General features: G+C 42.6%; 1 protein-coding gene across 5 annotated transcripts; it reads right to left on the bottom strand.

The window, feature by feature from the left end:
* Window positions 1-26,728: 26,728 nt before the first annotated feature.
* On the bottom strand, window positions 26,729-57,968 carry SMAD4 (SMAD family member 4). Of its 5 annotated transcripts, XM_043546702.1 has the most exons (13): window positions 53,124-53,256; window positions 52,382-52,665; window positions 41,274-41,642; window positions 40,429-40,603; window positions 39,939-39,968; window positions 37,989-38,201; window positions 36,562-36,681; window positions 36,310-36,423; window positions 33,856-33,906; window positions 32,634-32,817; window positions 31,207-31,375; window positions 29,799-29,937; window positions 26,729-28,123 (listed from the first exon to the last, which is right to left on the bottom strand). In XM_043546702.1, the coding sequence occupies exons 3-13, from the start codon at window positions 41,520-41,522 to the stop codon at window positions 27,912-27,914; spliced, it is 1,656 nt and encodes a 551-aa protein (XP_043402637.1). In that variant the 5' UTR covers window positions 41,523-41,642; window positions 52,382-52,665; window positions 53,124-53,256; the 3' UTR covers window positions 26,729-27,911. The 5 variants fall into 5 exon arrangements, with proteins under 5 accessions (XP_043402637.1, XP_043402639.1, XP_037758446.1 ...); XM_043546704.1 differs by lacking the exons at window positions 52,382-52,665; window positions 53,124-53,256 and adding an exon at window positions 57,834-57,968; XM_037902518.2 differs by lacking the exons at window positions 52,382-52,665; window positions 53,124-53,256 and adding an exon at window positions 57,619-57,925.
* Window positions 57,969-66,890: the final 8,922 nt, after the last annotated feature.

The raw sequence follows: 66,890 nt of genomic DNA, 5'->3' as shown, positions 1-66,890 counted from the left end.
GAGCCGGGGGCAGACTTTCAAGCAGGGCCACAGGCGGCCTCCCCAGATGGAGGAGTCATGCGCTGCCCATGCTGAGGGGGGAAGGGGATAAGAATCTTCAAATATGTAAAAGGCTATTACAAAGAGGATGGTGATCAGTTGTTCCCCATGTCCACTGCGGGCAGGACAAGACATAATTGACTTAGTTTGCAGCAAGGGAGATTTAGGTTGGAGTTTTAGGAAAAACTTTCTAACTATAAGGATATTTAAGAACTAAAACAGGACAGGGACGCTGTGAAATCCCTATCACTGGAGGTTTCTAAGATCAGGTTAGACAACCGCCTATCAGGGATGGTCTAGGTATCCTGCCTCAGTGCAGGGGGGATGGATTAGTTAACCTCCTTGAGGTCCCTTCCATCCCAGCATTCATGAGAAGCTATGGGTCTATAATAATCAAACACGTGTGCCTGTCCCATCCCCAGACCTAGACCCACACATCTGGCAGCAGAAGGATTAAGTAGGCTGCTTATAGAAATCTTAGCAATAGCCCGAGATGGGCTGACTTGTAGTAGACGTGCTATCATGAGAGACAGGCTCCAGGGGTGAAGGTTGGGTCTGGCATGGAACTGTTCCAAAGTTCAGCGTGTTCTGAGCTGGAGCTTTAGTTTTAGTCCATTGCTATATAGTATACGAAGCTCCTTCCCTCCTGCCAGCTCAGCCTGTTCCCTTCCAAACTATATCTCCAAGCGTGCTGCCTTCTTATTTCAACTTAAGCAGCTGTTCTTGTTATTCACATGAGTACTATGGGGGCCACTCACAGTTTACCCACTTATGTACTTACTGTATATGGCCCATGGCAGAAAAATGCATGAGATTGCGGACATCTTTTGCCCAGCTCCTCAGAGATGTTTAGGAGCCTGACGCCACTTGTTTTCATTGATTCCCAATGGCAGTTCGGTGTTTAAGCACCTTTGAGGATCCTGGCCGTTGTTCTTTGATTTCATTCAAAATCTTTACTTTTCTTATTAATGAACTGGTAACTTTCTCTAGGCCATGATCTATGTCTAATATCGGCCTAAACCTGTCACCATCGAGGGGAAAGCCACTTCATTTTTAATCCAGATGATTTGGTTGCCGAAAGTGTGCTGGCACTGAATGATGGCTTGCATTAATCAGTGACTGAATGCAGCACTCATGGATATGCTCTTGTACTTGTGCAGCATATTACATTACATTGAGGGACTGATAGGGCAATGGAAAAACATTCCTGAGAGTAACTACTGCAAATGTCTGTAGTGTTTTCCCAGAGTAAAGGGCTTAGCTGCAGCTTGACACATACCCAACCCATCGGAAAGCAGGCCCAAGGAGTTTGTCTTCTTTTCCCCCTGCTCACTGATATCAAACTGTTTGAAGTAAATATAAAAATAGTCCCTTGTAACTTCATGGACAGCTCAAGCTTTACAGCAGCAACAAGCACAGAAGGCACGGCCTCCTCCTGGAGCAGCTGAAACTCCAACTACTCATGCGACAGTCGATTAGCTGTTACCAATGACAGGCCCATTTTGCAAAGGTAAGTTGGTGCTTACGTCCCATCAGACCTCAACCTCGGGATGCTGAAATGAGGGTCAGTGAGAGACAACATGCCTTCGAAGGAGGGACCTCAACTTTTTTATTGAACAGACCACAAGTGCTGACTTGTATTTTTCCTGATGGGTGCTCTACCCTCATTCTTCCCCTTCCCCTGAGACCCTGCCCTCACCCCGCCTCTTCCCACCCCCAATCCAGCCCTCCCTCTCACTCTACCTCTTCCAGCCCCTAACCCCTGGCCCGCCACGCCCTCCTCTTTGCCCCTCACCCTCCCCTGAGCACCTCCCACCCGCCGAACAGCTGATCAGCAGCCAGCCTTGGGGCTGGAATCAGTGTGGATGGAGGGTGCTGAGCACCCCCTATTCTTTTTCCTTGGGTGCTTGAGCCCCAGAGCACCCACAGAGTCAGCGGCGATGGAACAGACTGTTTTATTAAATAAATGTACAAACATAGCGCCAGCCTGGCACCTATTCTAATATGTGGTTTTATGCACTGAAAGCATACTTTATATAGGAAGCAACTATTTACAATAAAATTAAAAAAAGAATGTGCTGTAAGGCTCATAGTGACTGTGTTTTGTGTCATAGATCTCCTGCCCAGATACCCACCCATCCTCCACGGAGACGTGGGGGTGACGGGCAGCGCCTGGCAGGTGGTGGTGCCTTAGCTGAGTATTGCTGCACACGCCAGCTGAGGGCTTTTTTTAAAAAAAATTTCCATTTCTTGGTGGTCAGATCTTGGGCTTTTTTTTTTGGCTCCCTCCTGCCAACTTTCCCCCGTTTTTTCTAACGAGCAAGGTGAGCGGGGAGGGGAGCCCCTCTAGACCCGCTGTGAACACAAAGGCTTCGGCAGAGCAGAGCTGGGACGTGAGGGATGGTTAGAGACTCAAGCCAGAACAACTGGATTCCACCCACCCTCACCCCATTTCTCCCAGGGAGGCGGCAGGCTCAGCAGTGGCATTATAATAAACACTGCCGGCGGGACGGCTGGCACGGCTGGGACGTGGCATTGCCTAATGCTAAAGTGTGACACAACAGCCACTGGAACAGCTGCCAGGCAAAGCTTCAGCAAGCCAGCACCAAGGTTACAAATAGGAATCCAATTAGGAGCCCTACTAGCCCACTGCTGAGGCCCTGCCACAGACTTCCTGTCTGAACTCAGACAAGTCACTGCCACCATCCAGTGCCTCAGTTTCCCAGCCCATCCTTTGTCTGGTTTGGCTCTTTCCATGCAAGTTCCTCAGGGCAAGGCCCATCTCTGAGCACACTTGTGTTCACACCCAGCACAACGCCACTTAGTACAACAGCCTGCAGCAGAGCCGGCACCGTTTTGCAGCCTGCCATTGGCCACTCTCAGCCCCTGCTGATGTCGCTGCATCCAGCTCAGCCTCATGACCCCAGCTGGCAGCTTGTTATGCTACTGCAAAGACACGGCCTTAGCCGTAATGGTTCTACGCTGCCTATTTGGTGAAGTTTGCACCACTTTTGTCCCAGCGCCGCCTCTCACTTGGTGGCAGACGCAGGCACCTGTCAGCTTGAACTGGAAGTGAAAAATGCCCCTTGTGCCTGAAGTAGCAAGGGCCGGCCGAAAGGTCACGCTAGATAATTACCAAATAGATGGGTTTTTCCCGGTTGCTAAACGTGAAGCAGCTGTTTTCATCACAGCAGAAAGTGGCGCAATGGGGCCATCTAGTGGCTGGTTGCCTTGGCCACAGGTGTATCAGCTGACCGCAAACAAGCAGCAGCTTGTTGAGTTGGAAAGTGCCATTTTTATATAGAAACTTTTCAGAGTAGACTCATAGTTTGGTTTAAAAGGTTTTTGCTTCAAAAGTAACATCCTATTTAACTAACTCAAGGCCGCTCCTCGTTCTCTGGGCTCTACTGTTAGTGACTTCATGGATATGGTAAGAAAACCTTGGATTGGGGTCCATTGTCGGAATGATCTGAGCATCAGGAGAGATTTCCTCCCAGTGAGACCTGCCTGACTATGGAATCGCTGCCCAAGGAAAATGGTGAAAGCCCCTTTGGTAGGCCCGCGTAATACTTGGAATGGGCAACTCAGCAGAATGTACACTGTAAGAAACAATCTGGGGTAGGACTAATTGGGTGCTAAGTCTGTTCCATCTCCGGTTTCCAGGCAGTTACAACAAGGTGAGACACTTTTTTAAAAAGTCTTATTAGACAGAGGGGATAGGATTGGTAGGGAAGGTGGCATTAGCTCCGGCTCAGAAACAGGAGAAATATCAACCTACCTGGTTTCGGAGCTCATAGCTATGTGGCTGACAGCCGGGATATCTGGCTTCCACTCCTTCAACTGGTGCTTGACAATGTCACTTAAACCTTCCTGGCTGTCTCTCTGCTAGGCTTTTTGCTAAGAACGTTCATATTATTGTAGCTCTAGGGGTAGCAAAGATGAGGTGAGGTTAGGTGAGACAGCAGTCCAGGCACTCACCAACACTTTAACCACTACATCAACTCCACCCACCTGCTCAGAGGAGCTCTACAGAACACAGTGGTAATAACACCAGCTGGCACACACAGTTCTGTTCAGATGAGTGAGAAAGTTGTCAGAACAAAACCTTACTGAAGACAAGGTTTGTCAGTTTCTGCTAGCTGTAAAATAGATTGAGATCATGCAGCTGGAAGGGACCACTGTGCTCATCTAGTCTAACCTCTTGCGTAACGCAGGCCACAAGCCCTCCTTGAATTAATTCCTGTTGGAACTGGACCATATCTTTTATAAATTGCCAGTGATGGAGATTTCACTACAACCCTTGGTAAATTGTTCCAATGCTTCATTACTCTCTGTTGAAAATTTGCACCTTATTTCTTGTCTGAACTTGTCTGGCTTCCAGCCATTGGATCACGTTCTACCTGTGTGTGCTAGACTGAAGAGCCCATTATCAAAGTTTTGTTCCCCATGTAGGTACTTATAGACTGTGATCAGTGAAGGATAATGCTCTTCATCTATGTCGCGCTCTTGGGGGAATTCAATTGTTAATGTCTGTGAAGCACTTGGAAGCTGTGAAATAAAACTCTCTTTTAATCTAAAACGTAACAGCCGTCCTGGATTGGAGATCATTGTTTAAGGCCGATATTTTTGTTTCATTACCATATTTGCAGAAGCTGAGCAGTAATATTGTCCCAGAGCTGCATCCATCCTGACTAGAACTCTGCAGTGAAATGAGCCATTTCATTTGAAGCAATGACTGCATTCTCCCGAGGGTTGTACTGCTTGATAGCACAGTATTCAACCAGCGGGTGATTAGAGTGCCTGCCTTTTTTATTATGGTGCCATCAAACTCAGAAGCTGCTGCAGACCAAGGGGAGCTACATAGGGAGGACTTGTGCTCAGTCTTAGTAGAGCTCCAGCAAAATGGATCAAATGGCACAAAAGGATCATTTTGAAAGAAATCTAAGGCTGCAGGTATTCGTTCCTGGCATCTCTGAGTGTCAAACCCACCCCCACAAAACCACAGTGAGCTGGTTTGACATTCAAACACTTTTATTGTCACGCGTATGCAACTTGTTTCTAAAAATCAGCAAGGAAGGAGGCTTCTCTGTCTCCACCCTCTTGTGTCTTCCGGGGGTCGGGGGGAGAGAGACACAAGAGACACCCTCTCCCCTCCACTCTGATAAGTTACAGACAAGCGTCATCCCACTGACTCATGGCACACCAGTATGCGGAAGGTGGCCATAATTTGGCCCTAAACCTTTCCAGTGGCACTCTAAGCAGCCAGCTCTAGTCTTGGTACAAGATGCTGAAGCCTCACTCAATGTAATGACACTACGTGTATGACATTGCAAAGACTCTTAATGCAAAACTAATTAAACAGTACAGGGCATGAGTCATTCGAAGTGAAAGCTCCCACGGCCACAGTCTGTAACTGTGGCATTCCAGAGCTCCACACTGGCGAAGCGCTCAGTGAAAGCAGCAGAAAGATTTGGGGGGAGGGCCTCGGGTCCCTTTCCCCCCCTCATTTAAAAACAATCAAGCAAACAAAAATAACCAGGCAGACCAAGTGAATGAATGTTAGTGTAACAAGACTGGAATATCCTTGGGGCAGAGACTGTCTCTTACTGTGTGGTTTGTACAGCAGTTAGCCCCATAGGTGGCACCCATGGAGCCGGGGCCTGCTTGGGACCTTTGGGTACTACAGCAATATAATTACATATAAAGCAACTGTGTGAAAAGAAGGTTACTAAAGTTGCAAAGGCAAGTCCTCAGAAGGTAGGAAATGCCAGCATTAAGATTCTCTGGGCAACCTCAGTTGGGCCTGCTTGTGCGTATGTTTTATGATACAATCTTATTACATCATCCCATACTATGTATATCCTCAGGACCCCTGCCTCGTTCAATGCCTAGGCTAGACCTGCTCTGGAAATGAATTAGGGTTGTGTGGTGAAGGAGGCTGTTGTCTATAGGACCCCTGGCTCATTTGCTGCAGAATCTGGAACCCGTTTAGTGAATGAGGAAGGGGATGGTAAGAAGCGAAAGGGTCGTCTCATGGTTAAAGCAGGTGACTGCTACCCAGGAGAACTCAGTTCTATCCCTTCTTCTGCCCAAGAGTTCCTATGGGCTGCTGGGCAAGTTACTTCAACCAGACTTTTCATAGCTGGTTACAGTGTGTTCCTCATTTTGAGAGCCTGGGGGCTGAGTTGCAGAAATGCAGAGAACTCCCCTCTAGAGCCAAAGTCAATGGCGATCAGGGAGGATGGTTAGGAAGAGTAAGAACTGAGTGAGGAATTGGAACATCCTGAATTCTAATCCCAGTTCTGTCAGGCTCCTTGGACAAGTCTCAGTTTCCCTATATGTAAAATGGAGAAACTACTACTGTGGCCTTGGGGTCTGGTGACTAGTATCTAGTGTAGCATTGTATGTGCCTTCATACTCTGAAAAATCGGGCCCTCAGTTTGGTCAATTCAGCACTGAAACTCCCAAAGTTAATGGACACTTTTAGTCACAAGCTGTTTCCCTATCTATAAAGTGGAGCTAGACATACTTTGTTACTCACAGGGAAGTCATGTTCAACAATATTCTGTGGGCATTCAATATTGGTGATAAGTACTATGGGAAAGCCCACCACACAAAATGAACAATTCCATATTCAGAATTTGAGTGGTGTGCAACAAAGAAAGGCCTGGGGCCACACATCGAAAGAGGAAGATAAAAAGAAATATTAAACAACTGCCTCATTCCCTGAGCACTTTCTGTCCTGCGCATTGAGGCAGACCAGGGCTCTGTGGGGGGGAAAAAAGGTGTGTGATCATGTAATTAAGGACTGTCTAATACTGCATATGAAGAGGGTCTTAATTCAAATGTTTCCGAACATTTGAGGGCTTGACTTTGCAAGCTAAACAACGTTCGTTAACATGATTTGGCTTGGTATGTAAATTATTAATTTGCCAACCTTATAAATCTCAAAAGCTTAATAAAATTTAAACAAATCCCTCTGTCGTTTGACATTTTGTGCCCGTTTGGTGATTTTAATGCACTGCTGGGAAAGCTAGAGTCAAAAAGACCATATTCATCCCCTGCAGCCAATGGAGTCTCACCAGGGAGGAATTTAACTCAGAGTGTTTAACTTGCTTTTTCGCAGCAGCTGCACTATCATTGTCTTGATGTACAAGCAGCTGCCAAATGCTAAGACTTACCAGCGTGCCAGCTAGAGCTTTAAAAATCTAATGGACATGAACATTTCAGGCTCAGCTCACTAAAGAATTGCAGAGAGTTTAAGTAAAAGGTTTCAGAGAAACAAGTTCCTAAACATTCAAAATGTACCAGCATCCACAGATCACATTCACTGACTAATGCTGTGCTCCTCCCTAGAGGTCTTGAACCCTTGGCCAGCAGGTGCTGGTGGAGAGCAAGCGGGGAGGGGGTGATATTCATGCCCTTTGAGAGTCTGAGAGAAGGAAGCCAGACTGCACTGGGACAGAACATCCCTGAAAGGATGGGCATGAGCAACTTAGACTTTGTTAGGCTCTTGACTGTAGCTGGGGTGAAAGGGCAAGTGCTGTTGACAGAGCTCGTGAAGGGCTGGTCTAAAGGAAGCAGAAGCAGGACTTGGACAAAGCAGAGGACGAAAACCCTCTCACCTCACTTGAACCACCTAGTAACCAGGCCTGTGGAAGCAGGAGGTGATGCGGCACTGCTGGGTGAGAGAATGCACACACCGCTACCTACAGCCTGGGTACCAGCAAGGCAAACAACCAGCAACCTGTTTTCTTAAAGGCACTTTTCTAGAAGGCCATTTTTAGAAGCTAGAGCAGGAGCCTAGAGTCCTGAGTTCTGTTCCCAGCTCGGCAACTGGCTCCCTCTGTGACCTCGCTCACACCATTTAACCTCTTTCTGCCTGGGATACTTAGCTGCTGTGAAGGGGTGTTGCGGGACCTAATTAACATTTGTGAAGAGCTTTGGGGTCCTCAGGTGAACGGCTCTGTACACTTGCAAAGAATTCAGACTACCCTTACTTAATAGAAGATGGGCTGGGCCAGCCTGCAGAAGATGGGTCATGTTTCTGTGGCGCCATTCTACAGCCATCTTACCTGATGCTGCGCTCCCCACAGATCTAGCACGCTAAGCGGAGTTAGTGCTGGAATGAGAGAGCTCCAGGAAACACCAAGTTGCCGCTGGTTCAGTAGGGGGCATAATCAATGCACGAGGTGTAATCCAAACTTGAGGAATGTTATTGCTTGTTCTTGATAAAATTAAAATAATCAAAGGCATTTGTTCCTTTCCTACATATGCTGTGGTACAGCTGGCTTTTTAATTTCTCCTTTATGTACAGAAATGTGAACAGGGAGAAAATGCAGGCGTCTCAGGAAAAGATCAAAATAAATGGCTGGTTTAATCAGCACAGGTTACGCAAACCAATCTCAGCACAACCTCAAATTAGTCAGTGTAGCACCCACATTGCTTCAAAACCAAGCTACTCTTCTGTTCTTCCTTCCTCCACTGAAGGCATTTCTGTGAGCATGAAGAGATTTTTCTCATTGAATTGCCGGTCACATCCTTCACTGCAGTCTGATCTGGTTTTTTCCCCCCAAACAGCTGATCAACCACAATTCTGTATAATCGTTTTATCGATAATGCAAGAGCTAGTGGTGCAGATGTATACCTGAATATGGATAGTTTTAATATTTAAAAACACAATGTAAAATAAAAACAGACAAAATATTCAAGCAAATCCATGTGGCAGAGATGGGCTAGAGTCAAAGGGCCAAAATCTGATGCATTTTACACCATTGTAAAGCAGGAGGAATGCTACTGGAGTTAGCGAATTTGAACCAATGTAAATGAGTCCAGAATCAGGCCCTATGACTAAGGCTGCGAGTTTGTCATGGAGGTCGCAGATTCTGTGACTTTCCGTTACCTCTGTGATTTCTGCAGCGGTCGGTGTGCCTGGCCTGGGGGCCACCTGAGCAGCTCAGGCAGCTGCTGGGCCAGGCGCACTGGTCACTGCTGGGGTAGACTCGGGCCACCGTGTCTCTTTCCCCTCCCCACCCAGCAGCCTTCCCCTAGGAGCTGAGTGAGGGGGATGTCACCGCTTTTGGGTAGGCGTGGGTCCAGGTAGAGAGCCTGCCAGCCCTGCCAATCGCCACCCCAGCATCCACAGCACCCCTGGGGCCACCGCTATCCCCGAGCACCCGTGGCACCTCCCACCCCAAAATTTAGTCAGGGATATATAAGTAGAAGTGCATTTTTGTTTACTGCCCGTGACCTGTCCATGACTTTTACTAAAAATACCCGTGACTAAAACATAGCCTTACCTATGACTGAGAACCCCTCTAACAAGGTAGAGTTTTCAGACTGCACACCTGACAGTGAACAACATGGGGTACAGCTACCTGAGCTGCAATCACACCTCAGATTGCAATGAAGAAATACCCCTGTTATTCAACCATGCCACCGGGGCCGAGGGGGCATTCACAGAGCAAGAGATACCTAGTTGGACTCTGTATCCCTTTAACACATGGATGATACACTCATGCTTAGAAATCATTCTTCCTCACAAAGAGTTTTCCTGTGTATTTTGAACAGCACAGGAAACAGGACAGAACATGGAGGGACACTGTATTTCAAATCCACCAGCAACAGCACAATTATTCATCCCCACTTCCTGACCCCTAATTTCTAGGTTTGGCTGAAATACATTGGTGGGTGATTCCAGATGCTTCAACAACAGGGCAATTCCTGGTGTAACTAACCCTGAAAGCTGCTGAGATACTACAGCACGTCCAGAATGGACAGCTGACCCTGAGTTATCTCCAGAAGGTCTTTCATTCGCTTCCCCAAGTCCAAAGGAAGGAAACCCTTGAAACATACTCAGGAGTGTCCAGATGTCCCTGGATCTGAATAGCCAGCACATTCTCTTCTGCCCTAAAGGAGGGGTGACTTGAGACCAGGCAGTAATTAGAAGCATGCCCATACCAAAGATGGTTTCTTGAGAAAGGGGATGAACCATTGTATATTAAAGGATAGCTGTACCTTCCTGCCAATAAGCAAGGTGTCGATAATACCTGCCAGCAACAGCACCATCGCTACCCAATTTGCTTAAATGCAAACAAGGTGTTAAGAGCCACTACTGATGGGCCTTGGGGAACCCAAAACCATACATGTCCTCAGGCACCAGACAGATTCAAACACTGGATCATAGACTGCTGGCAGCAGACAGCTCTTGTAACAAGAGCTGGGGATGCCAACCTGGAGCCTCCTCCTCACCGGTAAGTTCTCACAAATCCACCATGTCATATGAACTCATGACAGAGACCAAATGAAGGAACCACCAACAGGACAAGGAGTCCAGAGGCTCCATATTATACATTATCCTGAAGAGTTCAGCTGGACCATTGCTCGTGGTGTATGTAGCTGAAGATAGGTAACATTTCATATATTTTTTATACACCAGCAGAACCAAGGAACAAGTATGTGATGATTCTGAAAATAAACTCATCTTCATGTTATGAACAGAAAAGAATCAAAGCAACAAAAACTCACACATAGCCATTGCACTCCTATTAACCGGCATGAGTTTGGTGGATCACTCAGAATCAGTCATGCCAAAACTGGGGCTGCAGCATCATCCATGCAGGTCTCAGAGTTAGATCACAACAGAATCATCAGCTATATCGTATCAGCTTTATTCAGACAGGCCAGACATTGGCCAAAAATCACCAACCTGGATGTCTTTAATTGATTATCTCCCCAGCAGGGGTTTCTTTAATAGATCTTTTCAAAGGGGCTAGCCCTGCTCCTTCACCAATCCCACATCCACCTCACCTACACCAAACACAAAAGCGGTCATAGTGAACAAGCAACTCTACATGAGCTCTAGTGCAGGGGTTCTCAAACTGGGGATCTTGACCCCTCAGGGGGTTGCGAGGTTATTACGTGAGGATTGCGAGCTGTCAGCCTCCATCCCCAAACCCCACTTCGCCTCCAGCATTTATAATAGTGTTAAATATAAAACAGTGTTTTTAATTTATAAGGGTGGGGGGTTGCACTCACAGGCTTGCTATGTGAAAGGGGTCACCAATACAAAAGTTTGAGAACCACTGCTCTAGTATGATGCTGTGGTAAGAAGGGCTAATCTAACCCTTGGATGTATAAACAAGGGAAGAAGTGATTAGGAGCAGGGAAGTGATTTTACCTCTAGATGGCACTGGTGAGACCAATGCTGGAAAACTAACACAATGGGGTTCTGGTCCATAACTAGGGACTACAGTAAAACAAATGACAGATAATAATAAAATAATAATAATAATACCACTTCTAGTTCTGGGGTCCACATTTTTAAAAAGATGTTGAAAAATTGGAGCCGATGCAGAAAAAAGAGTCACAAAAATGATTTGAGGGCTGGAAAAAATTCCTTAATGGTGAGAGACTTAAAGAGCTCAATCTGTTTAGCACAGCAAAAAGAAGAGTTAGAGGTGACCTGATTACAGTGTACAGGAAGAAAATACTAGGCACTAAAGAGCCCTTTAATCTAGTGGAGAAAGGCACAATCCCCACCAATGACTGGAAGCTGAAGCCGGGCGAATTAATTTGGAAATCAGGCAAAAAAAATGTTAACCGTGAAGGTGATTAACCATTGGAACAAACTATCAAAGGCTCAAGACTGGATGCCTTTCTGGAAGATAGGCTTTAGCCAAAGACAAGCGTAGTCAGTGGGTGAAATTTAATGGCCAGTGATACAGAGGTCAGACGAGATGATCGAATGGTTCCTTCCAGCCTTGAACTCTATGAACGAGAAAACAAAGAATATTAAAGGGGAGGAGAAACTCATTAACTTTTCATGAAATCGATTAATTGGAAAATACTCTCACCACAGACTCAATCCTGGCAAATTATGTTATTTTAAAAAATAGTAATTAAAACACACACTGTTTGAACATACGCTTATTTTAAAAAAATATTTTCTACCTGTCTAAGATACTTAGGCCAGTGGTTCTCAAACTTTTTTTTTCGCGGACCACTAGAAAATTGCTGGGGGTCTCGGCGGACCACTTAAGGGTCTTTCCAAATGTTGTTTATGCCGTTAGCTAACTATTGTAAAGTGCTTTGGATAAAAGCCCTATATAAAAAAAACCTTAATAATAAACATTTTTTGTTCTACAAATAAAAGCACACAACTCATATTTTAATATCAGTAGTCTTACCTTTCGAATGCGATGGATGTGCCCTCTCGCCCCCGCCGTGGCAGCCCCGAGCTGGGGCTGGGAAAGAGGGGGGTGTCTCCCCAGCAACCTCCGAGCTGGGGCAAGTCGCCTCTTTCTCTGGCCGCCGCAGCCCTGCATGTCCCAAATTCCCCCCACCCCTCTCTTCTCACCCAGTGCCCCCTCTCACCTACCCCCTATTCCCCCCAAGGCCACCACCTCACCTTACATGTGTGTCTTCTCCAGGGTCCAGGCGCCTAATTAGTGGAGCCACGCCTGCGCCGCTCCACTAATTAGGTGGGTGGCCCTTCATTCTCGTGTGCGGCCACCCAGGCACGCACCTTAGCGGGAACTATCCGTGGACCACCTGAATGGAGCTCGCGGACCACTGGTGGTCCACGGACCGCAGTTTGCGCACCACTGACTTAGGCCATGTCTGCATTACAGCCGCTACAGCAGCAAAGCTAAGGCAGTGCTGCTGTAGCGTGTACATTTCCTACACGGACAGAGGGGGGTTTCCCATCGCTGTAGTTAATCCTCCTCTGCAAGAGGCAGTAGGCTAGGTCGATGGAAGAATTATTCTGTTGATCTAGCGGCATCTACACTGGGAGTTAGGTAGACCTAACCATGGTGCACTGCTCAGGGCACAACAGTTTTCACAGCCCTGAGTGATGTAGCTAGGTCAATCTAATTTTTAAATGTAGACCAGGCTTGATCATTACAGTATCTGAGCACCTATCTTTGATGTGCACCCCTGAAAGGTTAACCAGTGCTTTTATCCCCATTTTATTCGCAGGGAATGGAGGTAGAGAAAGCTTACCTGACTTGCCCAAGATCACAGAGGACATCCATGGTACAGCCGGAATTGAATTGGGTCTCCCATACCCCAGGTTAATGCTCTAATCAGTGGGCCATCTTTCAGCTCATTGATCTGAGATAGTGTGACTGGCAATGAATGTTCAACTCATTTAGTTGCATTATTTCCTAGTATTTTGTTTTTAAATCACTGCTCAGGCATTTCAGAATTCCTGTAATTTTAAAAATGGCAACAGACAAATCAAATGATTGCATCTCAAATCTGTTTGTAGCATCATACAAAAAAAAAACCCTTTAGATTGTGAAATATAGAAGACGTATTAGCTAAATTGGATCTCCAATAGTTTGCAGTAGAATATAGCAAGACTTGCTCCTAAACACTTCCTGTTCCATCTTGACTAGATGGTGCTGTGCCATCTTATTGAAGAAAAGTACAGCACATACCATTTACTTGAGACCCCTCAGTTTGCAATCAAATGGATCTGGAGATATTTAGAAACCAGTCCTGATCTGGAGAGAAGACAGTCAGTCACACAGAGATTCAGAAACAGATATTTGAGAGGTTTGACAATCACTCTTGGGACCTTCATCAATATTGGTTCTCAATGGAGCATGTTGCCCTTTACCCCTGAATGATGCCACATGCTTTGTTAGTCAAGACTATTCTGTGTTGATAAGGGTCAGACTGATGAGTGGAATTTTTTTTTCAATCTGTGAAAGCACTGTCAAGCATGAGGGGTTTGTTCTGATCGTTACTTCAATCAATATGTTTTCCTGCTCTCTATCAGTCCATTCTAGATACTTGTGAAACTTCAGATAATCACTCATAGTAGCCAATCATCACTTTTCAAGTGGACCATAGGCTTGTGAAGTTATTGGAAATGCAGATCAGGACAATACTTTTTAAAAAGTCATTACGTATAAGATTTCTGAATGGGAACGCTCAAATTCTTCGTAAATGACTAGTGCTTCCGAAGAGTGGATTCATGTAATAGCATATCATTCTACTGCAAAGGAAAGAGCACAGCTCCTAGTCTATAGTTAATAATACTCACTGTGAAGCAACGATCAGGTCACCCTTGAGTCAAGATAATTAAGTGGAAGTGTGACATTGGTAATAAACCTAATTCTGCATGCCTTGCCCATTCAATCAGATGTAATAATGCAGCCAACTGGCACAAGAAAGACACTAATAGCAGTAACAGTATAGTGATATTAGTAGGAGACTAATAACACTTCGCATTTGTTTCATGATTTACATATACAAAGCCACTACACAATTCAGTAATCCCTACAACACCCTTGTGAGATAGCTAGGTAGGTACGTTTCCCATTTTGGGGATGAAGAAACTGAGGCAGGGAGGGACTTGCACAAAGCCACAGAGTGATTTGGTGATAAAGCCAGAATTAGAACTCAGATCCTAGCCCAGATCCCATTCTTCCAGACCATAATGCTTTAGGGCTCTCTGCTTGATGTTTTGGTACACTAATTAGTAGGGAATTCTTTCCAAATACACATGTATTTATGAGGAAACAGAGGGATTGGGGGAAAATGTATAGAACATACTCAATTAAGATCCTCCAACTACTGTTGCATTCAGCAACACATGGTTAAAACAGTAACAAATGTGCAACAGAAGGACAAAGCACCAGTTTCAAATGTCAATCCAAACATCAGTTTTCCACTTCACCATTTTTAATCACTTTTTTCCTGCTGCTATTACGGAAATAGGATTTAATTTCTTACCGTGGCTAAAAAGACTGTGGGTTTCTATTAACATCAGTATGTATCATATAAACTGATTTTATTGAACATAAAAGGCAGCTGGCAATTTCGTTTCTCAGAAGGAGCCATGAGTATGCTAAGTTTAGATAACCAGAAATTAAAAAACCGAATACAATACCCACTGAAGTCCCTGGAAAGACTCCCATTCATTTCAATCAGCTTTGGATCTAGGGCTATGTGAACAGCTGGTTAAAGACAGTTCCAAAACTGATAGCTGGAATTATGCACCATCCCTTTAAAATTAAGTGATGCAGACTGCTTTAAGAGAATCCCATTTCCTACTACCCAGTCAGAATTAAAAATAACTGATACCGCTTGGGTATGTAAATCAGAGATTGAAGCAGTGACATAGGAAGCAAGAGCTCAGCGTCCCCCTTCAGTGGCAATAGAAGAATCCATTACCAGTTACGAGAAGTCTAATCAACCTGGGTGATGTCATTCAATTTGCCCTCTTCAGACTAGGAAATAAGGGGATGGGTGACTTCTTGCAAAGGAGTACGCCCTATAGTAAGGGCTAAGCACTGACCCATGAGGATAGAAAGAGAATAGCTATTGGTGCCCCTTTAGATAGTTCACAGCACAAGAGAAATGATAAAAGGGGCAACAGATGGGATGTATGGAAAAAGGATCTCTTTCCCTGTGTAATAAACAGGATGAATTAGAATTAAAAATGCTGGAGGAAAAATACCTTGTGGCAACTGCAGACGTTAGGGATGACTTGTTCTGGAATGATAACTAGATGCACTGCACAGAGGAAAAAAGGACAGATGGTTTTTATTAGGTTTTATATTATTTATACATTGTATATAAGCTTCTTTATTATGTGTGTATATGTATATATATTTATATATACACACACACTATGTAAAAATACACATACAAACCACAGTTTAGATGGTCAGATTATATATTAATGGTATGTACATAAAGCGGAAAGATAAAGGATATTTACAGCAGAGTCCTATAGATTTTTACTTAGGTGAAAGAAAAGGATGAATTGTTGCAAAGGACTTGGGGCAGATGAGTAAAGGGAAAGTTGACCATACTCATGGGACTCGGCTGCCGTTCATGAGCTGTTTAAATGTCAGTGGTGCCCCCAAATCAATTACAGCCTTGAATACACTCTGTCCATCTGTTATCCTCTTATTGTCAAAACAGTTGAGCACTAACGTCATTAGCATATTAGTTCATTTATTAAGAATCACAGTTCAAGTGTTACCAGCCCAATAAGAGCTGAGAATGGAATTATATGTTTCTGGATTTCATCTGCTAAACAAGAATGATAGCTTCACTCATTTAAGGAGCTGCCCGTCACTGTGGTCTGGGGAATACACAGATGACAATCAGTTAGGTCACTCAAGAAAACATCACTCATTACAATGGATTTCAGTCTAGATGTGTTTCAATACTGAATGAGCCATACAAAAAGTACTCAGATTGGAATGATAAACAGTTTACTGGCTGGAACTGGGGGAAGTAAGTTCCAAGCAAAACAGCCAAAGGATATCTTAATTGTTGTAAAATGGATTACAAACTTGCATTAGCGTTCTGGCCTATCATCCACTAACATACTGCATTACACATGAAGCGTCCTTCCATCTCTTTAGAGAACAATACATTTGCATTAATATGACCTTTACTTTTAAAAGTTTATTTGGCTTCCTCAGTTAATGCAGGTCTTTCTTCAAGAGTGACAAGTCTATGCCACTGTTCTTTATTCCATATAAATGCTGTTGACTTATTACTGGTAACTTAATAGGACAATATTTATTTTGAACACCAAACCGTACACTTATGTGGTATTAGATGTGTTTCTAAAAGTTCCAACAGCTTAAACATAACATTGCTGTCTGTCATTCTGTTGTATGGTAGTCCCACTGTTGTTATTCTGGAACTTGTACACATCTCTGGGTCTTGACAGAAAAACATTCCTTCCATTTATAATGTGTGTGTGGAAGCAAGTAGTTGTGTTTTCTTGAGTTATATACAGAACAACAGTGAGAGGACTAAAGCTACAAGCATTGACAATTATAATATAACTTTATAGGGAGAGTTCTTTGCCCTTCCCATTAAACTGTTCCGTAGCTTTAAGTCTTCAAAAATCTGTTCAGTTCAATTCCAAACATTTAAAATTCTAAGCTTTCCAAACTTTTAGTTGGGTTTTGAAAATGCATCTAATCTCTTCCCCATAACAATTACCCTTTTCCATGACTGTCTTTTGCAAGCAAAAGGAAGGACATCTGCCCCAGAATTAGGCATTTAAAAACTATGCCACAACTGAGGTGTCCCCTGCACAACTTTTCCATCCCAGTAAATACTCCTATTAAATGCTACACATACATTATGCCCCTTAATTTTCTAGGTGTGGAAGTCCTCATGGAGGACACCAAGCCAAAGATGAAGGAGGAATGGCAAGCCAGGAAAGAATTTATTCATTTTGCAAAGAATAAAAAGAGCACACGGTTTAAAGTTCTTCTCACACACAAGATAATTCAGAAACTATGGTTTTAGATTAAGATTATGGAATTATCCTTGACCTTGTGTGCAGACTCAAGGTGCAATGTTAACATAAAACCATATCAGCAGAATTATACTGATATAATTAAATATGTGATTTTATACCAATTTAAACTGGTGCAACTCGGGTGTACACTCTAATGCTGGTTTACACTCGATTTACATATATTCAGCTTGTGTCGGAAACTTTATAGGCATAAACTAAACCAATAAAACAAGTTCTAAACCAATATCAGTGTGTCCACACACACAAAAGACGCAGCAGTTTAAATTAATTGAAGTTAAACTGGTCCAAGTTCTGTGCTTACACAAGCCCTAGTTGTCCTCATGTACAGGCAGTGCCTACCACACTGTGAACTGTACTAGAATGCAAATAGTACACAGTCATAGTTGGCAGAAATATATTACTAAAGTACATGCACTCCAAGCAAGGATTCTTTAATGTGATGCAGCCTAAAATGGCTCCCTTAGCTAACACGGTGCTCCCTCACTGCTTCAATTTTCAGTATTGACAGCCAATTAAAAAAATGCATAGAAGCCATCCACTGAACAAAATAACGAAGCAGCCAAAGATTTGAATCTTTACCTTTTTTAATCAAAAACATACTCTGTTACAGAATTTTCAGGAAAATTAACTACAGTGTATTATCCACAAACTGTCTAGTGAAAAACATACAATAAGCTACAAAGGAACTACTGGGAATTCTATTGACCATTTATCAAAAAGGCAATGGCTACAAGTATTACTGTTCACTAGGCTTTTGTGCTCAAAAGAAAACTTCCTTGGTGCATTTTGGGCTCTGTATACTTTACAGTAATCAATCCAGTTGTGTCTTGGCTTAGTAGAGCTATCAAACACCAAGGATAAAGGTACTGGAGCCAGAAAGTACTTGATGAATTCATCGACCTTCAAAATGTTGAGTCCTGTAATTCCAGAGTGATGAAGCACTCTCACATGTGCATAAGGTAACTAGCAGCCAACAGTATCAAATCTCTCAGCACTTTCTGGACCATATTCCTACTGTTAGCGGGGATCCCCAAATTAAGTTTTCAGACAACTCAAAAGCAGAGTCAAAATCCCTGTGAAACTCAGCGGGAACATGCACAGTAAAAATAGTGACAGAATAAAATGGGATATTCCAGATCGGAGATTCAGAAATGTTGGGTAGGTAAACTCTTTGATAGTGTTTGCAAAGTGCTTTGAATAGGTAACACCCTATGAAAGGGCAAAGTATTCTTTCTACAACCTTACCGTCCCCCGATCTAGATCTTGGAATATCTGGGTAGAGGTGTCTCATGGAGAATGTCAAGGAAGGTACCATGTTCAGTAACAACATGCTGACTAGCTGCACCAGAGGTAGAGGAATCCAGCCAATGGTGCCTCAGAAGAACGCAAAAGTGATCAGATAGCCGCCTTGTAAGTCTCTGCCCCTAGAAGAGTGGAAATCTCCTAGAAGAGACCTTAACTGTCACCAGACACAGAAACCACCAGATACATACACCACAGAAACAAGCATGGTCAAACAAAACAACTCTTTTTAGCAACTGTTTTTCTTCAGTCTTGTTTATAAAATAAAACATACCCAAATGAATGGAATTCCTTTGGATGTTGACAGTACTTTACATCCAAGATGCTCCCTCTCACGATGTGAAGGAATAGAAATTAAGCAGCACAGGAGAAGAAGTGGAAATTTTTTGACTCAAGTAAAATCTGGATGCCACTTAAAGGAAGAATCATCTTGGGTATTTTTTTTAATTAATTGTATTACAGAAGCACCAAGAAGTCCCAGTCAGAAAGTGGACCTCACTGTATGTGATACTGTAGAAATGCCAAATAAGAGACAGTCCATGCCAAAGGGCATGCCCTCTAATTTGCCAGGAGAAACAAAGCATTTTCCAAAAAAAGAGACCACCAGGAAGTACATAAGAATTGAAGGGTTCAGAGAAGAGGCAAAGATCCCATTCATACTGGCACTGAAAGTTTTAAAAAAATTCCTGGAAATAAAATTTAAATAATATTTGCCTAGCCAGTGTGGATAGAGCATAGACATCTTATAAATTGCTAGGGAAGTACAGTCTCGCAGTTAAGCGCACAACTCAGACATAGGTTCAATATCTGCCTCTGCTACAGACTTCCTTGTGACCTCAGACATTTCATCTCTCAGTACCTCAAATCCCTATCTGTAAAAAGGGAAATAGTACTTCCCCAAATATGGCAGGTGACCAGCTTGGCTTAACAGTGAAATCCTTGCTGATCTTAAACACAAAAAAGAAGCTTACAAGAAGTGGAAGAGAGATTCGACAAATGACCAGGGAAAAGTATAAAAATATTGCTCAGGCATGCAGGAGTGATATTAGGAAGGCCAAATCACACTTGGAGTTGCAGCTAGCAAGAGATGTTAAGAGTAACAAGAAGGGTTTCTTCAGGTATGTTAGCAACAAGAAGAAAGTCAAGGAAAGTGTGGGCCCCTTACTGAATGAGGGAGGCAACCTAGTGACAGAGAATGTGGAAAAAGCTAATGTACTCAATGCTTTTTTTGCCTCTGTCTTCACGAACAAGGTCAGCTCCCAGACAACTGCACCAGGCAACACAGCATGGGGAGGAGGTGACCAGCCCTCTGTGGAGAAAGAAGTGGTTTGGGACTATTTAGAAAAGCTGGACGAGCACAAGTCCATGGGGCCGGATGTGCTGCATCCGAGAGTGGTAAAGGAGTTGGTGGATGTGATTGCAGAGCCATTTGCCATTATCTTTGAAAACTCATGGCGATCGGGGGAGGTCCTGGATGACTGGAAAAAGGCTAATGTAGTGCCCATCTTTAAAAAAGGGAAGGAGGAGGATCCGGGGCACTACAGGCCAGCCTCACCTCAGTCCCTGGAAAAATCATGGAGCAAGTCCTCAAGGAATCAATTCTGAAGCACTTAGAGGAGAGGAAAGTGATCAGGAACAGTCAGCATGGATTCACCAAGGACAAGTCATGCCTGACTAATCTAATTGCCTTATATGACGAGATAACTGGCTCTGTGGATGAGGGGAAAGCAGTGGACGTGTTATTCCTCGACTTTAGCAAAGCTTTTGACACGGTCTCCCACTGTGTTCTTGTTAGCAAGTTAAAGAAGTATGGGCTGGATGAATGGACTATCCGGGGATAGAAAGCTGGCTAGATCGTCAGGCTCAACAGATAGTGATCAATGGCTCCATGTCTAGTTGGCAGCCGGCATCAAGCGGAGTACCCCAAGGGACTGTCCTGGGGCCGGTTTTGTTCAATATCTTCATTAATGATCTGGAGGATGGCGTGGACTGCACCCTCAGCAAGTTTGCAGATGACACTAAACTGGGAAGAGAGGTAGATACGCTGGAGGGTAGGGATAGGATACAGAGGGCCCTAGACAAATTAGAGGATTGGGCCAAAAGAAATCTGATGAGGTTCAACAAGGACAAGTGCAGAGTCCTGCACTTAGGACGGAAGAATCCCATGCACCGCTACAGACTAGGGACCAAATGGCTAGGCAGCAGTTCTGCAGAAAAAGACCTAGGGGTTATGGTGGACGAGAAGCTGGATATGAGTCAACAGTGTGCTTTTGTTGCCAAGAAGGCTAACGGCATTTTGGGCTGTATAAGTAGGGGCATTGCCAGCAGATTGAGGGACGTGATTGTTACCCTCTATTCGACATTGGTGAGGCCTCATCTGGAGTACTGTGTCCAGTTTTGGGCCCCACACTACAAGAAGGATGTGGAAAAATTGGAAAGAGTCCAGCGGAGGGCAACAAAAATGATTAGGGGACTGGAACACATGACTGATGAGAAGAAGCTGAGGGAACTGGGATTGTTTAGTCTGCAGAAGAGAAGAATGAGGGGGGATTTGATAGCTGCTTTCAGCTACCTGAAAGGGGGGTCCAAAGAGGATGGATCTAGACTGTTCTCAGTGGTAGCTGATGACAGAACAAGGAGTAATGGTCTCAAGTTGCAGTGGGGGAGGTTTAGGTTGGATATTAGGAAAAACTTTTTCACTAGGAGGGTGGTGAAACACTGGAATGCGTTACCTAGGGAGGTGGTAGAATCTCCTTCCTTAGAAGTTTTTAAGGTCAGGCTTGACAAAGCCCTGGCTGGGATGATTTAGTTGGGGATTGGTCCTGCGTTGAGCAGGGGGTTGGACTAGATGACCTCCTGAGGTCCCTTCCAACCCTGATATTCTATGATTCTATGAACCTTAGAAGGGTGTTCAGAGGATAAAGCCACTAGGTAGTGCAGCAACGGGGGCCATGCAAGGATCTAAATGGCTAGATCATTCTAGCCATTAGAAATCGATTAGAAACTATTCTCTAATCAAGTCTAGAAGAATCATTTGAAGACTAAGCCTAGTAAATGGTTTCTAAGGGTATGTCTACACTATGAGCGAGAGGTGTGACTCCCCTGCTCACGCACACATGCTTGTGCTAGCTCCCATCAAGCTAGCGCGACTAGAAATAGCAGTGTAGCCGTGGCAGCAGAAGCATGGCTCGGTTGTGCTGAATAAACATGCCTGAAACTGGCGGGTATGGACTCGACATGGCTCAGCCGTGCCTGCACTGCCACTACCCATGCCATCGAATGGCGACGCTGCTATTTGTACGCACGCTCCCTCAACAGGAGCTAACGTGAGTACGTGTACACAAGCCAGGGAATCACACCCCTTGTTCACAGCATAGACAGAGCCTAAACAGGAGTTCAAAGGGGATTGTGTTCCCAGTTTACCCTGGCAAAGAAAATTGTTCAACAGTCTTTTGAACCATTTAAAAATCATTGAATTGGCACTGTTTATCTCCAAATCCTTTAACTTTGGCATCTAAATGCCATCATTTTAATGCCATTGAGGACGAGGCCTAAGTAACCTAAACTTCAATTTTAAGCTTTGTGGAGAAGCAGGCCAAATACGGTGGAAATAATCCCAACCATTCTACTTTAAAGGCAACTGAGTGCCAAGCCTTCTAGTGTCAGTGCTTTTCTGAAAAGTAAAGAATCCAGGCTGGGCACTTGGCCAACTGCCGCTCTCCAGCTACCCAGCTCTGAAGGCAGCGCAGAAGTAAGGGTGGCAATACTGCAATCCCCCTCCCCCCCTGCAACTCCCTTTATGGTAAGGACCCCCAAATTGAGAAATGCTGGTCTCCCCCCATGAAATCTGTATAGTATAGGGTCAAAGCACACAAAAGACCAGATTTTACAGTCTGTGATGCTTTTTTCATGGCTGTGAATTTGGCAGGACCCTAGTTATCAGGAGATGCAAGGACCCGACAGTCCTTTCACTATCTGTAGCTCCTGCTCCTAGGCCGGAAGAACGAGGAGGGAGGGATGAGAAATAAGGGGGCATGGCCTCTCCCTGCACAGGAGGTGTAGGCCTATTTCAGTCTGCTAACCTCTCCAGAGGCCGATGCCCATGCACCCCCTTGGGAGGTAGTTCCTCCTGCCCACTCAGGCTCTTCCACATGAACATAAGAACGGCCGTACTGGGTCAGACCAAAGGTCCATCCAGCCCAGAATCCTGTCTACCGACAGTGGCCAATGCCAGGTGCCCCAGAGGGAATGAACCTAACAGGTAATGATCAAGTATCTTTCTCCTGCCATCCATCTCCACCCTCTGACAAACAGAGGCTAGGGACACCATTCCTTACCCATCCTGGCTAATAGCCATTATGGACTTAACCTCCATGAATGTATCCAGTTCTCTTTTAAACCCTGTTATAGTCCTAGCCTTCACAACCTCCTCAGGCAAGGAGTTCCACAGGTTGACTGTGCGCTGAGTGAAGAAGAACTTCCTTTTATTTGTTTTAAACCTGCTACCCATTAATTTCATTTGGTGGCCCCTAGTTCTTATATTATGGGAACAAGTAAATAACTTTTCCTTATTCATTTTCTCCACACCACTCATGATTTTATAGACCTCTATCATATCCCCCCTTAGTCTCCTCTTTTCCAAGCTGAAAAGTCCTAGCCTCTTATCTCTCTTCATATGGGACCCGTTCCAAACCCCTAATCATTTTAGTTGCTCTTTTCTGAACCTTTTCTAATGCCAGTATATCTTTTTTGAGATGCGGAGACCACATCTGTACGCAGTATTCAAGATGTGGGCGTACCATGGATTTATATAAGGGCAATAAGATATTCTCCATCTTATTCTCTATCCCTTTTTAATGATTCCTAACATCCCGTTTGCTTTTTTGACTGCCGCTGCACACTGCGTGGATGTCTTCAGAGAACTATCCACGATGACTCCAAGATCTTTCTCCTGATTAGTTGTAGCTAAACTAGCCCTCATCATATTGTATGTATAGTTGGGGTTATTTTTTCCAGTGTGCATTACTTTACATTTATCCACATTAAATTTCATTTGCCATTTTGTTGCCCAATCACTTAGTTTTGTGAGATCTTTTTGAAGTTCTTCACAGTCTACTTTGGTCTTAACTATCTTGAGCAGTTTAGTATCATCTGCAAACTTTGCCACCTCTCTGTTTACCCCTTTCTCCAGATCATTTATGAATAGGTTGAATAGGATTGGTCCTAGGACTGACCCTTGGGGAACACCACTAGTTACGCCTCTCCATTCTGAAAATTTACCATTATTCCTACCCTTTGTTCCCTGTCTTTTAACCAGTTCTGTCCATGAAAGGATCTTCCCTCTTATCCCATGACTGCCTACTTTGCTTAATAGCCTTTTGGTGAGGGACCCTGTCAAAGGCTTTCTGGAAATCTAAGTACACTATGTCCACTGGATCCCCCTTGTCCACATGTTTGTTGACCCCCTCAAAGAACTCTAATAGATTAATAAGACATGATCTCCCGTTACAGAAACCATGTTGACTTTTGCACAACAATTTATGTTCTTCTGTGTCTGAATTTTATTCTTTACTATTGTTTCAACTAATTTGCCCGGTACTGAAGTTAGACTTACCAGTCTGTAATTGCCAGGATCACCTCTAGAGCCCTTCTTAAATATTGGCGTTACATTAGCTATCTTCCAGTCATTGGGTACAGCAGCTGATTTAAAGGACAGGTTACAAACCATAGTCAATAGTTCTGCAATTTCACATTTGAGTTCTTTCAGAACTCTTGGGTGAATGCCATCTGGTCCCGGTGACTTGTTACTGTTAAGTTTCTCAATTAATTCCAAAACCTCCTCTAGTGACACTTCAATCTGTGACAATTCCTCAGATCTGTCACCTACAAAAGATGGCTCAGGTTTGGGAATCTCCCAAACATCCTCAGCCGTGAACACTGAAGCAAAGAATTCATTAATTTCTCCGCCATGACTTTATCTTTAAGTGCTCCTTTTGTATCTTGATCATCCAGGGGCCCCACTAGTTGTTTAGCAAGCTTCCTGATTCTGATGTACTTAAACATTTTGTTATTACCTTTTGAGTTTTTGGCTAGCTGGTCTTCAAACTCCTTTTTGGCTTTTCTTAGTACGTTTTTACATTTAATTTGGCAGTGTTTATGCTCCTTTCTATTTACCTCACTAAGATTTGACTTCCACTTTTTAAAAGATGCCTTTTTATCTCTCACTGCTTCTTTTACATGGTTAAGCCACAGTGGCTCTTTTTTAGTTCTTTTACTGTGTTTTTTACTTTGGGGTATACATTTAAATTGAGCCTCTATTATGGTGTCTTTGAAAAGTGTCCAGCAGCTTGCAGGGATTTCACTCTAGTCTCTGTACCTTTTAACTTCTGTTGAACTAATCTCCTCATTTTTGCATAGTTCCCCTTTCTGAAATTAAATGCCACAGTGTTCTTCCCACCACAGGAATGTTAAATGTTATTATATTATGGTCACTATTTCCACATGCATGCTGGGAATCGTACCATGACCAGAGGAGCCTGCAGCTTGAGTGTGATTCTAGGGGATCGCAGAGATGGGGGTATGAGGAGAGGGGTGCAGCCCAGCTGTGTGTCCTGCTGAGACTGTCTGGCACATATCCTGGACAGAAGATGCTCATGGGCCTAGAACCAGCAGGGTGCCCTAGCTGGAATGGGCTTCCAGACTCCAGGTATCAATGGAAATACCGTTTCTTAGAAAGAAAGAGTACACACGGGACATGAATCTCTGAAAGGGAGTTGCAGCCAAAAGAGTTTGGGAACTGCTGCTCTCGTCCATCCCCCTGCAAGCTCAAGATTGTTCTTATTTGTTTTAAGTGTCTCCAGGAGGAGGCATCCACACACAGTTTCACCATCTCACAGACCTGGCAGGAAAGTCTTCCTGATTATAAACCTGCAATTTGTATTTTTGGTTAATCCCTTAGTCATCTGAATGTATTGCTCTAATCTGAATACTCTCGTTTGCCTAATCTGAGCACAGTATTCCAGATGCTGTTTACAAGAAATGAAGGGAGAGATCGTTGCTCCTGTTTGTGATGCCTCTGTATATACAGCCTAATCTGTTGATTCTTTGCAGGCCACAATAAAGTATTTGATTTGGTTTATTTTAAATCAGGTAGCAGGAATCTTGCATTACACTATCAAGCTGGCAGAATATTTGGGGACTCAGGTATATGCAAAGTTCTGGAGGATTTCTTCCATGTAGCTGTGCAAAGATCAACAATTATAAACTGAAATGATGAGTGCCTTTAGGAGATGCATAATTCTTCATAGGGAAGTGGCACGGAATCCAGTTCATGCAAACTGCCCCACGACAATTAACTTGTCAAAAGTTTGTACATTTTCCAAGTGGTTAGGAACCAAGAATCCAGGATTAAGAGCAGCCAGATGGGTAAGAGTAGACTCAGGTTTCACTAGTTCCACCAACAGAAAAAACCTTCTCCCAGAGACCTTTTTTAGTTTGTTTTTTGGATGAGTCAGGATCTTTGACCAAATGGTTAGAAGCATCCTACCACCTAAGAAAAGCACCCTAAGGGCTCTATCTAAATGCTATCATTGTCCTCTGCAGATTCTTGATTTGATGCAAGGAACATGGCAAAAAACAAACAAAAAAACCCTTGAATAATCTGTTTCAAGACTGTTTCTTATTGTTTTACCTGCTGAAACTGTTCTATTAGATTGGCTCAACACAACAATGCAGGCAGATTGAATTAACGGTGTTTGAATGCAACACTGGATTTGCACTCAGTAGTTCTGGGCCATTTCTTCCAGTTCCAATTCCCCACACAAATGCTGTTAAAAAATCCTATAGCCACACCCAGTTGCTAAGAAACAACAATTCTTCTGTACTTGTTGAGATGTAGCAAAAGAAAAAAGCTAGAAGAGCCCTGATGAAAAATCAAAATTTAGGTTGGAAGTTACATAAATCTTAATGCTATTGGCTGCTGATGATCTTTCAAGGGAAAGTGACCAACCACTCTAGATTAGTGGACTCAAAGTGTAGAAGAAAATATTTAATCTAAGCAAACAAAATACAATTGTATAAACTGGGGTTTTCAGAATTTTATTGATACTATTAACTAGAGAGAAAGCATACATATTGTAGCTGTCATACAGTCAATACATTTGCAAGTTTTTCTACTTTAAATTCTCTATACAAAGTCATTGCCAATTGATGAGGTCATTGATGGCATCGGGCTTAAAATAACCAAGAGGTATAAAAACAAGTTTGTCATCTTGCCCTGAGTGGAAATGGTGAACAGATACAAAAACTGGATCCTAAATACTGATGTCATAATATACATGATTTAATGGTATATGCAAGTTATCAACTTTTCAAATTAAGTATAAACAATCAAACTACCCATTTTAGTCTGACTTTTTTTCCTTTGTATTTAGATCACAGAAGTCAGCAGTAGTTATGAAAATATGTTCCTACCATTAGATATTCATTATGTCATTTAATTGGCAATTTTACAGATCGGATATTTCATGTTATATTTAAACTGAGTGCCAGCACTGAAAGTATCCACTCCTGTTAGTGTTTTAAAAATTGTGTGCCTATATAAATAAAAATCTAAGACATCTTTTTAAAATACAGTAAAGGAAAAGAAACATTTCTTTTTCCAGGCTACTCTTAATTATTACCAACAACATACTCCTAATTTTTGGCAGTTTGTACTCTTCAATCTGGAAAACCACAGCAAGATACTCATCAAGATAAAGAAATCTCTGTTGCTAATGATTTGTTCCCTAAAAGAATTAAATGCAAGATTTCAGTAACTTTAAAGTTCTTTTAAGGTAAATGTTTATGGTGATTAGAAAGAATTTTCAGATATAAATATATATATATATATATATATATATATATATATATTCTGCATACAAAAGGGTCTCATGGGGCTTGTCAGCAAGTTGCCATAATAGAGCAGATCAAAGTTACCAGTACTGTGTTCAATCCCTTTGAAAATATCCATATAGGCTTTACTTTAAGCCCTGAGCCACCTGTTGTGACAGTAAAGTTCTGAAAAAGTAACTTGAAATCCAATTTCTGCATGTTCAGTTTCTTTCTTAAAAGAGCAAGAAGGCAAACACATTTTTAAAACTTGGTTTTAAAAGATTAAGCAGAACAGAAGTAAAATATATCTTCAGGTTATAAACAGAATTGTATTTTACAATCCACCATCCCGACAATATAACGGCCCACAGCAGTGCGCAGAGGGATCTCAGTCCAGAGGTTGTGGGTCTGCAATAGGCATGGTATGAAGTACTTCATCTAGAAGCTGGAGGGCCCGGTGTAAATGAATTTCAATCCAACAGGGTGTTTCTTTGATGCTCTGTCTTGGGTAATCAGGTCCCCAACCTTTCACAAAACTCATCCTGAGTATGCATAAGCGGCGAAGATCATCTACGCCGATTCCAGCAGCAGCCGACAAACCTAAATAAGAGGTTTTGAGTAAGTGTTCATGTGCATTTAGTTGCCTCAGACATGCTGTTTTACGCAACACCTAGCCAATTCTACATAGTAACCTGTTTGCTCAGCTGTTCCTTCATGTACAGTTCTCCCTCTCTACAAACCATACCAATCAACATTTCTAGATTTGTGCTACAGATACATGTACCTGTAGCCTGTGTAAGCTACCAGATACAACCAATTAGCCTGAAAACAGTTATGTGATGCAAACCAGTCTTAAAAGCCCATTTTAGAAAGTTAAGTACACTAGAGATACTTATGTCTGGAATTAAGTTAACAGTAGACTGTCAGCTTTATGAGAAAGTATTGACAATTCAATATATAGCTGTGCCATCTTGATTCAAAATGGCCCAAAAGACAAATCCAAATTAAACAAAAGCAAGCAAAAAGGACTTCCAAATTTGTGTATGTAATTTATCCAGATGCACCTTCTATGTACAAGCACATGTATGGAGCCAATCTCAGTTTTTTCACTTCAACATGATAACTTAACAGGACTGTACAAATCGTGTTGGGAAAGCTCCAACATCTACTGCAGTTTATTTGCTGCTAACGTGATTTCTTTAAAATATTTGCAGAGTGGGGTCTAAAGCCATAATTGTCATTTCAATGTGCTATTAATGAGAACTGTTTGTATTTCCATTTTAAACCTCTATTTCAGTGAATTTAGCTTTGCAATAAACATTTCCCAACAGTGTAAGGTTGGTACAGACAATAGATTGCCTTCTCAAGGAAGATTTTTTCTGTTTAAAATGTTTAATATTTAAAAGCAGACAAAAATGTACTCCATATTTAAATTAAAAAACCTTACCCAAATTATTCTGTTTCTTTTTTATATTGTTTTGTTCATGTTTAATGAAACACAAGAAAAGATTAATACGGCAAGTGATCATTAAATAGGACTGGTGCTTTCTGTTAATATAACAAGTTAAATGTTGTGGCCAAAATAATTTTCAATGTTCTGTGAAATGGCTTGAAATATCTACTTGCCAACAGCAATACAGAAGCTAGAGAAGACTGATTTGCTTAAGTAAGTGTCCAGCATTTTCCAAAGTCTGGCTACTTATTTAGGTGCCTAAATATGGACTTAGGAGCCTAAACTTAGGCACCAATTTAAAAAAACAAACAAACAAAAAACTTTCCTCTTAGCAAAATTCAGGGCAAGCTCAGTGACAGATCCCAGCACCTTCCTCCAGAACAGGCTTCTTACATGGCTGTTTCCCTTAGACCTCAGTGATGGGCCCCAGTCTCCCCCCCTCCCCTCCCCCCACATTTCTTTGGCGGCTGACTAGTACATTTAGTTCTCTCTGGGAAATTTTTCACACTCTGTTTTAGGAGGGGGAGATACAACTTCGTTTAGAGGAAAATAGTTATACTGTTTGACCTTTGTGCCTCGGAAGCAGCGTACTTTATCACACTGCTTTTATACACATTCTGTAGCCCCGTTCACACCCAGAATTTCCACAGACTTCACAATGGGAGCTTCATGTGCAGAGAAGCTACAGAAAAGGGTGCTTTATTTACTTGATAAAAATAAGAGTAAGTCTGAAGTGTGAATAAGCAGAGATATAATATGGTCCCCATTCTCTGTAGGGTGTTTTTCCTTAAAAAGAGCAAAGAAATTACTTAATGTACTTACTGATAGCTGGGGCTATTCCACCTACTGATCCTGGTCCAGGGATGTTTCCAGCTACTGCTGCAGCCTGGGCAGCAGCTGCAGCTTGGGCAGTAGCAGCCTGCTGCTGCATCTGACGATGACACTGGCGTAAATCAAACACCTTTAAAAAAATATAAGTCCTGCATTACATCGATTTATCTTAACCACTGAGGGAAAGAGTTCACAAGAGCCAGTGCTATCATTGCTGTTACGTATGAGATAAATTAAAAATCGTAACACCACAGAGTTACAGGCAAGCTTTTACCAACTGAATTTTTATTTCTAGAACATACAGGGGTCAAAAAAATTCTATCCATTGTTTTTACAGACTCTTCCAAGATTTGAGCACTAGTAGCTTTAAAAAAAGCCCAACACATTGAGGCCCTGACTGAATCTGAGTGGGCTAAAGAGGCTACTTGTGTAGATCAAATTGCAGGATCAGGGCCTAAGATTGTCACAAACCGACAAAATCCAGGAAAAGGTCATAGCTTAATACTTAATTTAAAAAAGCAAGGCATATAAATGAAAAATTAGAGATGTGTCCTCCTAAACTTTGAGAGTCCCCATCTGCTTTTGTCACAGCCTTGTTGAAATATGGAAATTTACTTACACAGAATACAGACACATGGTAGGCCTCAAATTAGAACAGCTAGGTTTCAGTTTGGGGGCACACTGCTTTTTTATGATCAGACAGGTTATTGAAATACACAAGAATTCTGCTCTCAGAGCCTGAGGGTTTCTGCAGTGAATGAAAGAAATCCAGAGCTCTGGTTATGTTGCCCAGCAAAGTAGTTTGGTTTTAAACCTCGTTTTACCCTGAGATGTATGTAAAGTGAATGTTCATTTTAATGTAGGTTACATTTGAAATCTTGTAGAAAAATATATGATTTTGTATAAAAAGTTTGACTTTTGGTGGATTCATTGGTTCAGTATTTCCATGTCAATGCTTTTAAAAAAATTAGCTATTTTTTCAAGATTTTAATATTACATTTCAAAATATCTTTTTTCCAAAATGAGAAAAATAATTGGACCATATTATAAGCTTAAGTAACCAACTTTTTGAATTAACTCATTTGAACAAAAACTGCTAAAATGCAATATCACTGCTAAGACTGCTTGTGACAGAATTATGAAATGGTTGGTTGCTTCCATAACATCTAAATAAACACTGCCAATTTAAAAAGCCATTCATCAACAATAAGACAAACAAAACTTCATTGGGCACTAGTTAGAGACTAAAACAGTTTTGTTTTTTTTAGTGGGAAAAAATAATTTAGGTTATTTGGTTTACATTTCTTTCAACACTTCATAAAACAATTTCTTTGCCATCTACAAAGAACAAATTCATTTGTTATTTCCTACAACTGTCATCCAGGATATTCAAACCAACCTTTATATATGCACTTGGGTAAATCTTGTGAACTGCATCTCCTGGTGCACGCCCTGCTTCTCTATCCAAGTAGTAACTCTGAACGAAGACTGCGTGGTCACTGAGGCACCTAACCCACACGTCGCCTTCACCTTTACATTCCAACTGCACCCCTTTACCTATGTGCAACCTTAAAAAGGGAAAAAGGTCCAATGTACTTATGTTCACAAACTACACATTAGAACCTCCTTAAAGATCTGTGAGCCATACACAAATCCTAAGAGTTCTCAGCAGTCCACTACACCATAATCTAAATTCTAGGCTGTAAAATAATTTACCTAGAAGGTGAATAATTAACTATTTTTCAAAGAATTGGGATTGTTGAAGTCTTAGCAGCAGTCCATTGCAAGCTATGCAACAAAGCATGAAGGTATATCACATCCACTGTATAATGAGCACACTGCACTGTACATGTAACATTAACTTTATGGAAGTAGCAGCATGGATAGGCAATGTAGGTCAAGGAACATTTAAAGTAATTATAGACATAGAATCTGCATTCCAAAACTGTATCTCAGCAAACACAACACTTGGGCCTCGTATTTCAGCAGAATAAGGATCCACACTGACAAGTGTCCTAAAGTGTTTGCAGCGTTGCTGTAGCCATACTGTATTAAAACATGAGAGAAACAAAATGAGTGAGGTAATATCTTTTCCTGGCCCACCTTCTGTTGGTGAAAGATACCACCTTTCAAGCTACACAGAGCTCTTCTAAAGTCATCCAAGTGTACAGTCCTGCACTAGAGAACAGCAGCGTATACATCTTTTGAAGCAATGCTCCAATACAGCAACATGACCTCTTGGTGATGCCACAATAATGCACCATATTTTAAGCTAACTAACTATAAACACTTGAAATTATTTTAGTCCTGTTGTACTCCTGTTCGTTTCGTGGGGAAAGGACTTTATCACGAGCAAAAGAGTTCCTGAACGCCTTTTTCTGCTCCTTCACCAAAACTTAAGTGTGAGGTGAGAATGAAAAACAAGTATCTTTTTTCCATTTGCCTATGATGCTCTAAAGAACCTGTGTGCTTCACTTAGTCTAATCCTTGCCCTTACCCTCAATAGATTAAATCTTCTCTCCCCAAGCACAAGGACACAAATTGTTCTTAAAATTATGACAACTTTCAAACACAATTATATAAACCAACAAATGAAATATGCCACATCAAGGGGCACTCTCCTGGGCCACTCATGCACTACTCAGATGGATGAACATACCCAAAGTGTGAACCCAAAGGCCCAGGAAAACACAAGCTGCAGTATCGTATCAATCAGAATGTACATAACGGAACTTATATCTTCAAAAGAAAGATATATACCAAAATCTTGAACAATAAATATAAAATACAACCAAAGTCTGGTATTCCAGAAGACATGCAAAATACCTTGCTCTTTCAATGGCTTCTGTTCTGTGTACATTAGAAAGCTGGCCCAGGCAAAAGCGGTCTCCTCCAGAAGGGTCCACATAGCCATCAACAGTAACAACTGGACAGCTTGAAGGGACTTTAAATGTCTCCCCAACTTGCACATCCATTTCAAAGTAAGCAATTGAACACCAGTACTCCGGAGCTGGAGAAGACAAAGAACAGGCTGAAATGTGCCAGTAAAAATCCTGCAAAACCCTGAGACACAAGTGTTTAGAACTTTTACCATTTGTACTTGCAATTTAATTTTCAACAGTGTGTGCATATATGTAAGAAGTCAGTAGTGAGCTTAAATGAACACAAAATTGCCTCCGCTTTCAAATTTTTATGTATCATTTACTAGTAAATGTTTTGCACATTAGAGATGAAACAGAAACACCTGGGCAGGAATGAGGTCATGGTAACTTAAGCTTGCAGTTGCATTTAAAAATTATTCTAACTGCACCTCAATGTCAATTAATTTGCATATTAATTATACTTTTTATATACAGATAGTACAGGTTGATTTTTAGGAAATTAAGACAGAATCACTGCAAATTACTAGGAGAAATACTGTTTTTATCATAATAGGACAGACACAAAAGCTTCCAGTTTTTACAAAAACCCTTAAGGAACAAGTATTTCAGACTTATGTTTACGAAACAATACTTAATTACAAAGAGTGTGGATCATTATAAAAATATGAATTTTTATATAAACATTGAGGTCTTATCACCAGTTAAATTCAGCTTTCAATCACTGCCAGTTTTCCTTTCGGTGGCAGAGGCCAATGAACAAACGAAAAAATAAGTTACTGTTTAAATCATACAAAATGATATAACCTGTGTGATGGACAAACTGTATTATTGTAACGTTAGCATACTACCTTGCATCTGCAAGTTGGCTAGTTTTCTAGGTTTTACACCAAAACTGTACTTGCTTAGATTCTATTAATTGCTTAAACTAATAAAAATCTGTTTTTTCTATTTAAAACCCATTCTTTGAAAGTGTGGGCCTTTAGTTTCTGGAAATACCAACAGTTATCATTCATCCATTTTGTTCCATCTCAGAATGTATTATTTCTTGTAACATATGCTTGGCATAGCTTTTGAAGTAGGTGATACATGGCTTTGGATCAGGCCCATATGGAATACATTTAATTTTCCATTATACTTTGAACAATTCTTCAGAAGCATGCACTTACCAGGATGATTTGATATAGGAGGCTGGAATGCAAGTTCATTGTGAACTGGCCCTTTAAAAAAAAGCATGAAGTTTATTTTACATGAAGATACAGATTTATGAGTAATTTTGTTTTGGTAGAGTCCACAGTGTGCTAGGCACTTTCCAAACAGAGAAGAGGGTATGGTCCTAGCCCTGACAAGTTCATTCTAAAAACAGAGATCAGCAGAGAGGTTAGTCTTGGCAAAGCATAGTTAACTTAACAGTTTGTTTTAATTTTTATTATAAATTAGCTATGCTCCTCATAGGCAGCACAGGAGAAGTACATCTTTAGAAGGGATTAAATGTGCCGTTTTACAGATGAGTTCAGGATATGCATCATGGACAAAGGCACAATGGCTTCTGGGAGAAGATGACAAAGTTGGTAGATGTCAATGGATGAGACTGTCCAAAGTGAGAGGAGTAGGAGGCCAAGGAGATAGCCCAGGAGTACCAAAATCCATTTTTAGAAAAGTCAAAGTATTAAACTGGAAAGCCAAGTCAATATTGAAAACGTTTATGAATAACTTAAACACCAGAAATATTTTTGAACTCCAGTACTTCAGATAAACAAGATGGAGTATGGAGTGGGAACCAGGTAGAAGGGAGTAATATAAAACTTAATATCAGAGTCTAAAATATGTTTTGTTGATACAGGAAAACTGCCAAAGTAATTTATTGCAATAAGTGATTTTAACTCCCGCTCAGGAATAGAGTACAGAGCATAACCACTGCAAATAGAATAATTTATAAGTACAATAATAGGAAATCCAGAATTATCCCAGTGTTTAGAGATTACTGAATTCCATAATAAAGGAGGACAGGCAAAACTAATTTTAATTTTTGTTCTTTTCTCACCACACTCCTTGCTCTTAGATAACCTATCTAATCTGCTATACCTTTAGGCTCTACTGATTTCATTCAAACCTACTAGATTACAACATGGTAAAACAAAAATCAATCTATTTTGCCTTGAGGCCAAGAGCTAACTAGTAATATTTAAAGAAAATCCATTTACAGGTCTGTTTTGTAGTAAGTGCAAACGTATGTGCCAAATGTCCCCATGAATTGGGTTGTAGTGGGGCCAGCCAGCAATGATTTTTAACTTTTATTGCACATAAATTACACTTTAAAAGAAATGCCTAAGTACTGTAAGTTATTAAGAAAATGAGACTTTACTCCAAATATGTTTCTAAAGGATCTGAAATAGGAACTTGAACCAAAAAAGGCCAAATATTATTTCAAAATCTACTTCTGGACCAACACTCAAGGTCACAGGAATCATTTACAGCCAAGTTATAAAGTTCTATAAACAGAAGCTAAAAAGGGAAATACGAACAGGTTTTTAACTGCAAAACTGGATGGTGCCATTATAATAACTAAAATTTTAATCTGCTCTCACCTGTTTTCAGAGAATCATAGAATATCAGGGTTGGAAGGGACCCCAGAAGGTCATCTAGTCCAACCCCCTGCTCGAAGCAGGACCAAGTCCCAGTTAAATCATCCCAGCCAGGGCTGTGTCAAGCCTGACCTTAAAAACCTCTAAGGAAGGAGATTCTACCACCTCCCTAGGTAACGCATTCCAGTGTTTCACCACCCTCTTAGTGAAAAAGTTTTTCCTAATATCCAATCTAAACCTCCCCCATTGCAACTTGAGACCATTACTCCTCGTTCTGTCATCTGCTACCATTGAGAACAGTCTAGAGCCATCCTCTTTGGAACCCCCTTTCAGGTAGTTGAAAGCAGCTATCAAATCCCCCCTCATTCTTCTCTTCTGCAGACTAAACAATCCCAGCTCCCTCAGCCTCTCCTCATAAGTCATGTGCTCTAGACCCCTAATCATTTTTGTTGCCCTTCGCTGGACTCTTTCCAATTTATCCACATCCTTCTTGTAGTGTGGGGCCCAAAACTGGACACAGTACTCCAGATGAGGCCTCACCAGTGTCGAATAGAGGGGAACGATCACGTCCCTCGATCTGCTGGCAATGCCCCTACTTATACATCCCAAAATGCCATTGGCCTTCTTGGCAACAAGGGCACACTGCTGACTCATATCCAGCTTCTCGTCCACTGTCACCCCTAGGTCCTTTTCCGCAGAACTGCTGCCTAGCCATTCGGTCCCTAGTCTGTAGCGGTGCATTGGATTCTTCCATCCTAAGTGCAGGACCCTGCACTTATCCTTATTAAACCTCATCAGATTTCTTTTGGCCCAATCCTCCAATTTGTCTAGGTTTGATACAGCGCAAAGTACAGCTCACCAACTCTCATGGAGCTTTCGTATTTAATTGTCAGAATACGTTACACAGTAATTATAGTTTTATAATTAATAGAATTTATGCTTTTGGGGGGAAAAAGTCACAGGAGAGATTAGATTCTGCCATTATGCTACAATGACAGCATACAAAGTATAGCAATTTGAAAATCCACAAATGCTTACAGTAATGTCCAGGGTGGGGCATAGGTGGGTGATGCTGAAGATGCCCATTCTGATGGTGAGGTATAGTAGGTGTGTAGGCTGCCGTTCGACTTCCAGTCCAAGTCGTCGTACTATCTAAAAGAAGAAAAAAAGGACTGGACTACTTCGCATTTAAGGGAGCTTACCCATGTCATTTCTATTTCTTTATTTCTCCTGAATATTTATTAACCGGTTTTAGAAAACTAAAAAGAATGCATGTACGTGTATACTCACTGTGATGGTAAGTAGCTGGCTGAGCTGTAAACCCATTCTGCTGCGTTCCTGGCTGAGGCCCTGAAGCAATCTGTAACAGTCCATCACTATGGCTACCTGTCAATATACTGGTTGGCTGACCTGGTAAAAGAACATACTTCCCATTCATAAATATTCCACAGTTTTATTATAAGAGGGAAACTGCACAATCCTACTGAGGAAAACACATCCCAATTATTAAGGCTATTACAATAAAGCTGCTAGAATTTAAGGATATATTTCTTGCTGGAAAGAACCTTAGAAAGCTGCAGGTAAGATACTTTTTGCATCAGCTAATTTTTCTTCTATTCCGACAGCGCATTTTGTGTCATATCTTATGACTGGGATTGCTCTGCACATTTTTATTTGCTAACAGGAAAATGGATCTTTGTTTTACTCAGATTTTGTTTTGGATATTTTCGATATAGGGAAAAAAGAGAAGCTAAAGGCTTCACTTGAAAGATACAGAAAAAGCAACATGCTTCACGCAGCCCCAGAAACACTTATTTTCAATAAGATTTCCACGGACTTAGAAGAGGCATCAAAGACTGAAAGGAAATGGAGACTAAATTATCTTCACACTCTTAGAGCAATATGATACTATGGTGATGGGAGCGATACAAAACCCAAAATACAAATGGTTTTTCTAGGCAAGGACTGAGGGATGTTGCCGAGGTAGCGTGGGGATCTTTGCATACTGCTACTCCCTGTCTGAGTACAGAGGATTTCATTTTCTAGAGCTATGTGATAACTGATTCAATTGAGCACTTCCACACAGCTAAATTCACACAAAACGTTTAAGAAAAATTAGATATGGCATACCAACATGTTCATGAGGATTTTAAGAGAGTCTGCAATTTTTACAGGCTTATTTTTCAAGTGGTTCAATTATTTTTTTTCAAAAAAGTTAGAAGAGAAGGTGTCCTCAGCTTCAGAAAGTTTAAGAACTACTTCTTCATATATCCAGTTTTATTATCCCTCCTGCTGATTTAATGGAATACTGAAATTTTCCATTCCCACCCCAGTTGTTCAATACTAATGCTAGTACTCCTCAAGGGTCAATAACTTAAACACCACAACAATGAACAGTGTTTGTAAGGGTTTCTCAAGAAGTGTGTATCAGTTTTTTGTAGTTTAGAAAATTCAGTCAGTGTAATAGTTGCGGAGGGAGGGGGGGGGGGTGTTAACAGAAAAAACTGATTCAAATTCTAGGCTCCAAGTAAAATCTCATTTTAACATCTGAGATCAACAGGTCACCTGTGACTGGAATAACAAAGCGAGGTATTAGTGTATTTAATTCGATAAAACAAAAGCAAGTTTCCTATGCAAATGTCCACTTTAGAGAAGATCAAATGGTTGTGCCGTTCAAGGATTCTGATTTTATATTCCAGATAGTCTAAGTTTCTTACTTGTGGAAGCCACAGGAATGTTGGGAAAGTTGGTGGTGCTGGTAGTGCTAGACTCAGTAGGAGCTAACATAGCTGGGGTGCTGTAAGTCTCAGTAGAAGCCCTGTTACTTGGTGGATGCTGGATGGTCTGGACTGAATGGCCTTCAGCTGTAGATAAGGACTGTCCTTCGAAGTCATGAACATATTCATCTTTCACCAACATACTTGATGGAGCTATGAAAAAATAAAGGTTTAAATCCTTAAGCATGCATGTGCATTTTACTAATTTATAGGTAAGTACATGGAGCAGCTCCACTTCCAAACAATTACAACAGTATTAAAGCTGCATTCTTGGAAAAGCAGTGTAGGCAACCATCTCTGACCTACACAGACCTTGTACAACATTGTGGGGCACGTTCTCTAGTTTACAAATAAATAAGCAATTCATCCAGTAGCTGAGAACTGTAAAAAGTAACTTTATAGCACACCAAAGAACGGTGAGCTCCACTTGCTGCCTCTGAAATAGCAATTTCGTTCCCAAATTATGCATATTCTAACACCATGCTGGTTTGTGTTCATTAGAGTATGGCTGGAGGGGGTGAGAAAAGTGGAAATGCACTGTCAAGCACTTTAACTTACATTAATGCAATATTGAAGTTACAACTTTAAACAAGCAATTCAGAATATGCAAACTCCTCATAATAAACTTAATTCAACAACACTGCACATAAGAAAAAGCCTTTCTCTCCTCAAGCTACTTTTATGCAACACCCTTTGGAAGTGTGCATGCACATGGCAAGGCACTATAGAACTCACTTCGTATTTAACAACTACTAATCCAAAATAGTATCTGTGGCTAGTGTGGGTGAGTTACAATTATATGAACACTAACTTTTGCATTCTGTATTTAATGTTTTAAACTAATTTTTTACATTGCATTAATTCCATGTTTGTTTTTGGTTTAAGAAATGTCAAAGGATATTAAAATATTTTCCTTTTGTTCTCTATCAGTTCCATAGTTGTAGTGAGATAGCAGCACAAAAATATAATTATGTAACCAATACATACCATGTATTTAGTTACTGTACTATAAACTTTGGTACAAACTTGATACTGTGCACATAAATCATTTTCAATTGCTTCTACTCCTTCAGTAGAAAGCAAACTGGCCTGGAGTCTAGTCTATCAAAAGTTCAAATTTGTAAAGTTTAGCCAATCGATTTGATTTTTTTTTTTTTTTTTTTTTTTTTAAAGTTTATGTCCAAGACTTCCAGGCACTTGAACCAACAAAAAATCCCACCACATCTGTCCTTTAAGAGGAAAGGAAAACCCTAGCTTCGGTGCATCAGTTGCATACACAATACAGTTACAGAAATAACTAAAACCCTATCATGTTGCTTCTCTGAGTATACCTGGAAGTAAATGTTTAATTGTTTCCAAGTTTTAAATACATTCCCCCCAGTTTACCAATATGATTATTCTCCAGCACACCTGCCACAAGCCTGAAGTTAGAGTTCAGATGTCTGAATTAGTTGTGCAGTCTTAGTTTTTAATACTATTTTACACAGGAAAAGTCTGTTTTCCTCCTATCACCTAGCTCAGATGGTAAATATACTATACTGCCAGACTTATTCTGTTCAAACAAAAACAAAAAACTTTTTGGCTTGTAACTTTCCATGCTTGCTCTGATTCCAAATGAGAGTTTTGGGGAAGTTACAAATGAGTGAAACTAGAGCAACGACGAAAGGCAAGTTGAAAGCTTAGGCTATACCTTTTTTGATGCACACACCAGATTGATTCACGTACCACTATTCTGAAAGGTCTCCTAACTAGAGGAAATAAGTGCATTTCTATCCTTGCTTTCCCTCCCCCTCTCAGCATGTGAGAACATTTGTGAATATGCTATTTAAAGTGCAATCTAGTTCTTTTTACATAGAAATCTTTATCAATTATAAACAACTAACTACTTACCAGAACTCTGCAAGGTCAGTCCTGAAAGATCTTTTAAAAAGAAAAAAGGAATCTTTTAAAAAGTAAAAATATCTTTAAAAACCATGAAATGCATTTACAAGCTTGCAATACATTGAATTCATAAATATACACAAACTAACAGAAATTTGAGGTTAGTGACTACACACACTATGCCAAGACATCACAGAAATACGCAAACTAAAATCACTCTCCTACAGTTTACATGAACTAAATACCACTTCATATTCAGTTCTGAAAGGCTAAAACTGCAAATTTCATCCCTATGCCTCAAGTTTATTCCAAAGTTAAACTTCAGTAACTATTTCCAATAAATAAAAGGTAGAAGTAAAAGTAATTCAAAATATACTTGGTCTTTAACTATGTCATTATGCACTCATATTTTTATTTAAGTCTACATTTTCTAGAACATAAGGAAAAAATATTTACACTTTACTTCCACTGTTCCACTTTAAATCGACAGACTACTTACCAATGCCAGGTGACACCACACGTTCATAATGGTAAGGATTCACACAGACACTGTCACATTTTAGGTCAAAAGCATACTGACAATATTTAACATGCTTGAGTTCATTTTTGTGAAGATCAGGCCACCTCCAAAGACGAGCATAGATCACGTGTGGGAACCCTTTACGACCAGCCACCTAGAAAGTTAAAGACACAAAAGTCAACTGGGAAAGTTGGGGAAAAAATAAAAAATGACTTTCCCTCATTTCCCAATAACAGAATAAGGCTGGCTAGAACCGAGCAGATACCTTTCACTAAAAATTTCTCCTGCTATGTTTTTAAAAATACTTATCCTCCAAAACTCTGGATCCAATAGAAAGAATCCAAAAAGAAATCCCAGTGGATATTTAAACTAATGCAATTATTCCCAGGAGAAAGTATAAGACTGTGACAGGCGATACTGAAAATAAAATGGCCAACACAACAAAAGTGGTGGGAATTCACAAGTTATATGAAATTGCAAATCATAGCCTCCCAGAAGTCTGTCAATAAAAATTATGGGAGAAACTGTAGAATTTTATCTCTAGATTAAAAAGCTAATACCTTAGCAGGATGTGAAATGGTCTTTCTATGTAACCTGTGGCATGTACATTTGAAAAAACAGGTATTAGTAGAAAAATGGTAAATGTTATGGGGGCAAACCCAACAAACTGTCTGCATATGGGTTTCTATCGCCTCCAAGGCAGGGAAAATTATGCCATAGAGCCACTCTGCCTCTGTGGTGCACCCCAATCCTATTACACCCACTTTTGCTACCACGCAACTAGTATATGTAGAAAAAATATCCGTGTCTGTATCTGGACTAACCTGAAGCCTTCCATCCAATGTTCTCTGTATTGTAACACATTTACTAGGATGAGCTCCATTTGTAGTTATAGCTGTAATCAAAGAATCCAATTCATCTTTTTTCTCCTTTAGCTTTTTAACTAAGCTTTCGATTGCTCGTTTTGCAAAAGTTTCACTCTCTCCACCTTGCCGATGGCACATCAAGCTGTGAACAATGCTCAGACAAGCATCATTACTTGTTGGTGTGTTAGTAATAGACATATTGTCCATTTGGAACAGCTTTTTCTGGCAGATCAAATATGCCTGGAATCCTTTTTAAAGCTGTATTTTCAGGCTAGCGAACAAGAGATGATCAAAGAAAACGTCAGGCACACGGGGTCTTGGGCAAACCTAGGGAAGAAAAATACACCTACTGTAGAAGAGTTTTCATAAAGCATTAATACATCACAGCTTGGAGGTGATAAACATGTTATCAAAGCAATGGATAATTTAACAGCATATCAAAACTAACTACAACAAACCAGTACCTTGGCATTATGTTTCAACTTTTTAGACAGGTTTCAGAGTAACAGCCATGTTAGTCTGTATCGCAAAAAGAAAAGGAGTACTTGTGGCACCTTAGAGACTAACCAATTTATTTGAGCATAAGCTTTCGTGAGCTACAGCTCACTTCATTGGATGCATACTGTGGAAAGTTTAGAAGATCTTATAGAAACTTTCATACAAAACGTTTTATTATAAACAAAAAAATATATTTATAATCAGTTTTGACAACAAAATGATCATATATCTATATATAATTTGATGAGAAAAGGCGCTGAGTAGACAAATAACCTTGGGTGAGTGGGCTCTGATTTGGAAAAAGAGGGCCAGAAAGACTGATTTGTAGTATCTCATATGAGTAAGATTAAACAAAAGACAGATTGGGTGGGTATAAATGTTGGGGAAATTGTTCGGAAACAGGTAATTTTACGTGTATTTGGTAGACATGTCCATTATTAAATGTACTGGATTGTGATCTGTAAGCAAATATTATAAATTGTTGGAATTAAATTTTCCAGTGTTAGAAGCTGCTAGACTACCAGTAGCTTTTTAGTGGAAAAGAATAAGTTGCCCCAAGTTAAAGAAATCGTTAAAAAAAACTGAGATACTACTATTAGAAAGTTGATGTATCAAGTATGTATGCAATTTATAGACAAGGTTTCCTTCCTGTGACTGGTATCGTCCATATGCTGTTACAAAATAACAAACATCACTCTGGGATGTATTAGCAGGAGTACTGTAAGCAAGACACAAGAAGCAATTCTTCCGCTCTACTCAGCGCTAATTAGGCCTCAACTGGAGTATTGTGTCCAGTTCTGGGTGCCACATTTCAGGAAAGATGTGGACAAACTGGAGAAAGTCCAGAGAAGAGCAACAAAAATGATTCAAGGTCTAGAAAACATGACCTATGAGGGAAGATTTAAAAAATTGGGTTTGTTTAGTCTGGAGAAGACAAGACTGAAAGGAGACATAACAGGTTTTAAGTACATAAAAGGTTGTTACAAGGGGGAGGGGAAAAAATTGTTCTTCTTAACCTCTGAAGATAGGACAAGAAGCAATGGGCTTAAATTACAGCAAGAGCGGTTTAGGTTGGATATTAGGAAAAACTTCCTAACTGTCAGGGTGGTTAAGCACTGGAATACATTGCCTAGGGAGATTGTGGAATCTCCATCATTGGGGATTTTTAAGAGCAGGTTAGACAAACACCTGTCAGGGATGGTCTAGATAATACTTAGTCCTGTCTTGAGTCGAGGGGACCGGACTAGATGACCTCTCAAGGTCCCTTCCAGTTCTATGATTCTATGTTTCTGGCCCTTCTGGTTTTAAAGAAAACACTTACACAATTTAGGATACCACACTATGGTCTGACTGAGCATGCAACCAAATACTATTATTTTGGAGTTGAATTTTCCCAGTCATCCAAATAGGATGATTCCCAGGAAGGCTAATTAAAATAGCTAAAATACCACTGGTTCACCACTTCACTATTCAGTGATGCAACTGAACAACTAGCAAGTGTGTTTATCCAAATCAAACAGATGTATCCTGGTACTCTGTAGAAACTGCTACAGAAACATCCATGTCCCAAAATGGTTAAACAAGCAGATACTTCATTTTGATTGAGGATCCATGGAAAATAGCTTTAAAAAAAAAGTAGCGATGCCAGCTTCAAAGATTTAAAGATAAACACCCCCCATTTCTCCCCTGCCACCGCAAAAAAATGACTTGCAAATTGTAACATCTGGGCACTTAAATGTAAGTTTAAGCATGCCATCTTACTGGAAGCTGATAAACTTTAGTGACCTAGCAACTTCAAGCTGCATGTATCCCCAGAAAACTGGGACAATTCCCTCCTTTGCAACTCCACCACTGGTAGCTATAGCATAGACAGAACTCATGTATTTCTACCACTAAATCACCCAAACCTAGTTTGATGATTTGGTGGTAAAAAATGCCTGAGTCCTGTTTACCCTACAGCTTCCACTGGTGGAAACTTGTGTGCCATCTGCCAAGCTAAGACCATGGAGAAGGCTATAAACTCAGCGTATAGCTACATTAAAATGCTACAGTAGCACAATCTTAGTGTAGTAGACACTTACTACAGGAACAGATGAGGTTTTTCCATTGCTGCAGCAAACCCACCTCTCAGAGGCAGTAGCTAGACAGACAGAAGAGTCTTCTGTCAACCTAGCAGTGTCTACACTGGAACTTAGGTCAGCTTGATTACATTGCGCAGGGCATGAAAATTTTCACAACCCTGAGGTACGTAGTTAAGTTGACCTAACTTTGTAGCATAGACCAGCCCTCATACTGCAGGCTTAAATTTTCATGAAGCAATATTTTGCATATTACAAAAACAAATTAAGAGTGATTTTTTTCCTTTTATGAATTTAGCACAAATATATAAGTTAATGAAAGTATAACTGTTCTATCTGTTCAACATTTATTCTCTTCAATTTCAATTTGAATTCAAAGCTCTGTAGCAAACTTGATACAAATGAATTAGAATGTCAGATACCTTTCCCCATCTGTCCATTTTCAGGAGTTTTTCAAAACACACTTTTGGACGTGAAATTTCTCCATTTTCCAAAAAGTCTCAGTCAAATGTTCTCAGCTATTCAAGTTACTCCTTAATAAGTAGTGTTCCAGATAGAAACACATAATAAAGTGAATCTACCTAATTGAAAACTTAAATAAATACTTAAATGACTAAAGATAACAGCCAACATTTAGAAATAAGTGCCTGAAAATTATACTCTTTGAACTTGATCTTGCACCACTGAAGTCAGTAAGAATTTGGCTACTGACTTCCATGAGAATAAGATCAGGCCCTTGAATCCTTATTTAATCATTTAAGTGGCCTGATTTTCAGAAGTGTTGAGCCACCCACCAGCAGCCACTGAAGTCAATAGAAGCTTCTGGCTGCTCAGCACTTTTGAAAGTCAGGCCACATATTTAGGCATTTGAATACTTTTACACATTGGTAAAGAGTTCAGAGTAACAGCCGTGTTAGTCTGTATTCGCAAAAAGAAAAGGAGTACTTGTGGCACCCTAGAGACTAACCAATTTATTTGAGCATAAGCTTTCGTGAGCTACAGCTCACTTCATCAGATGCATACTGTGGAAAATATAGAAGATGTTTTTATACACACAAACCATGAAAAAATGGGTGTTTATCACTACAAAAGGTTTTCTCTCCCGCCACCCCACTCTCCTGCTGGTAATAGCTTATCTAAAGTGATCACTCTCCTTACAATGTGTATGATAATCAAGGTGGGCCATTGCCAGCACAAATCCAGGGTTTAACAAGAATGTCTGAGGAATGGGGGGGGGGGGGGGGGGGGGCGCGGAGGGAATAAACAAGGGGAAATAGGCTTGAATAGAGACTGGGAATGATTGATTCATTATAAAAAGTAACCTAAGTTAATTGTATCCAATTTGCAAATTAATTCCAATTCAGCAGTCTCTTGTTGGAGTCTGTTTTCGAAGTTTTTTTTGTTGAAGGATAGTCACTTTGAGATCAGAAATCGAGTGACCAGAGAGAGACTGAAGTGTTCTCCGACTGGTTTATGAACGTTATAATTCTCGACATCTGATTTGTGTCCATTTATTCTTTTACGTAGAGACTGTCCAGTTTGCCCAATGTACATGGCAGAGGGGCATTGCTGGCACATGATGGCATATATCACATTGGTAGATGTGCAGGTGAACGAGCCTCTGACAGTGTGGCTGATGTTATTAGGCCCTGTGATGGTGTCCCCTGAATAGATATGTGGGCACAGTTGGCAACGGGCTTTGTTGCAAGGATAGGTTCCTGGGTTAGTGGTTCTGTTGTGTTGTATGCGGTTGCTGGTGAGTATTTGCTTCAGGTTGGGGGGCTGTCTGTAGGCAAGGACTGGCCTGTCTCCCAAGATTTGTGAGAGTGATGGGGTGTCCTTCAGGATAGGTTGTAGATCCTTGATAATGCGTTGGAGGGGTTTTAGTTGGGGGCTGAAGGTGACGGCTAGTGGCGTTCTGTTATTTTCTTTGTTGGGCCTGTCCTGTAGTAGGTGACTTCTGGGAACACTTCTGGCTCTGTCAATTTGTTTCTTCACTTCAGCAGGTGGGTACTGTAGTTGTAAGAATGCTTGATAGAGATCTTGTCTCTGTCTGAGGGGTTGGAGCAAATGCGGTTGTATCGTAGAGCTTGGCTGTAGACAATGGATCGTGTGGTGTGGTCTGGGTGAAAGCTGGAGGCATGTAGGTAGGAATAGCGGTCAGTAGGTTTCCAACGCATTATCAAGGATCTACAACCTATCCTGAAGGACGACCCGGAGCCGCTCTAGGTAAACGCTGGGAGGGGGTGGGGGAGGGGAGCTGGCGGGCCGCAGAAAATAACCCTGAGTGTTTGAGACCCCTGGCTTAACATCTGCTGTGAGCATGAAGCTTTAAAATCATTCATTTGGATAATATGGGCTGAGAAAAAAAGTGCTTTTAACACAGTATTGCACATAACTACAAAATTCTAAGAATATGTCTACACTTAAAATACTATGGTGGCACAACTGCAGCCACACCGCTATAGCACTTGACTACAGATTCTCCCACCACTGTAGTTAAATCCATCTCCCCAAGAGGTGGCAGCTAAATTGATGCAAAAATTCTTCTGTCAACCTAGCACTGTTTACACCGGGGCTTAGATCAGCATAGCAACATCAACTCCCCTGAGAGCTGTAAAGTTTTCAGTGTAGATCAGCCCTAAATAGAAGCTATATAAAGTTAGCAACCCTACGAGATACTAAATATGCTTAAGTTATGGAATTCAAAACTCAACTTTAACAGGTCTGCATTTGTAAAAAGAAAGAAGTGTAACAACTAGTGTTTTATACAATATCTACAAACGTACTGTATCAAGTAAGGAAAAAACATTTTTTGGGAGCCAATTAGATTTGGGAAACAATAGCTAAGTACTTAAAATACAGATTGAAAAAACAGCTAACCAAGATACTACTGTCCCACTGAAAAATTTATTACTAGCCAATTCTTCAAAAACCTTCCTTAAAAGTCAAACTGAACTGAAAATTCCACTGTCACACTTCTCTCCACCCGAATGAACGAAACACTAATTACTACTCAGGACTACACTGAGGTAGTGAAGGGTGATATATCCTTTTAAACTAGGCAAAGAAATTCAAAGCAGGAGGCAGCTGTTTAAAATTAACAACGGCAGGCAAGTGCCACGTGCCTCCTCATTTTCATACCTGTGGATACTTCTGCCAAAAAAAGGTTATCTGAACAAGAAAGATATAATTTGCAAGCATTTAGGTCCATCTACAATGGAAATTATATTGCCTATAATTAAAATGCTAGTAATGGTTTGAGTGTCTACATTGCAGTGCTGTTTCACTTCCATTATCCTCATGTGCACACAAAGCTGGTGCAAGTAAAATGTCCATTGGGAACCAATTCCCAGAACAACTGCTGTGCTATATCCCTGATAATAGCAGCCATTTCTATAAGATCACCCCAAAATGGAGGCCAAGCCAAGCACTCAGAGGTAGGATTTTCTGTGTGAATTACTGAAAAATTCATTGCCAGTCAAGTTGCGAGGCCCAGAAAAGGAGTGCAATTTATGCAGATGGGGTGCTTCTGGTCAGCTTGACCACAGGACAGTGAAATACAAAAAGCAACCCAGAGAACACCCAAAGGAGTGAACAGTGATGGGAAAATTAGTATTCCAGCTAGTCTGACAGTATTCCTTATCTACGGTAGGAAGGTAATACTACAAGCTAGCCTGGGCGAAGAACAAGTGTTTAGACTTGCTCAAAGCAGGAACAAAAAAAATGGTATGAGGCCTTTTGAATACTGGCAGCATGCTGAGCATTTAAGAGAGAGTTATTTAATATACCAAAATTCTCCAGCATAAATGAGGCCTTAGAACAGAGGTGGGCAAATTACGGCCCATGGGCCAGACCATCCTGCTTGGCCCTTGAGCTCCCGGCTGGGAAGGCTAGCCCCCAGTCCCTCCCCTGCTGTCCCCCCTCCCCTGCAGCCTCAGCTCACTGTGCCGCCAGTGCTCTGGGCAGCGGGGCTGCAACCTTCTGCCGAGCAACATGGTGGTGTGGCTGACTCCACCCGGCTTGGCTGCCAGTCCTGCTGCTCTGAGCAGCATGGTAAGGGAACAGGGGGAGCTGGATAAGGGGCAGGGGGTCCTGGGGGGCAGTCAGGGGACAGGGAACAGGGGAGGGTTGGATAGGCGTGGTAGTCCCAGGGGGACCTGGGGTGTGGAGAGGGGGCGGGGCAGTCAGGGGACAGGGAGCAGGGGGGGTTGGATAGGGGGTGGGGTCCCAGGAGGGCAGTTAGGGGTGGGGGGGTCCCGGGAGGGGGCGGTCAGGGGTCAAGGAGCAGGGGGAGTTGGATGGGTGGGGGATTCTGAGGGGGGCAGTAAGTGGGACGGGGCGGATAGGGGTGGGGGCCAGGCTGTTTAGGGAGGCACAGCCTTCCCTACCTGGCCCTCCATACAGTTTCGGAAGCCTGATGGGGCCCTCAGGCCAAAAGGTTTGTCCACCCCTGCCTCAGAATTATCAAGAAGTTTCAACAAAGGAAGCCCCTTGACATATCCTGTGGTCATGGGGGGGGGGGGGGGGGGGGAATATTTGTGCCTCTGTCTTTTTCATTCTGAAGAGGGCATGAAAGGTTTCGTTTAGTTTTTAAACAAACTTTTTCTGCTTTGATGTTAGCAATATTAGGATATGATTTCCATGCTTTTACTGAAGGACTCCTCAGAGAAGAACTGAAGTGGGAGCTTACACCCTCAGCTGAAGTACAGGAGTGTTGAAATTAAACAAACAAAAACTACCCCACGTATATGAAAAAGCCAAAAACAATGTTTTAAATTATGACAAAAAAATCCCTCCCGCCCAACCTCAACCTCTCTTTCATTGTCACAAACCTACTAATTTGCCAGTGCTTGAGAAGCATACACCTGTAAAATCTAAAAATCTTTCATGTTCTTCTTCATATATCAAAAAGGAAGCAAAAATAGGCACTTTTTGCCTTGACAGATGACCTTTAACACTTTTTACAAAAATACAATCCACAAACATTTTGTCAGACTTAGTTTTAAAAAGCTGAACATTATGCCTGTCAGATAGTAGAAATCAGCCATACTACATAACTGTTAAGGCAGGACAAGCTATTGTTTGGCCCAAAGCGACAGAAGGAAGAACGTGCTCTTGGTGAAGGAAAACTAGATTATATTAAGGATGGAAATGAGAAGCTAAGGAAGGATGCAACAGAAGTAGATACATGTTATCAACAGTCCAACAAATGTCTTTGGGCAAGATGGTAGACTCAGGGCCAATATTCATACATCACACAACTGATTTACACTAGCGGTTAAGCCAATCACATCAGTGTAGAGGTCAATTTAATCAAGAAACAAACCCAAAATATTAAATATGACCATTTAAAATACCACTGGATAATTGCCCTAAGGTGTGGGCAAACAGCCACAAGGTTCCCCCACTTCATTACTATTTATTATAACTGACAGCATCCACAGTATGCTAGGTGTTTTCTAAACAAATGAAGACATGGTGCCTGCCCAAAGAGTTTACATGTTTTTAAGACAAACAGACCGACGAAGAGAGAAAGATTTGGGTAAAAGGGAAATAATATTAAAGTAAAGCAAACAAGATGTAACTGATAATGCCAGGGTAAGAAAAATTTTAATTCAAATATATATTATTTCAAAGTTACTACAATCTTCTCATAATCAGACTATTAGTTTCTGAAGGCATGACAGCCAAAATGAGTCTTCAGGAGAGATCAGTTATGCACGGCTACCGCCCCTTCTGATCAGGTCAGGAAAAGTCCAAAGATGCTTGTGGGAGAAGCAGACAAACATCACATAAAGACTGGCACACTGTGTGGGCTGCTAGCAAATATAGACATGAACAGAGTTAAGAGTGGATAAAAAGGGAGAGATGGATTTATGAAAACATGTGCAAGAAGCTTAAATTCAATGTAGTTGTGGTGGTGCACAATGCACTTGCATATGAACCAAAAGAAAAAACAAAGGTTTCATATTTGTTCAATACTGTATGACAAACTCGGGACTCTAACTTTTGGTTTTGTCCGGTTGAGGGACTTAAATGGTGAAAAGAGAAGAGGGGTTACTTGTTTTTCCCCAACAGTTGGTTCAAATGGAAGAAAATGCTTCACATTAGCTTGTGCATTTAACATTAGAACTCTTCCAAGGAAGAAATACTAGGTAAGCACTAGATTTTTTAATGGCAAGTGTACAACATTAATGTGATACAAAAGTTGAAGGTTTAACCCTAAAAATGTAATGTGACTATTATCAGTTCTTTTACCAGTATACAATTTAAATGTAAAATATAAAAAGATAGTGCTCATCTCTCAAGACTGCCAAAGTATCACTAGCAGATATTCTTAAAACAGAGCCAACAATGAAAAAAAAAAAAACCCCAAGATCAGAAGGGGCAGAGTGAAGGCAGGAAGACAGCCATATGCTGATCTAGATCCATGCACAGAAATGAATAGTAACAGTATATGAGCTAAAGTTTGAAACAGTTAGAACCCAAATTAAATTCTTATATTTTCAATGTAATGGCCAACAGCCAGGAAGATGCATGTTTAGCTGTCTCAGAGGAGGTAATTCATCCCCTCTAAATGCTGCCAAATTGAATAACTGTCTCATAACATCGCTAACATTGAAACAGATTTCTGATTAAGCCAAGGTGAGAAAGCTGCAGCAAGACTTGACTGAACAGTATTTTTTTTTTTGGTTCTCAGATAATTATTTCATCCTAAAGTATACATTTCTAACTAAAACATAATTTAATGGCATTTTTAAAGCTTTAGATAGGTGCCTAGGAGCCCAGCTGCACATTTACGCATTTAAATACCTTTTAAAAATCTGGCCCAAAGTTCTTGTCTTATTTCTGGAAGCAAGATTTCAATCCACCGAGGTCTCAGATAAATGATCACTCTCCACATTACAAATTGACTGAAAGGGTTTGCCATAAATGGCAGTCTAATCTCTTGAACTAAATGTGCAACACCACAAATTAGTTTTCCCTCCTGCTCTGTTATAGATGAAAAAAACCTGTTATACCAGAAAAAAATTATTAAATAACAATCTTCTCAATATTAATATAGATTCAAAGGTAATGTACAATCTGACATTGGACTTCAGCAGCTGCAGCTTCCCCCCCCCACCCCAAGCTAGGTGCTAAAGAAATGATCTGTACCTTGGAATATCAGACAAAGCTCTTATGGCACAGCTAATACAGTTGTATTTAGCTCAGTAAATGAATGGGTTAGTGTTCTCAATTCAACCACAGTGCAGAAGTGATATATTTTATGACATACATTTGAGTCCCCCCCCCTCCCCCAGCCTCCAACCAACCAAAATGAAAAGGATTGAAAACACAATGCTTACAATGTAGCCAGTCGTAACTATGAAAACCTTAGCTTTTTATTTCCTGATGTCTGAGCCTTTAAATTAGGAACCTTAAATTGAGGTTCTCCTCTGAAAAATTACTTTGTAAAAAGGCAGTTCCAGGGTTCCATTCTGATGTGTTTCAATCATATCCTAATCAAGTACTTTCATACCTGACCAGGGGTCTCAACGTTAATCTGTGTTCTTTCCTTGTATATAACCATCAATTATAAAGGACCTTTAGCCCAAATTACAACCGTGACAATTTCACAGACTGAGAAAAATCCTATTGTCCAGCAGCCTGAGACAAGCAGAAATACTATAAGCATCAGGTTTTCTGCCTGCCAGACAAGGAAAGGGAGGTAAACTGAGCGTCAGGCACAGCAGCATTAAGGCGCCAGCGAAAAGGGTGGTTGAAGGGGCTGTGTGTGTGACTACAGCAAAAAGTACTGATCTCTCTATAAATAGAGAGAGGAGGAGGGGCTGAGCAGAGTGACTGAACTAAACTCCCAGATGTTAAGGGATTGGGCCTAGTTGATGTCAGCTACAAAAGTAATGCCCTCGAAGAAGTGTACTGCTAAGCATAGCTGAGGCAGAGTCCTTGCTTGAATGTGCTATCTGTCAGTGCTCTGAATAGAGAGATCTGTTGTGACTGGGTTTGAGATTTTCAGCTACAGATAGATTGCCTATGATTGAACTATTTATCCTTTGACAAGAAGGCCAGCAGAAGTTTATTTTTCCAGCCAACCTATAGCAGGCTGTGTATCAAGTTTTAGAGCTTTGCAAACTGGGACATTTTAGCAGCAGCTGCAACTGAAAGATAGTTTGATTTGATTTAAGAGGGAGAATAAAGATTGCAAGCTGTTTGCCACAAAAGTTAGAAAGTTTGAAAACTATTATTTTGTCAGGAAGACAAGCAACATTTTAACTTATCAACCAAGCTAAAATACACAATTTGATAACCAGCTGCTGTATCAAAAAACAATTTGATTTTAGAGGGGAAGATGGTTTATTACTTTGACCTGGTCTACACTGGGGGGGGGGGGGGGGGGGGGGGGGGGGAGAAAATCGATCTAAGTTACACGACTTCAGCTACGTCATTCATGTAGCTGAAGTCGACGTACTTAGATCTACTTACCGTGGTGTCTTCACTGCGTAAGTAGACAGCCGACGCTCTCCCATCGACTCTGCCTGCACCTCTTGCCCTGGTGGAGTACTGGAATTGACAGGAGAGAGTTCGGCAGTCGATTTATCGCGTCTAGATTAGACGCGATAAATCGACCCCCGCTGGATCAATCGCTGCCTGTCGATCCAGCAGGCAATGTAGACAAGCCCTTTGATACTATCTTTGCAGATGGTGTGCAAGCCAAGTTTCAACTGGATACACCTCGTGTTATTGTGCACTGAATCATCCAGAGCTTCCTATTCGAGATTTTAAAATAGGTTAACTTTAGGTTTAGAAGATTTCAAAATGAATTCAAACATTTTCAAATTTTACTATAAAAAGATTACAACTTCGGGCTCTTACTGATGCCTTTCAGGCAACTGGGAGGTATATGGAGATATTCACCATGTACAGTACACTGTGTTTCTGCTCGGGCTACAGCACTGAAGGCAATGATAAAAAAATCATCATTTGATCATCAGCCACTTGATCTGTTTCTATAATACATTCTAAGACAAGCACATTAGTGGACACAATATACTTCATGACAGATTTCACCCCGTGACTGAAGACTAACATTTTAATCTCTTATTGTTCGAGGCTTTACAAAAACTATATATTTTGTAATTTAACATTTATATTGCAGGAGCACCCAGAGGCCACAACAGGGTTGGACTCCACCGTGACGTACATCATCAAACAGACACAAACTTACAATCTAATATCTAGAGTGTACTATGATGGAACTTTCAACGATGAAAAAAATTCCCAGAATTGATGCCCAAAAATGTATCTTCAGGGATGGCAAATTTGCATGGGTAAATATTTCTGGTCCTTTAGAAACAAAGCTGGAAGGAAAAAATAAAATTATTTTCAACTTCCAACTGACATATTATTTATTTGTAGCAGCTGGTTATCAAACTTTCCATTTTAACTGGTTATTATGTTAGTTTCATGGTCTTCTACTACTGCAGTGGTAGAATGAGAGTTTCCACAATAAACTTAATAAAGTGAAGCCCACAAATAAATATGCAACAAAGCACCCTTTATGTCTTGGTGCAGATATACCCAAAGGCCCCAAGTGTGGATGCTTTCCCAACCACATCAAATTCTCTCTACTTGCCTAAATGAGGAACAACAACAAGCAGATTTGTAGATACTGGCACAATCAGCACACACTAGCAACAGCAAGCAGTACTACTATAGCACTAGACTGGCATGGCTACATATGACAAGCAGTAGATGGATGTTATCCATAATATTCTTTAGGCATTAGAATTTTTCTTCAATTTGAATTAAGTTAAACAACATCAATTCTGACTGTCTCACTGATGGTGGTGGCGGAAATTGCATATTCACTTATACTAAAGGACAACACAAAAGAAAATAAATAAACTTTTGCACTATTGTACCAAACACAATAAGAGGAACTCAGAGAAATGCTTTGAGACAAATTCCAGTAGCAATAATATTTCATCTTAATTTAATTAACAGAAGACGACAGTTCAAAAATTCAGAGCGCCTCTTTTTCTTGTGAAACAACAAAATCTGAAGTCTTAACTGCCTTTAGAGAGTTTATCTGTTTGTTTTTCTCAGTCTCCACCTGTACTCACCTATTATTTTCAATAACATTTTACAAGTGTAACAGATTGGCCCTGTAATTGGAACACAGTAAACCTTTCTACTGATGATATACAAGGATCTAGCTTAGCTGTGCTACTTCTGCAAGGTTAGCAGACATAGTAGACAAAAAACTACCAACCCTCACTCTGTCACCTAAGATAACAGCAATGAATCAAATACATATATGGAAAAGATTTGATGAATAGGTACCATGTTTATATAGTCTTTTTCAGACTAGAATCACATTTTAAAGTTATATTAATCTAAGTTTTTGTGTTTCAATTTCCCCTCCCCTCCAGCCAGCCATTATTCTTAAGGACTTGTAAAGGCCAAATAAACTCCAATTTGTACTACATACAACAGCCTGACTTTGTCAGGGAAGGAAGATGATCACTAGAGCCCTACCAATTCACAGCCATGAAAAAGGTGTCATGGGCCGTGAAATCTGGTGTCCCCAACCCATGAAATCTGGTCTTTTGTGTACTTTTACCCTATATTATTCAGATTTCATGGGAAGACCAGCATTTCTCAAAATGGGGCTCCCTACCCAACAGAGGGTTGTGGGGGGGGGGGGGGGGGGAGTCACAAGCTTATTGTAGGGGGATCACCTTCTGCGCAGCCTTCAGAGCTGGGTGGCTGGAGAGTGGTGGCTGCTGGCCAGGTGCCCAGCTCTGAAGGCAGTGCTCTGCCAGCAGCAGCAGCGCAGAGGTAAGGGTGACAATACCATACCATGCCACCCTTACTTCTGTGCTGCTGCCTTCAGAGTTGGGTCAGGACCCCTATAGTTCCAACACTGTCAAATTTCAGATCTAAAATACCTTAAATCATTAAATTGATTATTTTTAAATTCCTATGACCATAAAATTGACCAAAATGGACCAGAAATTTGGTAGGGCCCTAATGATCACACATAATGCTGGGGCGCTGCATATTCCTCTGGGCCGCCGTTCAAATTGGATTCGTTTCAAAGACCTACACCTAATCTTTGAGGCCCTCAATGAGCTAGGACCAGACTGTCTTAAGTTCCAAGTGTAGACAAAGCCTATGTCAGTATAACTACCTTGCTCCAGGGCATAGACATTCCACACCCGTGAGCAATGTAGTTATACGAACCTAACCCCACCATTTAGACAGCGCTATGTCAATGGGAGGGCTTCCCCCACTGACATAGCTACCGCCTCTTGGTGAGGTGGAGTACCTACACTGACAGGAGAAGCTCTCCTGTTGGTGTAAACAGCATCTTCACTAAGAGCTATAATGGCACTGTAAGTGTAGACAAGCCCTTAGAAACACAGATGGAGAGGCTATGCATCCGATGAAGTGAGCTGTAGCTCACGAAAGCTCATGCTCAAATAAACTGGTTAGTCTCTAAGGTGCCACAAGTACTCCTTTTCTTTTTACTCAGACATCTGTGTTCACAAGGAATGCTACCACTGATAGAGTCAAATAAAAGTTTCCCCAAGCCTATAGTTCATGGGGTGACCGGTTAAGGCTTGTCAGTTTCATAGCCAACCATATACAAGGGAGTGATGGGGCCAGCATTGCATCCAACTGCCTTTGATAGGCCCTAACACAAAGGCTCAGGTACCTATGTTGCAACCGGGTGAACTAGAAGTTGCCTTTCAGTGTGAAATCAATCAAGACTTGAACCCATGACCTTCAGGATTGTAGCTGAGCACATTACCCGCTCCACCATCACACCTCTATCTCACTCTCTCTCACTGACGGAGGCCAGAGTGAGAATTTCAGGAGCCAAGGAAAGGACATGCTCAGCAGAGGGCCTTAAGATGTAGAACTCCTTAACACAGAACAAAGGAAGCCCAAAGCAGACGGTTTTCAGAGCACAATATAAACCCACCTTTTTGCAAAAGCCTTCCTTCAATAAGGATTGAACAATAACCTGGCAAAAATCTCATAAATAGAAAAAATAATGCTGACTGAACCAAATAACAGAAGGAAGAGTAAACTCTTATGGACAGATTTAGTGTAATTTTATATTTTTATTTAATGCCTTGATACCATAGCCATGGGTACTTGGCTAATGTGCGTTCTGTACTGAAAGGTGCACAGGGATAGTATTTTGTGTTAGCTCAAGCCCTTTTTTTTTTTTTTTTTAAATCTTCACCTCTGTGGTGAGACCAAGCATGGAAAATTCCAGCCCCAAAAGAATTTTTCAGAATACGTGCAGTACTTTTGAAATTCTTTGCAGTCAGGTCCGTTGCTCTGCTCCACAGTATGCAGATATTTCTCAACATCTGTTGTGTTATTTCTTGTATAAAGTAAATTGAATTAAACCTATCCACTTATAAAACTGATTCTAGATGTTGATCAGTTTCAGGGACATTTGTACTGATTTCTTTAGAGCTTTGCTCTGTGCATGAATACTGTTTTTAATAAATACATATACATGCCTGTAAGACAAAGAAATCAAAAATCAAAATAGGTTCATGACTGTAAAGTGGAAGAAAGCCTTGTTCCAACAATCATCTAGCCAAAACAAGATGATGGCCAGAAGGAGGGTAAGAAGGATAAGCTGCCTCCCTTTTCATTACATTAATTTTGTAGTTTAGTATAACTATTTATAAATAGAATAGTCAGACTTTGAAAACAACTTTACCTAGTTTACAGGGACCCATACACACAAAAAGAATTGATTGGGGATTAGGATTTTATGTTAAAAAACACACAAGGATCCTAGTATGCTTAATATCTTCAAAGCATAAAGGCCTCTGGGCACCTTAAAAATAAACTAAAATATGATTTAGAATAAAAGAAAACAAGATCTGTTCAATCTCAGAGCCAGAAACCAAATATGATAAAACCCCAAACAAACAAAAAAAACCCACACACCACGTTTTAGAAGTGTAACTAGAGCTGTGGGCCACAGTATCAAAGAATAGAGTGGCAGGAAAGGCACTTCAATAATGAGGATGGTGGAAGAGCTTAACTGGGGACAGACTGATCAACAGGAGACTCAAGAAAAGAAACCTTCTATGCCACTGGGGGAGGGGGGGAATAAGGGAGCTGGGGAATGGAGCAGAGTGCAGCACAAGCTGGGCACCCTCCTACAATAGGGGGAGCTCAGAGAGAGGAGCCTAATAAGTGGGGCAAGAAAATGGGGGGGGGACACTTGTAAACTGGAGGGAGCGGAGGAGGGAAAAGGGAGCAAGCAGGGAGGAAGGATGCTCTCCTAACGCCCCAATCCTGCAGTGGGATCAGCACCAGGACCTAGGTGCGGGTGGAAGGGTCCCCTGGCCGCAGTCCTGGGAACTCCGCAGAAGGGGGGCGGCCCGTTACTGCTGGGTGGCGCCCCAGGGGCTCTCCCCTCCCGCCAAAGGGGGAACCCTGGGGAGGGCCACGCCGCAGCAGGCAGAAGAGACCTCGGGGGGAGGCTGAAGAGCGCCCCTCCCCCACGCGGGGGCGCGCACCCACCCCAGGACAAGCAGCCACAGCGCGCAGAAAGCCTCCGAGCGAGGGGTGGGGGGGGGGGGACCTGAGGGGGACCCGCGCTACCTCGGAGTGGGGGCGGGGAGCACTTTCAAGGGGGAGGCGGTGTCTGATTGGTCACAACCCGGGGCGGGCGTTACCTGGGCTCTCCAGGCTCGGCTGGGCCGCGGCGGGCCCGAGCCCCCCCTGCTCCCCCCGCCCCGGTGCGGCGGCCCCTGGTGCGCCTCCTCCTCAGCCAGGGGCCAGGCCCTCGGGCGGCGCGGCCTGTCTCCTCAGGGCGGCCCCGGCTGGGTGGGGGAGGAGGCGCTCACGGGCCTCCGGAGCGGGGGAGGGAAGGATCCAGCCGCCCCGTTACCGCCGCCTCCGCCGTGTTGTTGTTGCAGCTGCTGCCGCTCCGCCGCCGCCGCCGACACGTCCAGCTGCCTCCGCGCATGCGCAACATCCGGGCAACCCCGCCACAGCAGGGAGTCCCCCTCCTGCTTCCACCATCACTCCGGAGCGCTTGTATTTTTTGCGCATGCGCGTAGAGGCAACCACCGTCTCTAAGGTAGCAAAGCGCCGGATAACATTTCCATGCAGGCGGGCGGGTGCTTTTGTTGTATGGGTGATATTTTAATGTTGTGGTTTCTGTCCCCGCCGTAGGGGGAAAAAGTGAATGTTCTTTCCAATCTCAAAAAGAAAAGGAGTACTTGTGGCACCTTAGAGACTAACCAATTTATTTGAGCATAAGCTTTCGTGAGCTACAGCTCACTTCATCGGATGCATACTGTGGAAAGCACAGAAGATCTTTTTATACACACAAACCATGAAAAAATGGGTGTTTACCACTACAAAAGGTTTTCTCTCCCCCCACCCCACTCTCCTGCTGGTAATAGCTTATCTTAAGTGATCACTCCTTACAATGTGTATGATAATCAAGGTGGGCCATTTCCAGCACAAATCCAGGGTTTAACAAGAACGTCTGGGGGAGGGGGGGTAGGAAAAAACAAGGGGAAATAGGTTACCTTGCATAATGACTTAGCCATTCCCAGTCTCTATTCAAGCCTAAGTTAATTGTATCCAATTTGCAAATGAATTCCAATTCAACAGTCTCTCGCTGGAGTCTGGTTTTGAAGTTTTTCTGTTGTAATATCGCAACTTTCATATCTGTAATCGCGTGACCAGGGAGATTGAAGGGTTCTCCGACTGGTTTATGAATGTTATAATTCTTGACATCTGATTTGTGTCCATTTATTCTTTTACGTAGAGACTGTTCAGTTTGACCAATCTCCTTTGGCTTTTCCCGTTCTCAGGGGCCCAGAACTCTGAGCAGTTATTAGGGCACCTGTCTGACTCCTGTTGCTGGTGGGGATTGTTAGCTGCTGTAGGGGGGCATCATGTCTGTGTGGCGGCTACTGCTCTGGTTCTGTATCTGGGGGGATCAGGCTGTGGAGCTGGGGTGCTGAGGGAAAATCAGGGTGTCTGCTCTTATTTCACACCCATAGGGGAGAGAGGACAGAGAGCACCATTTGCCTGAGTTGGCAGGAGGGGAGATAGACAGATTAACTGGGGGGCTGGGCCAGCACCTTGCAAACTGGTCCAGACACATCCTCTCTTGCTCAGGCCGGCAGAGCTAAACAGGGGGTGGGTCAAGCAGTTGTTGGGGATCATTGATGCCATCCTGCACAGCAGGCCATGATGTCAGTCCAAGGCAACAGCGAAACTACATACACCCACCTTCAGCTGGAAATTTAAAAGCCTGAAATTCTTCTCTTGCTGCAATCCTTCAACCCCTTTCTCTCCTCCCTCTCTCCACTCATCCCCCATCTCAGCTTGCTTTTGCCATTTGACTCAGTAAAGTCTACAGCAAATTAATGTTTTTAAGTCAAGGAAAATGGTATATCCTGGCTACTTTAAAGATATGTAGGTAATGACAGGTCACAAGAACTGCCTTCAGTGTAGTCTCCCTAAACAGGATAGAGCTCTCTGGTTTTGTCTGGTTTCAGAGTAGCAGCCGTGTTAGTCTGTATTCGCAAAAAGAAAAGGAGTATTTGTGGCATCTTAGAGACTAACCAATTTATTTGAGCATGAGCTTTCGTGAGCTACAGCTCACTTCATCGGATGCATACTGTGGAAAATACAGTGGGGAGATACTGTATTTTCCACAGTATGCATCCGATGAAGTGAGCTGTAGCTCACAAAAGCTTATGCTCAAATAAATTTGTTAGTCTCTAAGGTGCCACAAGTACTCCTTTTCTTTTTGGTTTGTTTCTCAGCTTTTCACTCTCTTTTTGCACTTGCACAGTCAAAAGCCCTGAGATTCTGGAAGCACCCCTGTATCTGAAGAGTCTCTCAAAAGCCTGACATTCTGTTGAAAGCCTGAGGCTTGGGAGATATGGGTGAGACCCTTGTGCAAAGAGCCATCATTTCCCATCGACAGTCCCTCCAGTTATCCCTGTTTGAACCTCTCATTTTCTGGGGCAGGGCTATAATATATAGTAATAGAGCAATGCCCGCATCGTCTATATTTCTGCAGTCCCTGTGTATAAGGGCATGGGGCCTTAGAGCACATACGTGTGTCCCAGTATGCCTATTACAGGCCTTGTTGGGACCTTTATACTCAGGAGCTATAGTTGCAGCTTACATGACTAGGAGCAAGCATGTGGCCCATGGGAATTCTTAAGGCCTCCTGCTATTTGGAGGGGACAGCCCACCAGGACACAGATTTCGGGAAACCTGAAAGTAGGTCTTACCATAATAGTTTGGAAGGACTCCTCTGGAGGAAGGGTGTATATGTGTATTCTCTCCCCTCACAGCTGGTGGATGCTGGGACTGCCCTCTGGAAAGGGTGTGTATCCCTTTCCTTCCTAGCTGGAAAGTCCTGTGTGGTTGTAATCCAGTTTGTGTTTTGGAAACAAAGCAAGCCCTGAAGAAAGGGTTTTGAAGACTTCTGTAGTTTAGACTTGATATTTCTACCCATGGCTGGTGAGTTTGCATACTTGCCAACACCATGCCACTTAGGTTTCAGGCACAGAAATACCTGTGATTGATTGCTCAAAGGAGATAATGGACAATGGGAAGGTGATCATATTGATTTTATTAGATCTGTCAGCAGCCACAGTCTGAAACCCATAAGGAGCTGTTTATTTTTTTCTGGACAGTGGAGGGGTGAATGAGGGTCCTTACAGTGGAGGGGTGAATGAGGGTCCTGACAGTGATTGTTTCTTCTTCTCTCAGATCTTTTCCCCAGGAATGTTCTGGATTTTAGTCTGTCACCCTGTTGTGCCTCTACAATTTCTGTGGGAGACAGAGACATGCTGGAACTGAGTATCAGTTATTAATTTGTTTGCCGTACACTGCCCCAGCTCAGAGAAGCAGCAAAGTGAGCTTTAGAGAGCACATCCTCAGCCCTCTCTGTCGCATGGACTCCTGTGTTGGACAGGAAGAGTCTTTTGGCAGAGAACACAGAACAGCACTTCCCTATCACCTCTCTGTGCTAACCAAGGCCGGGTTTAATCCTTACTTTGTAACTTGATTTTAAAATGCAAGGTGCCCAGTTGCTATGGTGATGAGCATAATAAAAGAACATAAAAATGCATAATGCAAGGAATAACATCCAGAACTGAGTTTCTGTACAGATAATTTTAAAAAAAATTATGCTAAGGTTTGCAGACAATAGTGTTAACCACTATTAAATGAAGCAAACTTCCTTCCCTCCCACACAAAGCTTCTTAAACTAGAAGCTTTTATTTCTTTTAACAAAGACATTCTCATTTTCTGAGGGCTTGATCCTGCAATACTTAGGCCATATCCACACCACGAAGTTGGGTTGACACAAGTTATGTTGGTGTACCACCACCAAAGTTTTTATATTACTTGAGTGCACGCACACTTGGCTGGTTGCGTTGGCGCTGCCCATACTTACTAGGAGTGCTTGCCTCAGTACACAGTGTGATGCACCAGAGGTAGGTAGGTATCAGTGTGCTCCTTGCCATCCTCCAGCGCAGTGCCTTTTGGGACATTTCACAGTGCTTTGTGGGTGTAGTGGGTTAGCGGTCCTCCCTCCCCCTTTGGCTTGGAGGGAGGTCACTCTGCCTCACTGGGAGGTCAGCCCAGTTGCAGGAGGAATTAGCAAATCAAGGGCTACAATGTATGGGGCCCTGGCCCTCAGGCAAGGCAGAGCTGCAAGCAGTCTGGGGGGGCTATGGCCTCAGGCAGGGCAGATAGATAGGCAAACAGATGGGGCGGCAGCCTAAGATGGGGAGGCTGCCAGCCCAGGGGTGGGGCTGGCAGCAGGGTGTAGGGGGACCCAGGCCCACCCTACTCCACCAGGTCCCAGTGGCAGAGGGCTTCACCAATGGGTCAGCAGGGATCCCAGTGAAACCCGCCAACTCAAGCAACGACAGCAAAACCAGACTAAAGTCTGGTTTCCCTGGCCTGCTTCCTACCATAATCCAGGGAGGGGCTTCGGCATCCAGGGGTCCTCCATCTCCTTAGGCTATTCGGCCATCCCAGATGCTCCTCTCCAGACTCAATCTCCTCTGGGGGCAGGCCACGGCCTGGTTCAGCCGTAAGCCTGCAGCAAGCAAGAGGCATCTGTCTCCTTCCCGGGCTCTTCTCCAACTGAGCTGGAGGCCCCACCTCTTATACTTCTTGTCCCACCTCTTAACTTCCAACGCGAGGGGTGGGGTCGGCCTGGCTGCACCCACCCAGGTGCAGAGAGCAGCCCCATCCCCTCAGGCTTGGCAGGAGGCCACTCTGCCTCACTACCGTGGGATAGTAGTGATTTGTCCAGGGATTTCTGGGTATTAGGGGTCAAGTTTCCACCATGCCACTTTATCCAGCCCATAATACTTTCCACATCCCATAATGTGCTTTTGACATGGTCTCCCACAGTATTCTTGACAGCAAGTTAAAGACGTATGGGCTGGATGAATGAACTATACGGGGATAGAAAGCTGGCTAGATCGTCAGGCTCAACAGGTAATGATCAATGGCTCCATGTCTAGTTGGCAGCTGGTATCAAGTGGAGTGACCAAGGGTCGGTCCTCAGGCCGGTTTTGTTCAATATCTTCATAAATGATCTGGAGGATGGTGTGGATTGCACCCTCAGCAAGTTTGCAGATGGTACTAAACTGGGAGGAGAGGTAGATACTCTGGAGGGTAGGGATAGGATACAGAGGGCCCTAGACAAATTAGAGGATTGGGCCAAAAGAAATCTGATGAGGTTCAACAAGGACAAGTGCAGAGTCCTGCACTTAGACGGAAGAATCCCATGCACCGCTACAGACTAGGGACCGAATGGCTCGGCAGCAGTTCTGCAGAAAAGGACCTAGGGGTTACAGTGGACGAGAAGCTGGATATGAGTCAACAGTGTGCCCTTGTTGCCAAGAAGGCCAATGGCATTTTGGGATGTATACGTAGGGGCATTGCCAGCAGATTGAGGGATGTGATCGTTCCCCTCTATTCGACATTGGTGAGGCCTCATCTGGAGTACTGTGTCCAGTTTTGGGCTCCACACTACAAGAAGGATGTGGAAAAATTGGAAAGAGTCCAGCGGAGGGCAACAAAAATGATTAGGGGACTGGAACACAGGACTTATGAGGAGAGGCTGAGGGAACTGGGATTGTTTAGTCTGCGGAAGAGAAGAATGAGGAGGGATTTGATAGCTGCTTTCAACTACCTGAAAGGGGGTTCCAAAGAGGATGGATCTAGACTGTTCTCAGTGGTAGCTGATGACAGAACAAGGAGTAATGGTCTCAAGTTGCAGTGGGGGAGGTTTAGGTTGGATATTAGGAAAAACTTTTTCACTAGGAGAGTGGTGAAACACTGGAATGCCTTACCTAGGGAGGTGGTGGAATCTCCTTCCTTAGATATTTTTAAGGTCAGGCTTGACAAAGCCCTGGCTGGGATGATTTAGTGGGGGATTGATCCTGCTTTGAGCAGGGGGTTGGACTAGATGACCTCCTGAGGTCCCTTCCAACCCTGATATTCTATAATTTTTAAAACGCCCACAGGGCACTTTTCGGTCTCGGCCATCTCTCTGACAGAAGCATGGACCCTGCAAAGTTCAGCCCGATGCTCATGCATGTTGCTGATACAGGACATACAATTCACAGAGCTTGAGGGAGTATTGCTACAAGCGGACCTGTGATGAGGAAGATGTGGAGATATTTGAGTACCATACCTGGATCCTGATGGATGTAGTGGGGGAAAAAAGCCATGTTGGTGTTGGCATTCACAGAGCAGCTCCACATCTGGTGGTGCTGCTTCTGAGCCTGAGAAACAAGCACTAATTGCTGGGATTGCATCATAATGCAGGTTTGGGATGATGGACAGTGGCTTCAGAACTTTCGAATGCAATAGGCCACAGCCCTGGCTCCATGTGCCAAACTCACCCCAGCCCTCTGGAGCAGGGATAGGGTGACCAGACGTCCCGATTGGGACAGTCCCGATTTTAACCCATTTGTCCAGCATCCCAACCTCATATCGGTCGGGACGCCCTTTGTCCCAATATCAGGGATGGACCTCTTACCATCACTGCCAAAGTCCCGGGGCTGGCGTGGTGGCACTTCCTGGGGCAGCCCCCAGTGGTGCACGCGCCCGCCTGCCGGCAGGAGCCAGCAATGCAGGCGCCCCTGGGCACAGATGCATGCTGCACCGGCTCCCTCCTGCCAAATCAGAGCTGTGGGGGCGGGGCTTGCAGGCACCAGCAGCGGGCAGAGAGCCCTCCGCCCTCCCACCCCACCCACCTACCCACCCACCCCACCCAACCGTAGGAGCCAGAGGGACCTGCCAGATGCTTCCTGGGAGCTGCCCCAGATAAGCACTGCTGGGACTCCCCACCTCACCCCCCGGCAGGTCCCTCTGGTTCTTAGGGTCAGGGCGGGGGGGGGCAAGGGGCTCTCTGCGTGCTGCCGGGGCCTGCAAGCCCCGTTCCACGCCTCCAGCAGCTCCCATTGGTGCTTTTCCCAGCCAATGGGAGCCACGGAGCTCATGCTTGTGGCGGGCACAGCACGTAAAGAGTCTGGAGACCCCCCCCCTCGCCGCTCTGACCCTAGGAGCTAGAAACTTCCCAGCAGGGCTGGTGAGTGCGGCCAGGGAAGGGGGCAAAGTGTGATGGAGTGAGTGCTAGGCAGTGGGGGCCTGTTGAGGGGTGCTGGGCAGTGGGGGAGATCTTTGTGTGTCAGGGCACTGGGCAGTGGGGGGTCTGCGTGGGGCATTGTTTAGTTGTGGTGGTGGGGCTGTGGGGAAGGGCACTGGGAGGGAGGAGAAATCTGTGCCCCTGTCCCCGTGGCCTCTGCTGGGGGCTGGAGCTGGGGCCAGGAGTCCTTGAGTCCTTGCCCTGTGGCTTGTGGTGCGGGCTGCAGCAGGGGCCGTACACCCCTCTTGCAGCTTCCTAGGCTGCGCCCCCTCTCATGGCTCTGGTCGGGGCTGTGCACCTGTGGCTCCCCCCCGCTCGCCCAGTGTGTCCTGATATTTCACTCTTGCGATCTGGTCACCCTAAGCAGGGACAGGCTGCGAACGCTCCCAGGTTGGACCAGTAGGGTTAAGGAAGGTGCCACATGGTTTATGGGGAGCAGTGGCCATGGAGTTCTCCAAGGATTGGAAAGACTGCTGAATCTGGGATCTATGGGCCTGTCAGTCAGCCACATTCTGCAACATTTAAGTTTGTTGCCTGAGCAACCCTGTTATGTCCTGATATGTTTTCCAATGCACCTCTCAATCCCTTTGCCTCTCCCGCAGCAATCACTATCTCTATTCTTGGTCTTTCTCCATGGTTGGGTTCTGATGGACCCCCAAGCCCTTTGATCGCAATCTGAGGCAATAGTGGCCTGGAGGATCTCACAGAACATATCCACCCCAGCCCTCTTCCACCTCCTCCCAAGCAGGGTAAGATGTTCAGTGGGCATGGAGGAGGCACCCCTACAGCCACCATGACAGAAGTTGCTGATACACCATTAGATTAATGGTCACAGTGGAAAAGGAAAGATGTCTCAAAACTGCCTTATATTATTCAAATAAACACCCTTAATAAGAAATGCTTATTGACACTTAGCTATGGAGCACCTTGCTACAGCACTGCTCCCCAGCTCAAACCATGGTGAGTATCTCCTAGCAGGGATGTGTTCTGTTGCATATTGCTATAAAGATGATATAGGCATATCATATAACACGGTTTCTACTCCTTTAGTATCTCAGGAGGATGTAAAACAGCAGCTAGTAAAGCAGCAGGTAACTTCCATCCAAGAGTTTTGAAAGAGCTGGCTGAGACACTTGCTGAACCATTAATGTTGATTTTCAATAAGTATTGGAGCAGTAGAGAAGTTCCAGAAGACTGGAAGAAAGCTAATGTTGTGCCAATATTTTAAAAAAAGATAAACAAGCAATCAGGGCTTAAATTCAGCTGGAGCTGTCCACAGTGAAGCTCCGGTAAATATTTTGAAATCCACATGGCAGAAGCCCTGGGCCCTGACTTGTCCCACAAGGCTAAAGCTCCGAGTCCCCCAACTCACAACTGAAACCTGGAGCCCCGAATAGCATAAGGACCGGGGGAGTTCCAGGAAATACTTTATGAGAATTTAAACCTGCAGGTAATTATAGGCCTGTCAGTCTGACATTGATCCCTGGCAAGATAATGGAGCAGCTGATACTGGACTCAATTAATAAAGAATTAAAGCAAGGTAATATAGTTAATGCCAAGCAACATGGGTTTACAAAAAATAGACCCTGTCAAACTAACTTGATTTCTATTTTAAGAGATTACAGGTTTGGTTGCTAAAGGTAACAGTGTTGATGTAATGTACTTAGACTTCTGTAAGGCATTAAACTCGCTACCCCATCACATTTTGATTAAAAATTTGGAACAATATAAAATCAACATGACACATATTAAATGGATTAAAAGATGGCTAACTTTTCACAAAATGTCATTGTAAATGGGAACCATCACTGAATGAGTATGATTCGAGTGGGGTCCTGCAGGGATTGGTTTTTGGGTCTGCACTATTTAACATTTTTATCAATGACCTGGAAGAAAACATAAAATCCTCATTGATAAAGTTTGCAGATGATACAAAGATTGGGGAAGTGGTAAATAATGGCAAAAGGTAACTGATAAAGAGTGACCTGGGTTGCCTGGTAAACTGGGCGCAAGCAAATATGGTTAAATGTAAATGTATAAATCTAAGAACATAGAATTTAGGTCATATGTACATGGGGGGCGGCGGGGAGAATCCATTCTTGGAAGCAGTGACTCTGAAAAGGATTTGGGGTTCATGGTAGATAATCAGCTGAACATGAGCTCAGAGGCTGACACTGTGACCAAAAAGCCTAATGCAATCCTTGGATGCATGAACTGAGGAATCTCGAATAGGAGTAGAGAGATTATTTTACATTTGTATTTGGTACTGATGAAGATGCTGCTGGAATA

This window comes from Chelonia mydas, chromosome 5 (assembly GCF_015237465.2).
Source record: "Chelonia mydas isolate rCheMyd1 chromosome 5, rCheMyd1.pri.v2, whole genome shotgun sequence".
Classification (NCBI taxonomy): Eukaryota; Metazoa; Chordata; order Testudines; family Cheloniidae; genus Chelonia; species Chelonia mydas.
This window is presented reverse-complemented; position numbering and strand designations above follow the sequence as displayed.

Coding starts and splice junctions, on each gene's coding strand:
- SMAD4 (XM_043546704.1), bottom strand. CDS start 41,522: ATGGACAATATGTCTATTACTAACACACCAACAAGTAATGATGCTTGT. Junction 31,376..32,633: donor GAAGCCATTGAAAGAGCAAG/GTATTTTGCATG, acceptor TCCCTTTTTAAG/GTTGCACATAGGTAAAGGGG. Junction 28,124..29,798: donor TGGAATAGCCCCAGCTATCA/GTAAGTACATTA, acceptor CCTCTTATTTAG/GTTTGTCGGCTGCTGCTGGA.